The sequence below is a fragment of the Trachypithecus francoisi genome, unplaced genomic scaffold, assembly GCF_009764315.1.
Source record: "Trachypithecus francoisi isolate TF-2019V2 unplaced genomic scaffold, Tfra_2.0 Lachesis_group1, whole genome shotgun sequence".
Classification (NCBI taxonomy): Eukaryota; Metazoa; Chordata; class Mammalia; order Primates; family Cercopithecidae; genus Trachypithecus; species Trachypithecus francoisi.
This window is the reverse complement of record NW_022681454.1, coordinates 74,743,746-74,815,834: the sequence shown is the minus strand read 5'-3', so window position 1 is coordinate 74,815,834 and position 72,089 is coordinate 74,743,746. Positions and strand designations below refer to the sequence as shown.

Here is a 72,089-nt window from a genome sequence, read left to right as displayed (position 1 = left end):
AAATTTTCTGTAAATTTAAAAATATTTTAAAATTTAAGAGTTCACAAATACATTAAATGTTTAGTGCTGAAACATGAAAATACCTCTCTTATAGTACATTTCTAGATCCATAAACTTGTCAGTAAATATATAGACTTCCAATAGAAGCTGAAGAAAAATATTTTTATTAACATAAGGGTTGAATATAACAGATCCTGCTGTATAACTTAAAACATAATGTGAGCAAAATATGAATTTCTTTATATAGCTCAGAAAGATAGGATCAAGTCATTTTGCTACCAGCAAAATGTTCAGTCCCATATCTCAGCAGCATTGAAGGAGAAATCTTATTATCTAGCACCTATTAATCAACTTGGTGGGAAATACACACCAGAAAACATTAGTATGATGAAGATTTTCTTAAGTATTTTAGAAGTCATCTTGGTAAAATAAAAATTTTGTCATACTGCTTGGAGGAAATGACATTTAGATTTCACTGCCATTATCATCAGTGGCAAGTCTTGTTTGGTTTTGTTGACAATTTATTTTGTTAGAATATTAGTTGTTATTAGTCTCCTAAAAATGAAGAAAGATCTATCTTTAGGGAAAAGCCATTCGAGATAGAAATATATGTGACAACAGAGATGTAAAATCTCAGGTGAAAAATATGTTATTTGATTTAAAAATTTGCATAGAAACTGTGCTATTAACTTTGAGCATTTCAAATATAATCATTAACTCCATAAAGTCTATTTCTTATGTTTTATTTTAGTCTCAAACTTAGCTGGATTATTCAGTATGAAATAGACAGTACACTTAAACACTTACAATATCTGTATAATGGTTAGCAACCTGATTATTACTGGCTAGGACTCTTTGTGTTCTTGATCAGTTATTATTTTTATAAGAATATTTTAAGATATTTTATTATTCACTTCAGAAAAACGGAATGGTAGTGCCACCCTCCCAAATAACCACCACACCCACACACACATCTAACAGACTGGAAGACAACATAATTTTGCAATAAATAGAATTTGTGCTACTTCTTGCTACACATATCATGGTGAGAGTAAAAATGTTTCTTTGTACTCTTCTAGGTTTTTTGGTTGATCTATGAACTAAATAGACATAGAACTGATTAACAGAAGAAATACAATTTTAATTATGTATGTACACACAGGAGTCCCACAAATATATCAGGCCCAAATAAGAAACCAGACAATTAAGGCTTACATCATCCTGAGATACAGAAACGAATAGGGATTTGGGGTGTTCTAGGAGTGCTGCAGGCAAATTATAGGAGGGGAAAGGTAGGGAATATGGTGAATAAAGTTTGCCTTTTTCTTCAGAAAAGTCTCTCAGGTGATAAAAGATGTCTCAGGGCAGCTCTCTTACTAATGAAAATTTTCTTTATAGATGTAAATTTCCTTTATAGAAGGGGAGGTTTATACTTTATTTTAGGCAATTGAGGGGACTATAAAGAATGTTTCCTTTGCTGCCTGGATCTCAGTTTCTTTTAGCTCAAAGCAAGCAATATGCTAATGTTACATATTTTGAGGTGGCGTGTTCTGATCTCCTACAGTAATGTTTCAGAGAAGCGTGTCCTGAATCCCATCAAAGGTAACATGATTTTATAATAAGTAGCATTTTTTTAGACTTCTTGCTACATATAAGAGTTAAAGGAATGTTAGTAGAAGAATGTAGTCTGGGGAGAGGCAAGTGACTTGGGAAAATATATCTACATTTTAAAAATAGTATCTCTGGGGAAAAAGATCCCGTTTATTAAAATGTCTGCATTTTGTTACTGTTTTCACATTAACATCAATGGATATATACATATAATCTTAATGATTTAAAAAAAAATATGACTTTCCAAGACATTGGGATTATTTTTGTGATTATAACATGGCAACTCAGTGTATAGAAACACATCTGCTTTTTCTAATTATACCTGTTCCTAAACATTTCCATCATGCTAATTTCAGTTGCTGAGTGAGAGTAATTGGATTTGCCTTTCCTTTCATTTCATATTTGTTTAAGCAAACACTTGGGAATTCTTGCCTATAGGGAGTAATAGAATGGGATGGTTCAAAGATGCAGCTTACAACTAAATCTTAGTGTTTTCATTTGTTTTGCTGTTATTTACATAAAGTTCAAATGTCCTTTTTCTTTCTCCAGAATCAAACTATTTTATTCTCTTCAGCTAGATGCTATTGGTGATAAAAAAAAATTGAATATTACAAGTTAAAAGGCTTATCCAGAAAATAACTTTATTTTATAAGTAGAAGCTGAAAAAGCAGCATATTTCTAATAAACTCATTTTTCCTATTAGTTGTTCAAATTCAAGCAAACTCATTATTTCCATTTTGACAACTTCCTCCAATGCCTCAGTGAATCATATTATCAGTCAGCAAATTTCAGAGCTTACTCTTTTCTCTTTGCCATGGTATGTACTGTACATGACATGAATTTGGTTGTTATTGAATCTATAATCTAGTTGAGGAGACGTGTTCTAATGGACAAACATATTGTTGCAGAAGGTAGGTACTCAGAAACGCGCAGTGTAGGAGAGGCCCTTCACCCTACTAGGAATACCAGGCGACCATCAGGTAATGATCAGGCAGTTGTCACACTGTCTCTTTAAATTAATAATTGGTTGCAGACCCTGCCAGCGAAAGGCAGTCTCACAATAGATAAAAACACCTGATTCTAGGTGGTCAGCAGCTTCCCAATGTGATCTCAGGAGCTGGGCAAGTAGGGTCAAGTATGTGCACTAAGAGGCAAAATGGTGGAGTTTTACTGGTATACGACCTTCTAGGAACATATGATCTGTGAGGGAAGAGCGTCTCAAGTGAGCCTGCATAAAACTCTGGTAAACACGCTGCATATGCTCCCCTCCCAAGCGCTATCAAGACACTGCACACCCCAAAGGAAAAATCAGGGAAGCCCAGAAGTATGCCAACATACAAAGCCTGAAGTCAAAGGTCAAGTAGTGCATTTGATCTGTCAAGTCTCCTGCTTGGTCCTCTTCCTTCTTCCTATAGTGTAGTTTACTTCTTTTTATTTCTTCTCTAAAGTTTTTAAATAAACCACTCCTGCTCTAAATTTGCTTCAATCTCCCCTTCTGCCTTATGCTCCTCAGTTGATTTTTTTCCTCTGAGGAGGCAAGAATTGAGGTTGCTGCAGACCTGTGTGGATTTGCCACTGGTAACAATATTAGACAGTTAATACTATTACCAGTAATAGTCAAATATATCACATTATGTACATATAACTAATTATATGACAGTGTTAAAGATTAGAGATATAAAGCTTCAAGAAAAAGATAGAATCATACATGAGTTTTAAAAGATGAGTAAAATTAAGACAGATTCCTGAGGATTTAAAACTGTATTTCAAAAAATTAAAAAATAGGAAGGCAAAACATGGCCAGATATGACTAAAAAGCTGTACTTCTACTTTGATCTAAAGTTGAAAATCAGTGATACAGACAGGGACTTTAAAAGCTTTCACATATATATATGAGGAATGTTAAGTGGAGTGTGAGGTAGGTATAATTATGCTAGAATAAACAAGTAAAAACCCCATTTATGCCCAGTAGAAATTTTAACTTTACTCAAAGCTGGAAATAAATCACCTAATAAAGGAAAATCCATCTTCTGTGACCCATTTCACATATTCCTTCTTATTTTCTCTTTAAAAGTGTCTATTTTCTTTTATTTCATGATTAATTGTCAGGGTGACAGTGTAGCTTTTCCCTGAGCACTATAAATGTCAGTGACTTTAGGCATGGACTTCTATTGAAACATGGTTGGCACCATTTCTTAGAAGCAGACTCTCTGACTCCAATACTGTTGTTCACAGCCAGAGAATTATAAACTATCATCCAACAGAGCAGCAGGGTCAAGCTTGTTGAGAATATATTTCCAAAATCAAGTTATACATGGTAATTGATATTTTGTTGTAGAAGTTGGCACACTAGTGAAAAGTTGCTAGAACATTTCACAATTAGGCTATTTTCATCCTACTTAAAATAACCATTTGATGAACCAGAAAGCAGAAACTTCATTCATTTGAGCATATTGGAATATTAATTCAACTCCAACCCCAAAAGTAATTTACTTAAGAAAAGCATACACTACTTCTGTTGTTTAAAATGAAAGATTTGTGCTGTGCTACAACACCCAGTCAATGTTATATTCCCTTCAGGAATGAAGAGTCTATTATGTAAACCTATTCAGTTATCTATTATGTAATACTTTTCAGTTATCTTCCCACTTTGAAGATTATATTGTCTAAAGAATCACCTGAACTAAGGTCACACTTTCTTCTAGGGCAACAAGGATCCAGTGACTGAAGAATGCAGTAGTAAAGGCTGCTCCTTGTTTCATTCTGAAGTAATTATAAACGACCTCCACAACTCTAGATCTCCCCAATGGAGTCAGCAGAGACCTTTGCTGGAACTGAATTGCAGCTCAACCTCTCCCTCTGACTGATTTTGCTTCATTACCTATCATTTCAAAGATACTCATGCCAAGCATATTTCCTGAATAAAAATTATCTTGCAGAGTGAGCTTCCTATGTATTCCAAATATTTATATTATGTTATTATATGTATTCAACACTTCTTAGGCAACTATCAAACCCATATTCCCATCTTTCCATAGAATCCTTACTTGAAAGTCCAATATTTGCTTCAAGTTCTTCATAATCAAAATAGCTCATCTCTTCTTCTTTTTTTTTTTTTTTATTATACTTTAAGTTCTGGGGTACATGTGTAAAACATGCAGGTATGTTACATATGTATACATGTGCCAGGTTGGTATGCTGCACCCATTAACTCATCTTATACATAAGGTATATCTCCTAACTCTATCACTCCCCCCTCCCCCCACTCCACGACAGGCCCCAGTGTGTGATGTTCCCCACCCTGTGTCCAAGTGTTCTCATTGTTCATTTCCCACCTATGAGTGAGAACATGCGGTGTTTGGTTTTTTGTCCTTGTGATGGTTTGCTGAGAATGATGGTTTCCAGTTTCATCCATGTCCCTACAAAGGATATTAACTCATCCATTTTTATGGCTGCATAGTATTCCATGGTGTATATGTGCCACATTTTCTTAATCCATTCTATCATTGATGGACATTTGGGTTGATTCCAAGTCTTTGCTATTGTGAATAGTGCCACAATAAACATACGTGTGTATATGTCTTTATAGCAGCATGGATTATAATCCTTTGCATATATCCCCAGTAATGGGATGGCTGGGTCAAATGGTATTTCTAGTTCTAGATCCTTGAGGACTCTCCACACTGTCTTTCACAATGGTTAAACTAGTTTACACTCCTACCAAGAGTGTAAGGGTTCCTACTTCTCCACATCCTCTCCAGCAACTGTTGTTTCCTGACCTTTTAATGATTGCCATTCTAACTGGTGTGAGATGGTATCTCATTGTAGTTTTGTTTTGCATTTCTCTGATGGCCAGTGATAATGAGCATTTTTTCATGTGTCTATTGGCTGCATAAATGTCTTCTTTTGAGAAGTGTCTGTTCATAACCTTTGCCCACTTTTTGATGGGGTTGTTGATTTCTTTCTTTTTTTTTTTTTTTTTTTTTTTTTTTTTTTTTTTTTGAGACGGAGTCTTGCTCTGCCACCCAGGCTGGAGTGCAGTGGCCGGATCTCAGCTCACTGCAAGCTCCGCCTCCCGGGTTTACACCATTCTCCTGCCTCAGCCTCCCGAGTAGCTGGGACTACAGGCGCCCGCCTCGTCGCCCGGCTAGTTTTTTGTATTTTTAAGTAGAGACAGGGTTTCACCGTATTAGCCAGGATGGTCTCGATCTCCTGACCTCGTGATCCGCCCGTCTCGGCCTCCCAAAGTGCTGGGATTACAGGCTTGAGCCACCGCGCCCGGCCTGATTTCTTTCTTGTAATTTTGTTTAAGTTCTCTGTAGACTCTGGATATTAGCCCTTTGTCAGATGGGTAAAGTGTAAAAATGTTCTCCCATTCTGTAGGTTGCCTGTTCACTCTGATGGTAGTTTCCTTTGCTGTGCAGAAGCTCTTTTGTTTAATAAGATCTCATTTGCCAATTTTGGCTTTTGCCATTGCTTTTGGTGTTTTACTCATGAAGTCTTTGCCCATGCCTATGCCCTCAATGGTATTACCTAGGTTTCCTTCGAGGGTTTTTATGGTTTTAGGTCTAACAGTTAAGTCTTTAATCCATCTTGAATTAATTTTTGTGTAAGGTGTAAGGAAGGGATCCAGTTTCAGTTTTCTACAAATGGCTAGCCAGTTTTCCCAGCATCATTTACTAAATAGGGAATCCTTTCCCCATTTCTTGTTTTTGTCAGGTTTGTCAAAGATCAGATGGTTGTAGATGTGTGATATTATTTCTGAGGACTCTGTTCTGTTCCATTGTTCTATATCTCTGCTTTGGTACCAATACCATGCTGTTTTGGTTACTGTAGCCTTGTATTATAGTTTAAAGTCAGGTAGCATGATGCCTCCAGCTTTGTTGTTTTGGCTTAGGATTGTCTTGGCAATGAGGGCTCTTTTTTGGTTCCATATGAACTTTAAAGTAGTTTTTTCCACTTCTGTGAAGAAAGTCATTGGTAGCTTGATGGGGATGGCATTGAATCTATAAATCACCTTGGGCAGTATGGCCATTTTCATGATATTGATTCTTCCTATCCTTGAGCATGGTATGTTTTTCCATTTGTTTGTGTCCTCTTTTATTTCACTGAGCAGTGGTTTGTAGTTCTCCTTGAAGAGGTCCTTCACATCCCTTGTAAGTTGGATTTCTAGGTATTTCATTCTCTTTGAAGCAATTGTGAATGGGAGTTCACTCGCGATTTGGCTCTCTCTTTGTTTGTTATTGTTGTATAAGAATGCTTGTGATTTTTGCACATTGATTTTATATCCTGAGACTTTGCTGAAGTTGTTTATCAGCTTAAGGAGATTTGGGGCTGAGACAATGGGGTTTTCTAAATATACAATCATGTCATCTGCAAGCAGGGACAATTTGACTTTTTCTTTTCCTAATTGAATAGCCTTTATTCCTTTCTCCTGCCTGATTGCCCTGGCCAGATGTTCCAACACGATGTTGAATAGGAGTGGTGAGATAGGGCATCTCTGTCTTGTGACAGTTTTCAAAGGGAATGCTTCCAGTTTTTGCTCATTCAGTATGATATTGGCTGATAAAATAATAAATAACTCTTATTTTGAAATATGTCCCATCAATACCTAATTTATTGAGAGTTTTTAACGGGAAGGGCTGTTGAATTTTGTTAAAGATATTTTCTGCATCTATTGAGATAATCACGTGGTTGTTGTCTTTGGTTCTGTTTATATGCTGAATTACATTTATTGATTTGCATATGTTGAACCAGCCTTGCATCCCAGGAATGAAGCCTGCTTGATCATGGTGCATAAGCTTTTTGATGTGCTGCTGGATTCGGTTTGCCAGTATTTTATTGAGGAGTTTTGTATCGATGTTCATCAGGGATATTGGTCTAAATTTTCTTTTTTTGTTGTGTCTCTGTCAGGCTTTGGTATCACGATGATGCTGGCCTCATAAAATGAGTTAGGGAGGGTTCCTTCTTTTTCTATTGATTGGAATAGTTTCAGAAGGAATGATAGCAGCTCCTTCTTGCACCTCTGGTAGAATTTGTCTGTGAATGCATCTTGTCCTGGACTTTTTTTGATTGGTAGGCTATTAATTATTGCCTGAATTTCAAAGCCTACTATTGGTCTATGCAGGGATTCAATTTCTTACTGGTTTAGTCTTGGTAGGGTGTATGTGTCCAGGAATTTATCCATTTCTTCTAGATTTTCTAGTTTATTTGTGTAGAGGTGTTATAGTATTCACTGATGGTAGTTTGTATTTCTGTGGGAATAGTGGTGATACCCCTTTATCTTTTTTTTTATTGCATCTATTTGATTCTTTTCACTTTTCTTCTTTATTAGTCTTGCTAGCGGTCTATCAATATTTTTGGTCTTTAAAAAAAAAACAGTTCCTGAATTCATTGATTTTTTTGAAGTGGTTTTTGTGTCTGTCTCCTTCAGTTCTGCTCTGATCTTAGTTACTCCTTGCCTTCTGCTAGCTTTTGAATATATTTTCTCTTGCTTCTCTAGTTTTTTTAATTGTGATGTTAAGGTGTCAACTTTAAATCTTTCCTGCTTTCTCTTGTGGTCATTTAGTGGTATAAATTTCCCTCTACACACTGCTTTAAATGTGTCCCGGGGGGGGGGGGAAATCATCTCTTCAAGATGTAAATAATATTTAGTGTTTGTTCTTTTTTATTCCTAAAATTAGTCTTTGCTATGGTTGGAGTGTGTTCTGTTTGAAATCTAGGTGTTGTCAATGTGATGATATTTAGAGAAGGGAATGTTAACAGGTGATAAGTCCTGAAGACCTATCCCCTTTTGAATGATATTAATGCCCTTATAAAGAAATCTTCATCCACAGCATGTTCAGTTAGCTTGCCCTTCTGCCTTCCACCATGTGAGGATATAGCATCCCTCTCCACTGGGGAACACAGCAATAAGGTGGCATCTTGGAAATGGAAAACAGCAGCCCTCACTAGCCAACTGAACCTGCCAGTACTTTGATCTTGAATTTCCCTGTCTCCAGAATTATAAGAAAAAATATGTATCTTCTTTGTGAATTATCCATTCTGTGGTATTTTGATACAGCATCCCAAATGGGCTAGGACAATCTCCTTCCTAAATATCTACATAAATGATGACTGCTAACTGAATGAGCCTTCTGAAAATGCTGCGCATGTGATATTGGGCATAAGATGATTTAATAGTCAACTATGTAACATTATTCCTCAATAGTTCAGGAGCAGTCAACAAGAAATGTATTTCAAGAAATTACATAATTATAGATTTATTTTTGGTTTACATTCCAAACATGACCTTGCCTGTCAAGGTGAGTTTTCCCAAATCACATTATACTAGTTTTGGCAGAAAGAAACTACCTACTAATGAAATTTCTCATTTAATATTTATTCAACAATATTCTTACTGAATTCTTGTAATGTTTTTGTAAGCATTATAGTATAGTGAATAAAATATATATGATCTCTACCTTATTAGTGCCATTAAGCTAATAAGATTGGTAATTGATAAAAGTGTACTTGGAATTGACTTACTTAGGAAGGCTTCAATGAGAAAGTGCCATTGAGCTAAGATTGAATCATAAGGTATCAGCCATGCAAAGATCTGGAGAAAGCATGTTCCAAGGAGAAGTAAGAATATATGTTATGTCTCTGGATGTAGGATTGATTTTGTTTATCTGAAGATTTTTTTTAATGCAGTATAGCTACATCATGTAAACAGTGTATCTTTAGATCTCATTCCCTAGAAACAGACCTTGAGAAGAGATTATTATGCAAGATATTTAAAAAGTATTTGCAGAACACAGACAAGGTAAGAGGGACCTGAGGGAATCAGCGTACAGTACAGATATTATCCTCTACAGAGGAAAACTAGGATGTGAATAGAAGACAGAGGATAAGAACATAATAAGGAACTGGATGATATTTCGTTTGATGAGATGCTTTTGAAAAGTTTTGAGCATAGGAGTAACATAATTAGTACTTTATAAGTATTACTCTGAAGACTGATGTGCAAATAAAAAGGATTATACATGGACAAATCTGATATCAGAGAAGTTTGTTGTAAGTGATGGAAGTGGCTCAAGAAAGAGATGATGTTGGTTTGATCAATGCATAAATGAAGACAGGTAGCCAGATTCAGAACATTTTTCACAAGTTGATTCCATATAGTTTGTTGGAGTTTAGATGTAGGGCGTACAGAAAAGAAAAAAAAAAAAAAAAGAAATTAGGATATCACCTTGGATTTGGGCCTGAATGAGTGAGTTGTGGCATTTACTAAGATAAGTCATCCTTGCAAATGAATAGGAAAGAGAGAAAGAGAGTCAAGAATTTAACTTGAAAAAGTGTATATATCAAGTAATCAAAGACATCCAGAAGTTTGAAACTCCAAGAAAGGCTTGGTCTGGTAAATATATATTCAGAGTCTGGCATCGATGAAAAATATTTGTGATTACTTTATTGAATGACATTACATAGAGAGTAGGGCCAAAACCAATGGAACACTTCAACATTCAGAGGGTTGGCAGAAGAAAATTGCTGATGAGGATGAATGAAAAAATAAGATGCATAAAACACTAAAAAAAGTCTTTGAGGAAGAGCACAGTCAACAGTGTTATTGAATGAACAAGAAAAAAATGAATATTTGGACCATTAGCATTTTGAAGCTTCTCAGAAAGATGCAGAATATCAGAAACAGATCTATTACATGTCAGTGTCTATACAGCAAAAAAACTTTTGTTTGTGCAGTGACCTTTGTTACCATGATTCTAATCAAAGAGAGCAAAAAGACAGAAGACTCCTGATGTGTTTTGGCTGTGTTCCCACCCAAGTCTCATCTTCAGCTGTAACTCCCACAATTCCCACATGTTGTGGGAGGGACTCAGTGGAAGGTAACTGAATCATGGTTGTGAGTCTTTCCTATGCTATTCTCATGATAGTGAATAGGTCCCGTGAGATGTGATGCTTTTATAAAGGGGAGTTTTCCTGCACAAACTCTCATCTCTTGTCTGCTACAAGTTGAAACATGCCTTTCACCCTTTGCCATCATTGTGAGACCTCCTCAGCCACGTCGACTGTTAGTTCATTAAATCTTTTTTTCCTTGTAAATTACTGAGTCCCAGGTATGTCTTTATAAGCTATATAAAAACAAGCTAATGCAGTAAATTGGTACCAGTAGACTGTGGCGCTGCTGAAAAACTAACTGAAAATGTGGAAGTGACACTGGAACTGGATAACAGGCAGAGGTTGGAACAGTTTGGAGGGCTCAGAAGAAGCCAGGAAAATGTGGGAAAGTTTGGAAACCCCTGGAGACTTCTTGAATGGCTTTGACCAAAATGCTGATAATGAAATGGACAGTGAAATCCAGACTGAGGTAGTCTCAGATGGAGATAAGGAACTTGTTGGAAATTGGAATAAAAATGACCCTGGCCATGTTTTAGTAAAGAGACTGATGGCATTTTGCCCCTGACCTCGAGATTTGTGGAACTTTAATCTTAAGGGAGATGATTTAGGATACCTGGTGGAAAGCATTTCCAAGCAGCAAAGCATTCAAGATGTAACTTGGGTGCTGTTAAAAGCATTCTGTTTTAAAAGAAAAGCAGAGCGAGCATAAAAGTTTGGAAAATTTGCAGCCTGACAATGTAATAGGAAAAAAAAAAAAAATTTTTCTGGGAGAAATTCAAGTGTGCAGCAGAAATTTGCACAAGTAATTAGAAGCCAAATGTTAATCACTAAGACAATGGGGAAACTGTCTCCAGGGCATGTTAGAGAGCTTTGCAGCAACCCCTCCTATCACAGAGCCAGAGGTCTAGGAGGAAAAATGGTTTTGCAGGCCAGTCCCAGGGTCCCCCTGCTGTGTGCAGCCTAGGGACTTGGTGCCCTGCACCCCAGTTGACCTAGCCATGACTAAAAAGGGCCAAAGTACAGCCCAGGCCATAGCTTCAGAGGGTGCAAGCCCCAAGCCTTGTCAGCTTCCATGTGGTGTTGAGTCTGCGAGTGCACAGAAGTCAAGAATTGAAGTTTGGGAACTTCCACCTAGATTTCAGAGGATGTTCAGGCAGAAGTTTGCTGTAGGGGTGGGGCCCTCATGGAGAACCTCTGCTAGGGCAGTGCTGAAGAGAAATGTGGGGTTGAAACCCCAAATAGAGTCCTTACTGGGTCACTGCCTAATGAAGCTCTGAGAAGAGGGCCACTGTCTTTCAGACCCCAGAATGGTAGATCCATTGACAGTTTTAAACTTATGTTTAAAAGAGAAGCAGAGCATAAAAGTTCAGAAAATTTGCAGCCTGATAATGTGATAGAAAAGAGAAACCCATTTTCTGAGGAGAAATTAAAGCTGGCTGCAAAAATCTGCATAAGTAACTTGGAGCCAAATGTTAAAGATGAAGACAATGGGAAAAATGACTCCACAGCTCTTCAGAGGTCTTCATGACATCCCCTCCCATCACAGGCCAGAGGCTTACAAGAAAAAAAAAAATTTGTGGGTTGGGCCCAGGGACTTGCTGTTTTGTGCAGTCTCAGAACTTGGTACTCTGAGTCCCAGTCATGGCTAAAAGGGTACAATCTAGAGCTCAGGTCATTGCTTCAGAGGATGCAAGCCCCAAGCCTTGGTGGTTTCCACATGTTGAGCCTGCAGGTATACAGGAGTCAAGAACTGAGGCATGGGGACCTCTGCTAGCTTTCAGAGGATGTATGGAAATACCTGGATGTCCAGGCCAAAGTTTGCTATAAGGGCAAAGCCCTTATGGAGAATCTTTGCTAGAGTTTGGAAGGGAAATTTGGGATTAAAGCCCCCACATGGAGTCCTGACTGGGGCACTGCTTAATGAAGATGTTGAGAAGAGGGATATCATTCTCCAGACCCCAGAATGGCAGATCTACCAACAACTTGCACCGTGCATCTAGAAAAGCCACAGATATTCAATGCCAGCTCATGAAAGCAGCCAGGAGGGAGGCTTTACCTATAAAGCCACAGGGGCAGAGCTGCCCAAGACTATGGGAACCCAACTCTTGCATTAACATGACCTAGATGTGAGACATGGAGTCAAAGGAGATTATTTTAGAGCTTTAAGATATGACTGCCCCGCTGGATTTTGGGTTTGCATGAGGCCTTTAGTCTCTTCATTTTGGCCAATTTCTCTCATTTGGAATGGGTGCATTTATCCAATGACTGCACCCCCATTTTTTCAAGGAAGTAACTGGCTTGTTTTTGATTTCACTGGCTTATAAGTGGAAGAGATTGGGTTTTTCTCAGATGAGACTTTGGACTGTGTATTTACGAGTTAATGCTGAAATGAGTTAAGACTTTGAGCGACTGTTGGGAAGGCATGATTTGTTTTAAAATGTGAGGACATGATATTTAGGAGGGGTTGGAGTGGAATGATATGATTTGGCCATATCCCCACTCAAATCTCATCTTGAATTGTAACTCCCACAATTCCCAGGTGTTGTAGGAGAGACCTGGTGGAGGATAATTGAATCCTGGGCCTGGGTCTTTCTCCTGCTATTCTTGTGATAGTGAATAAGTCTCATGAGATCTGATTGTTTCATAAAGGGGAGTTTCCCTGTACAAGTTATCTCCTCTTGTCTGCCAGCATGTAAGACATGGCTTTCATCTTCTGCCATGATTGTGAGACCTCCACAGCCACATGGAACTGTGAGTCCATTAAACTTTTTTCCTTGTAAATTAACCAGTCTTGAGTATATCTTTATCAGCAGCATGAAAATGGACTAATACAATGCCTAATGACAAATTATTTGTCACAACTTCTCCAACCTTTAATTAGAGAGTAAATTCTAATGGCCATGAGTCATTGCAAATAAGGTCTCTTCACCATATCCTGGAGATAAAGAATTTTAAAAAAGAGAATATTTCCAGTCTTACAGTATCCCAAATATTCTTCTGCACATTTTGGTGCCTTTATGTGTATTTCTTTTCCTCACAGAAGAGCAATAGTATAGTGTAACACTAGTTAGACAAACAGAATTCCAAACTCCTTACACACACTTTTGAGTTGTATGACTTGTGCCTCGGTATCTTAAATGCAAAATAGGAGAATAACAATGACTGTCTCCTGGGTTATTGTGAGGATCTGTTAAATGAATATGTGAAAAGCCTTTAGGACTATTGCCTGGCATATGGTATTTGCTACCATTTTATTATTGCCTGGGAAATTTCCTATTTATTTGTTTCTAGATTCTCTTCTATGAACTATTTTCTGATAGACTTGAACGGAATTAATCATTTCACCTCTGTCTGTCCACTGTATTTTCACTTATACTTCGCTGCTTTTTTGCTGCAATTCTTACCTGGTTATCTCTCCACTACACAATGAGCTTCCTGAAGGCAAGATTATAGTATACATATCTTGAATTTCTGCAACAAAATGATGTGCCAAGCACATACTGCACCATTGATTATCACCCCTGGCTGCCTGACAGAATCACTAACAGGGATTTTCGAAATATGCATGCCCTGAGATTTGGATGCAATAGGAAATTTGGATTTTTTTAGAAGGCTCATGGATTTTCATATTTGGGCAAGCTGAGATTCTCTTTGGTAGGCACATAATAAAGAGGTAAATTAATGAGATATAGTTTATCTTTGCTTACTATTTACAAGAGGAACTGTTTTTATTTTTCATTCATTCTGAATGCCTTGTCAAAAAATTTTAATATATTTCATATTTTTGTGTGTTTATTAATAAAAAACAGCTATACATTATATGTTTTAGGTAATAACATTTTTATCTGTATGTATCACTTTTGAACTTTCTCTGACAATGTCTAAATAATCAAATATAATGCCATTAGGTTTATTTATGAGGGTCTCTGGATCTTTCCATCTTACACAAAAGAGTATAATTGTTCAGGGAAAAAAATTCAAATATATAGGAAAACAGTATCTAATCAGGGAGTTCATTATTTTTATTATGGTTATTAAAATTTGTATAATGTTTCCACTGGCCAAATTAGCTAAAACATACATTACATCCCTCATTATCTCTAAATTTCCAAAATAGAGAAGAGTGTATGTCAATACATGGAATAAAATAACTTATTTAGAAATAACAATGAAAAATAAACAGTAAATGAATATACAATGAAATGTTTAATTGAGATTGTTCAAGCTATTTATTAAAGTATAGCATTCATAATCATGAATTCAGTTTGTTGTTGAAAATACAAATATATTTTGATAGAAGTATATAATATTATTAATAGTTTTTGCTAGTATTTTACTAATAGTAGTTTTCTTATTACAGCCAGATTCATACAATATTTTTTGTTGTTGTTGGCAGAATTTCAAATTTCCCATTGCAGATTTTCAAAAGTTTTGAAATGGAAATCTATGCATCCATGTGCACACACACACAAATAAACACATTTGTTTGCTTTTAAATTTAGAAACAGTATATGAAGAGATATTTAGCAAAGTGACAGTTGATGACCAGGTTAAAGTAATTGGATCTGTACCTGTGTAGTGGCCTTGGAACTTAAAGATAAAAGTGAACCAATGTGTCTTTCTGTAATCCTAGAACAAGTGTACTTTATCAAAAGGCACATGTTTGGTTAGCAATATATCACCTGCATAAAGAACATGAACGATAGCTTACCTCTTCTCTGAACTGTAGTTAACACCCGAAGCATCATTTATTGATTTATTTGGCTGAAATTTTCATTTATCTTTCCAATTACTTGAATATTTAATTGATGCCTATTGTTTTATGTTATGTGTTTACATATCTCTGGTATTTCTAATAGTCTATCTTTTCAACATTATCAAATAATTGCACAAAATTTTCGGAGTGAAAAAGACATCTAATAATATGGTCCTTCATTTGAAAATTGCTTGTATCATTTAAATATCATATTTTCTTTATCAAACTTAACATGCTCATGAACACATAACATTTTTCTACAGGACTTCTAGGTCATTTAGGTTGATACTTTGGTTTTCCACAGATATTACTGTAAAGATGTTTAAAGATATTTTGCAACGTGTACTTGAAATATATTGATTTATTTGGTCTTCTGAATTTTTTAAAATGCCAGTTACAAGGAAAAGTCACTGAATTTTGGAGGTACAATGACAACTGTCATTGAGTTTTATTCAAACCTTCTATAACAGTGGTATTTCATCCCTTTCTTTCCTAAAGCTGGAAGCTGATTTCCTGGAACTATAAATTGGAAATCTATGCTTGGGAGATTGATCTTCTCTTATACTCCCAAGGAGGATTCTTTTAAATCTTGATGCAACAGGAAATGTCTAAATAATTAATGATTATGAGCATACAACCCCCGCTCTGAGCCAGGATTGTATCTTTGTTTACCTTGTTGTTTACTTTTGAATAAGGTCTCAGATTTTGAAACAATAGAGTTCCAAATCATTTCTGATCAACATAAAAATAATCTGAGGCCGGAAGCAGTGGCTCATACTTGTAATCCCAGCACTTTGGGAGGCTGAGATGGTCAGATCACTTGAGGTCAGGAGTTTGAGACCAGCCTAGCCAACATGGTGAAACCCTGTCTCTACTAAAAATACATAAAATTAGCTGAGTGTGGTGGCTCATGCCTGTAATCCCAGCTACTGAGGAGGTTGAGGTGGGAGGAGCTTGAGGTGGGGCTGAGCTTGAACCCAGGAGGTGGAGGTTGCAGTGAGTTGAGGTCCTGTCACTGCACTCCAGCCTGGGTGACAGAGTGAGACTCTGTCTCAAAAAAAAAAAAAAAAAAGAAAAAAACTCAAATGTTATATTACTTTTATTACTGTTAGCATTGATCAGTTTTGTATCTTACCTAGTTTCCTAGTTCCCCAAATATCTAGTTTCTCAAAATGCTTTTTGAACAATTTTTTTCATGTTTCACCTTTAACACATTGAAAAATGTATATCATTTTGTATTTGAAAACAAAAGGTTATGAGCATACTACTAATCTTTATACACCTTATTTGAGTAGGGCTGAACTTTGCTTATCTCACGAAATGGTTTGATGTTATTGTGATGTGCAGGCCACAGAAAACCTCAGTAGACTGTCATAGAGCCAATGAGACAACTCAAAGTTGAAGTGCTTATTTTCAAGACCAGTCTTATGCTAAAATTTTATGAGTGATATTACCCTTTGAGTATCTTTTTAGTTAGGAAGTACAAGGAGAAGATGCTGTTCATGCTAGTGCTTTTCCTAGTGTACTCTGGAAATTCCAACTCATTTACAGGTAATGGACTCCCTCAATTATTTTCCCAATGGTAAAGACTGGTAGGTCTAGACTGACACTGGAAATCATGATTGTATTATACTATCTCATAAATGAACTTAAAACATGTCTCACCCAATTTCACAATGTTACTAGCTAATTGTACCAGCATTTTAAGATACTTTGTATTTGAATTTGGTGCTAAGAAGAAGTAAAGGAATAATTAATTGCTATTCTTCTATACATTATTACTGTCACAAATTTTGAGCTATGTTTTGAAGATGAATGAAGTAACACTTAATTTTGAAATAAAGAATTGATTTTCTTATTTCATAGAGCTGTATAAGGATACGGGTATATGCTTATTTTCCTGAGTGCTTGCAAATTACTTAGATGTCCTTGGAAGAAGGCAGTTAACTTGGGAACAAAAACAAAACCCTAAGAAACATTTTCAGTCATCCAAGAAAAAGTAGGATAAAATATTGAGTTATGTTGCAGGGACTAATCAACTGGAGTCCACTGCTTTTTAAAAAATATATTTTAAAATTCAATGTCCTTGTATTTCCTTTTATACTGCTCCTTGTGTTTGAGTTATGCACCTTTGGTAGTGTTTTAAACCATAGCATCTAAAACAGGTTTTTATTGAATACTTTATTGCATACTTAAACAGCATATTTCAAAGCCTGGAGGTTTTTCATATTTGCTTTAGTGAGATTTATGCAACAAAATTTGTAGAGTCAGAAAAAGGGAACCAAGAAAAGAGGGTTGATTACTCTATTTAATGCAACCTTTGACTGCCACAGGCTGACTCAGACCTACGGAAAAAAATCAAGTATTCAACTTAAACCAATGAAGCTTTAATTTTTTTTCTAAGTCTACATTGAAGTTTCAGTTCCACCAAGTGACTGCTTGTGATGCCAGAATGCCTCTGGTTTATTTTCCTCTTTTAATATCAAGAGCAACTTATATAAGGAAATATGCTCACCAGAGTTATAAAATGCCCCCCCCCCCAAAGTATTTACTGAATGCAAGGGCAATGGGAAAGAACCTGACTAGTCCTCAGGCTGTATAATTCCCTTCAGCAATGGAAGAATATCCTTCAGTATCTGAGGCAATCAATAAACTAGGATTGTCTCCACTGAGAGCTACATATTTCTCGGGCATCATGACAGTATAACATAAAGCAAAAAGGTTCCAAAACCAAATAGGCATAGATTTTATTTGTATTTATTTCCTAATGCTTATATAATTGCAGAATCAAAAGGGCATAAATTTTAATCCCATCTCTGTGTGGCTGTGGACACGTTATTTGACTTTCTGAGTTTTAGTTTCCTCTTATGAATAAAAGAGACATGACCTTGATATTTTGCTAACAGATTAAAGGGATGTAGAGCACATGGCACATAATAGGCATTCTATAATAACTATTAGTAAAAAATATCAGAACCCATATGGAAAGAATTATCTTCTGTTTTAATTGTTCTTGGATAGTCTAACTGATTCTTGCTCTTGCCTCACAAGGTAAGGAGTTGATCATGTATATCATGTTATCCTTCAGTGAGGAGTTTATGTCATGTTCTCCCAGAAACTGGAACAGGAGCTTTTGTGTCAAGGCTTCATGCTAAGCTAAGACATTTTCTCTATTGGTCTGCCTCATTTTTCCTGAACTGAAGTCTTGTAGTCAAATCTGTGCCTAACCAAGCTGTAAGGAGCTGGAAGTACAATGCTGAGTAAGATGTAAGGTCCACACATTGGGGATCTTATAATCTCCCAAACCACTAATTCTCAGTCCCCCTTTAGAATGTTCAGTGCAGAGACCTTGGAGACCCTAAATGATTCTAGTATTTTTAGTGAACTAATTAACATAAATTGAGATTCTCTTAATTTCATTTTCTCTCTATCAAAATAAATTTTTAGACTATTAAAATAAGTCATATGCTACCATACAATTGACTATTGAGAACTTACTTTAGATTTTAAACCCAATATACATTGTCCTCTCCATCTCCCAACATGTATACCCTTTAAACCACTGTTGCAAAGGAATAATAAGCCATTTATTATTTAAGTGTTTACTGGGAGGCTACTGACAGGCTAGCGTTACAGCAGTGACTAAAATAAGCAATATTCTTTCATGGACCACACATTTGAGTCTGGGTCTTTTATGGAATGTGTGTTATACCTTATTTCGGTGGTGGGAATAATTTTCTTAGAAGCATTTCCTTCTGTGTTCTGCAATTGTTTTCTTTAGAAATCATCAGTCATCTGCCAGTTGGGCATCAGTACAGGTAACGTAAACATTCATTATCAGAAATTTCAGATCTTATGGTTTCTTTTTTCTCTCAAGGGATAATCAAGACCTAAAGTCCTATTTAGGCCAGACTAACAACTCCAGGTTAGAATTTCATCCACAACATTTATTATTATTTTATTTTTGAACTGGAAAACTGGATCAGAGCTTATTTTGACAAAGGAGGAATATGAGCTTTTATTTTCATTCTGGCCACGAGACATCAACTTCTTTTCTGCCCAAAGCCATTTACTTGCTTGATTTAGTAACCTCCTCAGAATAACCAAAAAACAAAAATATTTCAAGATTAAAGTTATGAATTATTTTATCAGATATTTAATAATCTGGTCAATAGGAGATGGATCCACTATAGCTGTGAAAGCTGTTTTGCATAAGAGAAGGAGAGAGCTCTCCTCCTTCTGTTAATTTCCCTCCTGTTTGTTTTAAGTCATGTGTCACAGACATGAGTTAAACTATTGGCTTTGTCACCTGGCTGCCATGTAGCCTTGGATAAGGGTCACCTCTGCAATAAACTAAAATTTTCACATCTGTCGGACAAAGATGTTAGTTACCATACAGAATGTGTGAGGGGAAATGAACGCCACACACAAAACAACTAATACTGTGTCAAGAACATGGTAAATATTCAAGGAGTGGTAATCATTCTCACTATTATTATCTGATAATTATTTTAGATAAGAGAATCAGAATTTGGAAAAAATTAAGGTGAGTAATGTTGTGGAAATTTAGCATGAGATGTGGTATATTTGGTGACCTTGAAAAACTGGATCTGGAAGGAGCTTTCAAGATTTCTCTACTATTAGAATTTCCTTCTCTCTCAATTTGTCAGAGAATGTTGAGGACATCTTTGTTGAAGAACTGTAGTAGAGTATTCTCCACTTTTAATATTTATACTTATAATTATATTTATATATTTATATTTATACTTTTATTTTCTATATTTATAAAAATCACATTCAAACTTATGAAATCACCAGTTGGCTAGAAATTTTTATATGCGGTCAGGCGCGGTGGCTCAAGCCTGTAATCCCAGCACTTGGGGAGGCCGAGACAGGTGGATCACGAGGTCAGGAGATCGAGACCATCCTGGTCTACACGGTGAAACCCCGTCTCTACTAAAAAATACAAAAAACTAGCCGGGCGAGGTGGTGGGTGCCTGTAGTCCCAGCTACTGGGGAGGCTGAGACAGGAGAATGGCGTAAACCCGGGAGGCGGAGCTTGCAGTGAGCAGAGATTGCGCCACTGCACTCCAGCCTGGGCGACAGAGCGAGACTCCGTCTCAAAAAAAAAAAAAAAAAAAAGAAAAGAAATTTTTATATGCAAAAATTGGTGCAGACGAGAAAAAGTTACGTAAATTAAGAGAGACAATAGTCTCAAAACATTACTATATCATGGATAAACTCCATCATTCACTTGTTGTAAAATATTGCAAGTGAGTAGTGGAGTTTATTCATGATATAGCAAAGTTTTGAGAATATGTATGTTTGCATTTATATTTTTATATTATACATCTTTATATTATACATTATTATATATTAAAATATATTTTAATATTACATTATATATTTATACTTTTAATGCATATATATATATATAAATCACATTCAAACTTATGAAATCACCACTTGGCTTACAATTTTTATATGCAAAAATTGGGGTAGATGAGAAAAAAGTTATATAAAGTAAAGCAAAACAAAACATTACTTTCTCATGGTTAAACTCTATCACTCACTCGTAAAATGTGACACATTTTTCAAAATGCTAAATATGCACATTTAAAATTAAATTTAATTTTTGGCAATTACTGTATAAGAAAAAAGTAATATTGATTGAATTATTTCTCTAAAGAGAAAATACTATAGAGTTTTACCAAAAAAAAAAAAAAAAGCATGCCTTGAGACCTACCTGTTCTCATTTCACATTCTGTAAAGTCTGCTTCAAAATGCCCAGCACAGCTTCCATAATTGAGAACAAATGACATTTTAAAATATGGTACATGACAGCTGAATGAAAAAAATCACAATTAGTAATCTTTAAGCATAATTTTTCTGTGTGAAAAGAGAAGAATCTAATGAGAGTTCCATTAACGACCAAGAGGTCCAACAAAGAAATGAACTTATAACCTTTCTCTGTTAACTCTGCATTATTTTGACATTGGTTATGTAAGATAAGCTTTGCTTTGTACCATAATATTTTATTCCTCTCATTATCATTTAGTGCTTCAAATCATTTATAAACTCGTGGAGATAAGATGAAATATAATGCCTGAAGGGGATAGAGAAGACTTTTTTTTTTCTCTAATGTAATCTTGTTTTCTTTTTCCCTTCAATAGGATGCTAAGTATTGCCTTTACCCTTGGGCAACTGGGAGCTATGCATAAGCCTCTAAATTTAAAAATATCTTGTTAGATTTATATCTGTGAAAATATTAACAACTGTAAATTCTAAAGCCAGGGGGTAACAAATGTTTTTATTGAAATTCTTGTTGATCAAGGGCCTGTGGCTAAAGGAATCTCACTTTTCAAAAACTCTCTCATTGATCAAATCTTAGTCGGACTCCTCTGAACCCTCTTCTGGACTTAACCTTACCTTGGCCCCAGTACTTGCTTGACCCACATAATTAAGTCTTAGTAAAACTCCTGCTAGGCCAGTGACATGGTTTGGCTGTGTCCCCATCCAAATCTCAACTTAAATTATAATAATCCCCATGTGTCAAGTGTGGGGCCAGGTGGAGATAATGGAATCATGGGGGTAGTTTCCACCATACTATTCTCATGATAGTGAATAAGTCTCATGAGATCTGATGGTTTTATAAATGAGAGTTCCCCTGCACAAGCTCTCTTACCTGCTTCTATGTAAGAAGTCACTTTGCTCTTCCTTCCTCTTCCACCATGATTGTGAGACCTCCCCAGCCATGCTGAACTATGAGTCAATTAAACCTCTTTCTTTTACAAATTACCTAGTCTCTGGTATGTCTTTACTAGTAGCCTGAGAACAGACTAATACAGTAAATTGGTACTGGTAGGGTGGGGTGCTGCTGCAAAGATATCTGAAAATGTGGAAGTGACTTTAGAACTGGGTAACAGACAGAGGTTGAAACAGTTTGGAGGGTTCAGAAGACAGGACAATGTAGGAAAGTCTGGAAATTCCCAGAGATCTGTTGAATGGCTTTGACCAAAATGCTGATAGTGATTTGGACAATAAAGTCAAGGCTGAGGCTGTCTGAGATGGAGATGAGAAACTTGTCGGGAACTGGAGCAAAGGTGACTCTTCCTATGTTTTAGCAAGAAGACTGGTGGCATATCACCACTGCCCTAGAGATGTGTGGAAATTTGAACTTGAGAGAGATGATTTAGGGCATCTGGCGAAGAAATTCCTAAGCAGTGAAATGTTCAAGAGGTGACTTGGGTGCTATTAAAAGCATTCAGCTTTATGTATTCACAAAGATATGGTTTGAAATTGAAACTTATGTTTAAAAGGGAAGCAGAGCATAAAAGTTCAGAAAATTTGCAGCCTGATAATGTGATAGAAAATAAAAACCTATTTTCTGAGGGGAAATTAAAGCCAGCTACAGAAATCTTCAGAAGTAACTTGGAGCCAAATGTTAAAGATGAAGACAATGGGGAAGATGTCTTCACAGCCTGTCAGAGGTCTTCATGGCATCCCCTCTCATCAAAGGCCTGGTGGCTTACACAGAAAAAAATAGTTTTGGGGATCAGGCCTAGGAACTTGCTGCTTTGTGCAGTCTCAGGACTTGGTGCTCTGTGTCTCAGCCATGGCTAAAAGGGTCCAATCTAGAGCTCAGATCATTGCTTCAAAGGCTACAAGCCCCAAGCCTTGTGGTTTCCACATGGTGATGGGCCTGCAGGTATACATAAGTCAAGAACTGAGATTTGGGAACCTCCACCTAGCTTTCATGGAATTTATGGAAACAACTGGATGTCCAGGCCAAAGTTTGCTGTGGGATGAAGCCCTTATGGAGAATCTTTGCTAGGGTTTGGAAGAGAAATGTGGGATGAAAGCCCCAACAGAGTCCTGACTGGGACACTGCCTAGTGAAGATGTTGAAAAGAGGGACACCATTCTCCAGACCTCAGAATGGTAGATACACCAACAGTTTGCACTGTGCACCTGGAAAAGCCACAGACACTTACTTCCAGCCCATTAAAGCAGCCAGGAAGAGGTCTGTATCCTGAAAAGCAACAGGAAAAGAGCTGCCCAAGACCATGGGAACCCACCTCTTGGATCAACATGACCTGGATGTGAAACATGGAGTAAAAGTAGATTATTTTGGAGCTTTAAGATTTAACTGCCTTGCTGGATTTTGGACTTGTATGGGGCCAGTAGCCCCTTTGTTTTGGCCAATTTCTCCCATTTGAAATTGATGTATTTACCCATTGCCTGTACCTGCATTATGTCTGAAAAGTAACTAATGTGTTTTTTATTTCACTGGCTTATAGGTGGAAGAGATTTACCTTTTCTCAGATAAGACTTTGGACTGTGTACTTTTGAGTTAATGTTGAAATGAGTTAAGACTCTGGGGGACTGTTGGGAAGGCATGATTGGTTTTGAAATGTGAGCACAAGAGATTTGGGAGGGGTCAGGGGCATAATGATATGGTTTGGTTGTGTCTCCACCCAAATCCCACCTTGAATTGTATTAATCTCCACTTTTCAAGGGTGGGGTCAGGTGGAGATAATTGAATCATGGAGGTAGTTTCCCCCATGCTGCTCTCGTGGTAGTGAATAAGACGCACTATATCTGATGGCTTTATAAATGGGAGTTCTTCTGTACAAGTTCCTTTGCACAGGGGAACTCCTCTTGCCCAATACCATATAAAAGTCTGTTTGTTCTCCCTTTGTCTTTGCCATGATTGTGAGGCCTCCTCAGCCATGTGGGACTGTGAGTCAATTAAATCTGTTTCCTTTGTAAATTTCCCAGTCTCAGGCATGTCTTTATTGGTAGCATGAAAACAGACTAATACCGCCAGTTTAGAGAGAATTTCTTCCCTCCATATCTGATTAAATTTCTCATTCTTCACTTTTGATTCATAAGTCCTAGGCCTGCCTTCAGCATGAATCCTGTTCAGTCAGTTTAGCAAGAATACTCCCTACCCTTGATGTCTTCCTTTAGTGATTTTCATCTGCTGACCCTTGAATCTGCTATTTGGCTATATGGCTATACATCTCCACGTTTTGTATTTGCATTTGGAGTTTATTAACAAAATATCAAAACATCTGCAGAGGAAAGGGGGAGAGTTTTATTTTCCATATAAAAAGAAATCTTCAGATTGGTAAGACACTGCTTTTGGTACAAGGCACCATCTCAATAAAGTCCATTTGTGCAAATGAAGGACACAACCATGTTCAGTTATGATTGATCAACATAGTCAAGCTCTCACTGGATAGTTTCCAAGTCCCAAAATATTAGTCTCTGTCAGGTATTTCTTTCAAACAGCTGGTGGAGGTAGGAGTGGTGTTCCAGCTACAGTTTTGCTTGACATGGACAACAAGAACTGATTTGGCTTGATTATAAAAAGGGAGGTTTCTGTGAAACTTTTACATTACAATGTCTGTCTGAGGAAAAAGAGTAAGTGATTGCTCTCTCACCCAGTCATGATCTCCTGGCTCTGTTTTAACGTTTAGCATCTCTGTTGGCCACAGGTGTCCATTTTTGTCTACTGGTCAGGACACTTTAACAAGGTGAACCGGATTTGTCCGCCCTATTGTTACAGGCTTGACACTTATCATGATAACTCTGAGTAAAGTATTTCTTGCCATTTCAATGTGTCAAAATATATTTTTTCTGCAACAGTGGTAAAACCAAGTATGTAACCAGGTTTGACGCTCTCAAAATCTTAGTTCCTTCCCTTAGATTATTATATCCCATCATTTGATACTTCTATTCATTATTATTAAATTTATATTTTCTTAAACCAGACAAATTAAAATATCTTTAATAAAAAAGTAGCAGACAGACAATTCTATGTGTGGTTAGTAATGACCAAGAGGCACTCAAGAGATTTTCAAAATCAATTTTTTCTTCATGTAATAAAGTATTTATAATATGACCTTTATAGATATATCTATATAAAGTATATATAGATTCTATATATACACATACATATGCAGAATATATACATACATAGAATATACATATGTATATATATAGTCTATATATACACATATATAGAATTTATATATATTCTTTATATAGATATGTATACACATAAAGATTATTATATATATAAAATAATCTGTGCAGTCTCGGAATATCACATATTGTCTATGGGCCCAGCAGCTGCTCTAAACCATCCAATAAACTTACCTGTTTTAAAAAGTATTTAATATTAACAAGAAGATAATTAGCAGAGTTTTTTCTTTCTTTCTTTTTTTTTTTTTAATTCAGATAGGGTCTTATTCTGTCACCCAGGCTGGAGTGCAATGGTGCCATCTTGGCTCACTGCAGCCTCTGCCTCCCGGGCTTAAGCAATTCTCCCACATTAGCTTCCCGAGTAGCTAGAACCACAGATATTTGCCGCCACACTTGGCTAATTTTTCTGTATTTTTTGGTGGAGGCAAGGTTTTGCCATGTTGCCCAGGCTGGTCTCAAACTCCTGGGCTCAACTGATCCAACTGCCTTCACCTCCTGTAATCTCCTGGGATTACAGGTGTGAGCCATCGCAAATGGCAAGTAGAGTATTTTTTTATTGACTTAACTTTTTAGAACTTTCATAGTTAAGCCTGAACATTAGCTAATATGTTGCATGGGATTGGTTTGCAATATATTCACTAATTAAAGGTTCAATTAAATGTTGAACAGCTATATGAAAGTATGTTTTCAAATAAAGTTTTCAATTGAATTAATACATTCATTTATTCATTAAGTAGTCATATCTGGTACTATTATTCTTATTACTAACAGAAAATATAACAAAAATTCTTATTAGAAAATTTTTTATTTTTTTGAGGTAGCTCTGATGTCTTGGTTTCAACACAAGTAAGTATACACAATTAGAGGTGAGTTTTAAAATTTGAGGTCTTATACATTGGCTGTTTTTAAAAAGGACTTGTTATTTATTACCTAAAAAAATGAGACAAGAATATTTTTCTTTTCCTTCATAGTTGATGCTTTCCTTCTACCTCATCAGAAACTTTAACTTGCCTGACGTTATTACTGCATCATGGCTGCACTACACTGTCCTCTGCTCTTAATTGCTCATCTGCATTTCATGACCTTTATAAAACCACACCAGAATCTGTTCTTTGCTATGTTACATGAACAATGCGTTTTTAAAGACTTTCTTATTCACTTTAATTTGTTTTTTGGTCAACTTAATAAAAAAATTACATAAACAAACTAGCCATCTTCAGTCACAAATGTTTTACTTGTATTATTTTTGAAATCCTATGAAAAGTAACATTCATAATACCAAATAAAATAATTACTGGTGTCCTAAGAAGATATTATCATTTTAACAGCCACTTCATGAAGTACTTAATTATAAAAATGCTCAAATTTCAATTTCAAAAGTTTAATTTACTTCTCTGAATTACCATAAACAGTGAATAATAAAGCCTGGACCCCTATTTTTAACTCCAAACTTGGAGAATTTTCTACTCTTTCTTACAAATGTTCTCTCTAAGTCATAGATAGTTAGTGTTGGCACTTTATTATGGTTTTTGTATCTAGGAATCTATTTCTATACACTTCAGAAATGTTCTTACTGTACTTTGAAGAATATTAAAACTGAAACTCAAATGTTGCAACAGTAAATCCAAAAAATATTTAGGTTTAATTTAAGAGTATCTATTTCAACATAGCAAAAAGGATATTTTTAATGTACACTTAAGTGTATATTGATGAAAGTTAGTCCAATATCAAAAATCTTCCACATATATGTACTCTATTAGAGACAGTTGTTTGCTTTAATTATTTTGAATATTTACTCTCATTTGGTCATTAACATTGTGAGATAAATACCATATCTTGAAAATGATTCTTACAAAAAAACAGGTTTATAATATGTATATTTGATCTGCTAAAAATTCATTCAGCCCACCCCTGATTATCAATAGCACCCCTTAATCCATACCTCCCACTGTTCCTTGTTCCAATAAGCTAAGGCAACACTAGCATCTATCTGCAACAAATATGCTCAGAATTCGCTAACAGATTCTGATGAAAACCAAATAGGCAAAGAATAGAATGTGAAGATTGAAGTGGTTTAGATTTCTTTTTTGGCTTGCTACTTCATTCTTGTTAGCCCCCTGCCTGACTCTCATCAAGCTCAGCTCAATTTTATTTAAGCCTTTCGTGTATAGACTGCATTTGTCATCACAACTGATAAAAGCAGACTTTATATGATTTTACTGATTTTGCAACCTTTCTACTGAATTCAATTTGAAGTCAAATCTATTACAACGTATAAAATATGCAAAGAAATACGGCTTCAAAATACAAATTTACAACATTTGGTATTAAACATCTTGAGTGAGAATGAACTGTCTTACTGGGTAGAAGTTGATATTAGTATTGCAAAAATTCGTAAGGCATTTGGACTGGGCCCAAGTTACGTTCAACACTGCATTTGGGGTTGAAATCTCCATTTCAGCCTAGAGCCAACCTTACCTGTGTTTATCACTTGTTTTTTTAAGTCGCACTGAAAACAACCTCAAGTTTCCAAGATTAATCTTCCTGAAAATTTTCAAAGCAGATTTTATCATAAAATATTTATTTTTATTCATGGTTGAATGGAAAGCAAATAAACCACATAGTGCTTTTCAAGTAAATGACAAAGATGCTGTATTCCAAGAATGTACCATCCAGATTAGATCCACTGTGTAATGCAAACATTGGCTTACTAATGAGTGATCAAGTTGGCTTCTTTTATACTTCTTTTTTTTAATGGTTCAAAACTGCTATGAAAAACAAAGTAGTAGAAAAATATATTAGATGCTGCATTGTGAGTGAATGGTTGTATAAAATAGAAAATTACATTGAATAGTTAATGTAGAAAAGAAAAATAATCTTGAAAGAAACATATCAACACTTTTAAGTGGTTGCTAATGAGAGTTCTTACGTATTTTACTGCAAATGTATTTGACTTTCTATTTTCCTAGGAAATATATTTGAGATACTACAATTATTACTTCTCTAACAGACATTTTGAGCTGCTTCTATAAAAACTGATGAGTATTAAAATCAAATTGGCTGGCAAACAAAATGTTAAATGTTGTGAAGGTGATCAAACTAACACTTGATTTTTATAATAAGTAAGGGTTGGATTTGAAACAATCTTATTGCCCAAGCTACTAATGAGAAATGCTGTTGAAATCCTTCATGATTACTCTTGTTTGATTTTCATTTGTATCTCTAAAAGTATCTGAAAGATTGTTGACAATCAAATTTTGAATGTGTCATAATGTTAAATAGTCAATGTCAATCATATGGTATTAAAAAATCCTATATAAACTTAAGTATTTGTTTTTACCCCTTCCCTTCCTGCCTTCCTCCCTTCCTCTTGGTCTTTCTTTCTCCCTTCCTCCCTTCTCTCTCTCTTTCAACCTCTCTTCTTCCTTTCTTCCTTCTTTGTTTCTTTTCTTTCTTTCCACTTCTTGAAATATGAGATTAAAATGAATATATACTCTATTAATATCAAATTATTTTATGCAATATAAGTTGCAGTGGCTAAAATGCTTAAGGTAAGACAAAATCTGAAATAACATTTTTAACCTATTATTTTAATTGTTCATCTCTAAAAAATGTTAACATAAAAATAAATATAAATATAGTTAATATATATAAAATATAGTTTTAAAAATATATACCAATTCAGAAAGAAAATTTATTTTTAAAGCCAGAAATATCTATAGATTTGTATCTATATAGATATTTGCAAATAAATATTGGGAAAAACTTGCACACTAACACTTCTTTTAAAACCTTGTTTTTATTGTCTCTGCTTGATTTTCAGCTCTCCTACTGTCACCATCCAAGGCCTATTTTCTTTTGTCTTGAAGAGATTGCTGTTGCTACGTTCTGTTCTGCACTTCAGATTGAACTTCAGCTATCCCATATCATATTCCATGAGGTCATAACTTCTAGGTGATACATAAGCAATGTGTTGATAGCTAATGTCACATTGGGATAAAGGCAGAAAAAGAAATCACTAAAGTGTTTGATAAAGATCACCTGTTAAAGGAGATATTTTCCCCTTCACTTTAGCAAGATAATGTATTTACGATCGATGTATTTTCTTCTCAAGCTTTCCAGAAAACCAGTCTCAGTCACCTCACCCCCTGCTTTTTCAGTACTTTGTAGATTGAACGTCATGATCATCTTCCTTATGCTCAGCTGAATCCTCTACTGACTTTGTTTAAGTCAATTTCTTCAGTTGTTCCTCTGAAAAGAATGCAATAAATAGCAACTTTCTTAAGCATGAAAAAGAAAGTCTTTATTTGTGAAAATTGACAAAATTAAACAAATTCCCTTAGAAGAAAAATTGTGAGTCATAAGTGCAGGAATGACTGCCACCGAATAGAAGAGTACCAAGTATTAAAAGGCAAACTAGACTTTAGTACACAGATATCTTTTCTTACACAAAACCAGACAATTGCAGGTTTGGACAGCTTATTATATAGTCATTGCTGCCTCTTCAATAACTCATTTTGATATTTTGTAATTTGCCAAAATGTGCCTTTGTGATCCCACGGGCTCTTAACTACTTTGTAATGAGTGTGTATGAACAGATGGAAAATGTTTTCAATTTCAGAGAAAATCACTAATGGATGTCACCAGCTATTAGAAAAGCTCAGGTGGCTCCATTTTCCAAGGAAAGGTATTGTCATAAAACTCTTCATTTTTTAATGAAATGTTTGCTCATTTATATCTAGATGGTAATTTAAGACTTCAAAGTCTAAACAGATTAGAACTATAGTTGGAAATTATTCAGTGTTAAATAGTCTGGAAATCCAATCTCAAGAATCTCACCCGAAAACGGTAATGCCAATTCAGGTCATTTTATTAGAACAACATGAACTACTATAAAAACAATTTCCCTAAAGAAGTAGATAAAGCAATTTAACTAAAAAGTTAAATGTATGCTTGAGCTTTGGTGATGATCCCTTTCCTAAAGAAAAAAGAAGTATGCCTTCTGTCCTCAATTTGCATTCCAAGCAAATGCATCTTCTCAAAGAAAAACACATCAAAGGAATGATTATAACAGAGGTTGTTTCCAAAACATAGTCTATCTTACATTCAAAGATATTTACTAATTTTCCAAAATGCAAAACCATTGGTCTTTTAATTCTCCCCTAAAAGCTCATACCAGTTTCTTTTACAATGCTGTTAGTCTAATATCCTGCTAAACAGACAGGCATACTTCTGACCTAATTAGTTTATTTTAGGTTATTGTTACTATTTTTTTTTTGTCTAATAAAATTGTGGTCAAAAATAAATGCAATACCATCTGTACAATGATTGATCTAGCATGTGTTTATTTACTTGGGGCTCCAAAAACAGGAATTATCCATAGGTAAGTTAGGAATGCATGGAGTTAGTACTTATTTCCTAGGAAAAACAAATTCTATTAATTTTAGGATGTCTTTATGATTCCATTTCTTTCTTACTTGGATATGTGTGTTCAGTATTCAGTATGTATTTCAAATAAGCTCTATCCTCTTATCATGAAAATAGGTAAGCAGACACCACCCAAAATGCTGAAACTATAGATCGCTTTTAGTGTCATGCACATCATAATAGATATGTTTTAATAAAAGTGCTTTAATACAGAAAAAAACTTTTAAAATCTATAGCTCTAAGGGATATGTTTTACGTACATTGAAGATTGTTTGTATTTTATTTCACAATGGTGATAAACACAAACAGTGGCACTTCTAGTGCTGAACTGCAGAGCAGTGGCAATGCAGCAATGTGGCAATAGCAATGTGCGTAAAATGAATCACTATGGCCAGGTGCGATGGCTCATGCCTGTAATCCCATCACTTTGGGAGGACAAGGTGGGCGGATGACGAGATCAGGACTGAGACCATCCTGGCTAATATGGTGAAACCCTGTCTCTATTAGAAATGCAAAATCAAAATTAGCCAGTTGTGGTAGTGGGTACCTGTAGTCCCAGCTACTCGGAAGGCTGAGGCAGGAGAATGGCATGAACCCAGGAGGCAGAGCTTGCAGTGAACTGAGATTGTGCCACTGCACTCCAGCCTGGGCAACAAAGTGAGACTCCATCTCAAAAAAATAAAAAAAAAATAAAAAAAAATTAAAAAAAAGAAAAAAGAAATCACTACTTTTAAAATCAAAATTATTATCTCTTTTGTTAAAACAAAATTACTATCTGTTTTGTTCTCAATGACCTTTATGTACAGATTCACATATTTAATATAATTCCTTAAACAAGACAAATGACATGTACCTCTTTTGGTTATATTTTTTGTTATAGATGCCAGAAAGTTTTCACTTGGGGTTCCATTCTTAAACCAGAGATTGTATATCTAATTTTTCTATGTTCACTCTATACCTTTTATGAGTTGGGTCTGATAGTAGATATTGGTCATATAGTATTTAACATATTTTGTTTAAATTTCAAATGAAATTGCCTTCCATCATTTGTTTATATAGATGCAGTTTTAAGTATAAATGAATTCATTATTCATAATAAGATGGCCTTACTCATCTCATAGTATTTTAAATTCACCAAAGAATAGAATATAAAATAGATAGAAAAATATTGTCATGAAAATGACTCAACATTAAACATAGAAAGAAAAGCTGTGGAAGCAACTTCAAGTTGTCTAATATAGATGCAATTAGAGCCCTTGAAAAAGATGTGGGGCAACAAGAGTAAAAATAGTGAAAGTGATAGGGGCTACAATTTTTCCAAATAAAAATATAACATCCACACATAATTTCAGCAAACACCAAGCAAAGAAACATGAAGAAAAACTTCAAGTCATGTTCTGAGTTATTATGTAAAGAGGAGTGAAAATACTAGGGTGCTAGCACATTTCTTGTGAGAAACAACACAAGTGAGAAGACTAGAGAGCCATGTTCCTCAGCCTTTCCTTTGTTATCACCCTCATCCAGACATTTTAAATAATTGTTTCCTTAATCACTTCCACCTGATTAAATTTCAATACTGAAGATACTGTTTATGTACTGTGTTTCAATAGTGTTTTTGTTCTGTGTTTCAATACTGTTTATGTACCGTGCGTCTTTTGAGGGCTAAAAACTACTGTAATGTGATTTTTATCCCCTCTTTCCAAAAATTCTATTTTCACTTCCTTGATGATGATACTGCCCTTGAGGATACATGCAGTGAACATCTTAATAATGGAGGGGGCTATCCACCAGGAATTCTATACCCAGCAAAATTCTTTCTGTTATATGTCTCCGTGTGAAGAGACTACCAAACAGGCTTTGTGTGAGCAATAAAGCTTTTTAATCACCTGGGTGCAGGTGGGCTGAGTCCAAAAAGAGAGTCAGCAAAGGGAGATAGGGGTGGGGGCCATTTTATAGAATTTGGGTAGGTAATGGAAAATTAGAGTCAAAGGGGGTTGTTCTCTGGTGGGCAGGGGCAGAGGTCCCAAGGTGCTCAGCGGCAAAGCTTCTGAGCCAGAAGGAATTTCACAAAGTAATGTCATCAATTAAGGCAGGAACCAGCCATTTTCACTTCTTTTGTGATTCTTCAATTGCTTCAGGCCATCTGGATGTACATATGCAGGTCACAGGGGATAGGCTTAGCTTGGGCTCAGAGGCCTGACATTCCTGTCTTTTTATATTAATAAGAAAAATTACAAAAAATAGTGTTGAAATGTTGGGGCAGCAACAATTTGTGGGGGGGTAGTATAGGGAGATAATGGGCAATGTTTCTCAGGGCTACTTCGAGTGGGATTAGGGGTGGTGTGGGAACCTAGAGTGGGAGAGATTAAGCTGACGGAAGATTTTGTGTTAAGGAGTGATATTGTGGGGTTGTGAGAAGGAGTATTTATTGTATAGAATGATTGGTGATGGCCTGGATATGGTTTTGGATGAGTTGAGAAACTAAATGGAAGACACAAGATCCAAATAAGAGAAGGAGAAAAACAAGTATTAAAGGACTAAGAACTGGGAGGACCCAGGACATCTAATTAGAGAGTGCCCAAGGTGATTCAGCATAATTACTTGCTTGGTTGGCAAGTTTTTTTGCTCTATCCTTGAGTTTCTTTATGTTGTCATATACCAGACCAGATTGATTTGGGTAAAAACAACCCTTTTGATCAAAAAATATACAGATACCTTTTTTTTCTCTCTCTCTCTTTTTGTTTTGTTTTGTTTAGCAATGAGTAAGTTGAGGCCTTGATGATTTTGTAGGAAAGAGAAATGCAAAGCCAGCAATTGTTTGTCAAAAGATTAGAAACGGCTAGGAGAGAGTGAGTAAGATTGACAGTGTGGTAGAAATAGCTGGGGAGAGGTAGAGGATGGCATAAAAATGGGAAGGAGAATAAGAGTGAGCATAAAAGTAAAAAATAAGACTTCATCAGGGTGAAAGTATTAGAGGGTACCCTGCCAGCAAAAGTTATTCACTTTAAGAAGGAGTTAAGAGTGGTGGTTTGGGGACAGCACCAGAAGATATCAGCTGTGATGGCTTGGGGAAACAGTGTAAACCAGAAATGTAAACAAGAGCAGGGCATTTATGAGCAGTTAAGAATAGTGACTAGGAGTATGACTAGAGAGAAGGCAGTAGGGATGACAAGTTTTTGGGATGCAGTCCAAGTTGGACTAGTGGCTGGAATGAGACTGGGGCCTAATAAAAAGGAGCATCCATACAGGAGCTCAAAAGGGCTGTATCCTGTAGCATCCTGAGGACAGGCCCGAATTCTGAGAAGGGCAAGTGGTAAAAGTATTGTCCAGTCCTTTTTAAGTTGGAGGCTGAGCTTGGTGAGGTGTGTTTTTAAAAAGTAAAATCCATTTTACATTTCCTGAAGATTGAGGATGGTAAGGGATACGAAGGTTCCACTGAATACCAAGAGCCTGAGAAATTGCTTGCATGATTTGACTAATAAAGGCCAGTCCATTATCAAACTGTGTAGAAATGGGAAGGCCAAACTGAGGAATTATGTCTGACAGAAGGGAAGAAATGACCTTAGTGGCCTTTTCAGACCATGTGGGAAAGGCCTCTACCCATCCAGTGAAAGTGTCTACCCAGATCAAGAGGTATTTTCATTTCCTGACTTGGGGCATGCAAGTAAAGTCAATTTCAGTCGGGGAGTAGGTAGGAGTGACTGATGAGAAGGAGAAAAATTGGCCATGAGGGATAGGAGTTGGAATGCCAACTGCTTCTTTAGCTTTCTTATTAGTAAAAGCGTTGCCTTGAGTGATGGGATCTGATGCCTTTGATGGCCTTTGTAGTGATGATTCCAGCTTCCTTTGAAAGTAAAGCAGCCTTGAAAAGGGTTTTTATTAAAGAGGCATTACTGATGGAGGACCTTGTGTAGCAAGGAAACATTTTTCAGTCCATATAACAGCATGGTGGTGCAGGGTATGGAAGGCATATTTAGAGTCAGTATAAATATTGACATGTAGTCCCTTTGCAAGAGTGAGGACTCAAGTTAAGGCAATGAGTTCAGCTTGCTGAGAGGTAGTAGAGGGGAGCAGAGTGGTAATCTCAATTATAGATGTGGAAGACACTATAGCATAGCCTGTTTTTGCTGGTGAGTGGCGATTAGGCCTGGTGGAACTGCCATTGATAAGCCAGGTGTGATTAAGGTGAGGAACAGGAAAGAAGGAAATATGGGGAAATAGAGTGAATGCCAAGTGTATCAGAGAGATACAGTCATGGGGATCAGGTGTGGTATAAGGAATAATGTAGGGGCCAGCCTAAGACAGTAAGGTCAACTTGTTTGGACAGAAAGGCTACAGGGCATGGTCCCAGCTCTTGTGTAAGAATTTTGACAACACAGCCTTGTACTTTGACTCTGTGTAATAAAATGGGTTGGGATCAGTTAGGGAAAGCTAGTGTGGGAGCAGCTTCTAGGGTTGTTTTTTAAGGAATAGAAATGGGAGTGGGAAAAAGATTTAGGATCTATGGGGTCAGCAAGGTTTCTTTTTGTGAGTTTATGTAATGGTTTAGTGAGGATGGTAAAACTAGGTATCCAAAGGTGGAAGTACCTAACCATGCGTAGGAAGGAAAGAAGTTATTGTTTTGTAGAAGAGGTTGAGGTTCGAGTGATTAGCTGGACATGATCAGTAGGGAGAGCACATTCGCATTTATGAAGAATTGTGTGGCGATAGGTAACATATGAGGAAGAAATTTGGGCTTGACTGAAGTAATGGGGGCTGTCCATGAAGCCTTGCAGTAGTACAGCCCAGGTAATTTGCTGAGCTTGATGGGTGTCAGGGTCAGTCCAAGTGAAAGCAAAGAGATGAAAGCAAAGAGATGCCAGGATGAAGGGTGTAAGGAATAGTAAAGAAAGCATGTTTGAGATCCAGAACAGAATAATGGATTTTGGAGGGGTTGTGGAGGGAGGTATTGAGGACAGAAGAGTATGTGGGTTTGGCACCATGATGTTGATAGGCAAAATAATTCGGCTGGTAAGGTGCAGATCCTGAACTAACCTGTAAGGCTTGTGTGGTTTTTGGACGGGTAAAATGAGGGAATTTTAAGGAGAGATTATAGGCTTTAAAAGGTCATTCTGTAACAGGTGAGTGATAACGGGCTTTAATCCTTGCAAAGCATGCTGTGGGATGAGATATTGGTGTTGTGCAGGGTAAGGGTGATTAGGTTTTAATGGGATGGTAAGAGGTTCATGATCGGTCACTAAGGAGGGAGTAGAGGTGTCCCATACTTGTGGATTAAGGTGAGGAGATACAAGGGGAGGATGCAAAGGAGGCTTTGAACTGGGGAAAGGGGTGGCAATGAAGTGTGGCTGTAGCCCAGGAATAGTCAGGGAAGCAGATAATTTGCTTAAAAAGTCTCGGCCTAATAAGGGAACTGGACAGGTGGGGATAACTAAAAAGGAGTGCATAAAAGAATATTGTCCAAGTTGGCACCAGAGTTGAGGAGTCTTAAGAGATTTAGAAGCCTTATCATCAATACCCACAACAGTTATGGAGGCAAGGGAAACAGGCCCTTGAAAAGAAGGTAATGTGGAGTGGGTAGGATCTATATTGATTAAGAAGGGGAAGGACTTACTTTTCACTGTAAGCATTACCCAAAGCTTCTGTGATGGTCCAGGAGGCTTCCAAGGTGATTGGGCAGCATCAATCTTCAACTGCTAAGCTGAGAAGATCTGGGAAGGAGTCAGTGATAGAGCCTTGGGCCAGAGTTCCAGGGGCTCTGGGAGTGGCTGCTGGGCAAGTTGGACAGTCTGATTTCCACTGGGGTCCTGCACAGATGGGACATAGCTTAGGAGGAATCTCGGGCTGCAGGCATTCCTTGGCCCAGTGGCCAGATTTCTGGCACTTGAAGCAAGATCCTGACGGAGGAAGTCCTGTAGGAATGCTTTACCACTGTGGCTTAGGTGTTTTGAAGTTCTTGTGTGCTGGAGATATGGCTGGGGTTTCTCTCACAGTGGAGGCAAGGAATTGCAACTCAGAAATATGTTGCTACTTGGCTGCCTCTACTCTATTATTGTACACCTTGAAGGCGAGGTTAATAAAGTCCTGTTTTGGGTTTGAGGGCTGAAATCTAATTTTTGGAGCTTTATTTAATGTTGGGAGTGGATTTGGTAATAAAATGCATATTGAGGATAAAATGGCTTTCTGACCCTTTTGGGTCGAGGGCTGTAAAGCATTTCAGGAGTGCTGCCAAACAAGCCATGAACTGGGCTGGGTTTTTATATTTGATGAAAAAGAGCCTAAATGCTAACTGAGTTGGGAGAGGTCAAATAAAGAAAAAGGAGCATTAACCTTGACTGTACCTTTAGCTCCAGCCACCTCTTTAAGAGGAAATTGTTGGGCAGGTGGGGGAGGACTAGTTGCAGAATGAAACTGTAAGCCAGACCAGGTGTGAGGAGTGAAGGTGACAGAAGGATTATAGGCTGGGGGAGCAGAGACTGAGGAAGACTTGGAGCCTGATTCAGCCTGGCAGGGAGCGACCTGAGGAGGAGCAGTCTGGGGAGGAAGGAAGAGGTCAGATGGGTCGGTAGGAAAGGAAGGTTGAAAAGACTCAGTGATGCTTGGGTTTGGGACTGAGGGGACAGACAAGAAGGAAAAAAGGAGGATTTGGGACAAGTCACATTGGAAACAGAGACTAGGGAGGGACCGATGTATAAAATAATTCCTGGACGTCAGGCACCTCAGACTGTTTGCCCATTTTACAACAAGAATTACCTAGATCTTGTAGGATGGAAAAATCAAAATTGCCATTTTCTGGCTATTTAGAACCATTGTTGAGTTTGTATTGGGGTTAAGTGCCATTGCAGAAGAAAATAAGGGGTTTAAGTTTTAGGCCGGGTGTGAGTTGAAGAGGTTTTAAGTTCTTGAGAACACAAGCTAAGAGAGAAGAAGGAGGAATGGAGGGTGGAAGGTTGCCTATAGTGAAGGAGGGAAGTCCAGAGAAAAGAGAGGGTAGAGACACAGAGAGAAGGTCCGGGGGGGGGGGTGCTTGCCCCCCAGGAAGGTGGTGCTTGCCACTAAGGGTGAAGGATCAAGGCAGACATCCCCACGGTGATCAGACACCTCTGAAACGTGGGTGAATAATCAAGCACATGTCCCCGCAGTGATTAAACACCAAGGGAAGACTGTCTTCCTGAGTCCGTGCTTGGCGCCAGAGGTTTGGATTCATGGATAAAGTGCCTCTCCTCTGTTTCTACCAGAAAAGGAAAGGAACTGAAATTAAGAGAAGGGAGAGACTGAAGGATGGAGCCAAGATTGAAAGGAGAAGGAGGTTGAGGGATAGTGAGAGAGGTTGGAGAAGACAGTAAAAATAGTCCGCTTACCCGATTTAAAATTGGTGAGATATTCCTTGGGCTGGTTGGTCTGAGGACCAGGTCGTAGGTGGATCTTTCCCACAGAGCAAAGAGCAGGAGGACAAGGGATTAATCTCCCAAGGGAGGTCCCCTAATCTGAGTCACAGCACAAAACGTTACGTGCATCTGTGTGAAGAGACCAGCAAACAGGCTTTGTGTGAGTAATAAAGCTGTTTATTTCACCTGGGTGCAGGCAGGCTGAGTCTGCAAAAAGAGTCAGCGAAGGGAGACAGGGGTGAGGCCGTTTTATAGGATTTGGGTAGGTAGCGAAAATTTACAGTAAAAGGGAGTTGTTCTCTGACAGGCAGGGGTGGGGGTCACAAGGTGCTCAGTGGGGAGGCTTCTGTACCAGGAGAAGGAATTTCACAAGATAATGTCATCAGTTAAGGCAGGAACTTGCAATTTTCACTTCTTTTGTGATTCTTCAGTTGCTTCAGGCCATATGGATGTATATGTGCAGGTCACAAGGGATATGATGGCTTAGCTTGGGCTCAGAGACCTGAAATTTTCAAAAATCAAAGTCATAATAAGTACTATTTTAGACACACAGGAAAGGCTGAAAGGCTTTATCCCCAGTACTGCAATAAATATTAAAGGAAGAGCAGAAGGAAGATAATACCACATCAAAATTGGAATCTACAACAAGGATTGAAGCATAAAAAAATGGTAACTGCATTTGAAAATATGAAGACTTTCCACTTTTTATTTACATCTCTTTGAAAGATAATTGACTATTTTAAGAAAACTAGTAAGATTATTTTTTGAGGTTTAGAATTTAACTTCAGTAGAAAAATATAGAAAATGAATGTTAATGACCCTTAACAATAATAACCATTAATTATTTATATGAATAGAAAAAGATGATGTGATGATGTAGTGATCATAATGGGTGTAGGTAGGCATTTTTGTTGGAATAACAAAGTTTTCTTTGAAGAGCTGAAGAAGTTGACCATAGAAAATTTCTAAGGTCAGGGCATTGAGGCAGAAAAAAATAGTTAGTACGAAGGTGATTTTAAAAATCTATAGAGTCAGACTATAGTGTAATAAGTTGTGGTAGAGTGATACAAAATGTGGTTAAAAATGTAAGCAAAAGTCTGAAATTCCTTGCAGCCCAGTAAAAGGAGTTTATATTTTACTCTGATTATAGGAGTCAGTCAATACAAGAATCTATCCAGAGTAGTTAGATGGTCTGATTTATATCATTAACGATAACTAAGTCTTCAATGCATTGAATTCTGACAACATTGAAATCTGTCAAGCTTTCTCCTGCATATTTTCTAAACCTTCTCAAGGCTTCTACTCTAGAAAGGGAGAAAGACAAGATTAAATACTGCATTTGATAATGTTTTAAGACATTACTTATATGAGAACAGTGCTAACAAGATCTACAGTCACTCTTGAGAGACCATGAAAATTTTCCAGAAGTAATAATTGAGCTAAAATCAGAATGATAATTAGGTACCAACAATAGACAAAGAATGCAGGTTGTGGGGAGTGTTCAAGGCAAGAGCAGAAATATTTAATACATCTCTGAAATTGAAAGGACCTTGTCTTGAAGATAAAGAAAAAAAAGAATAAACAACTGGTAAGTAGTAATTAGACATTTAAGGGAATATTATTTCAACATATCTCATTATTATGATATACTTAATGGTGTCATAACAACATGGTTTAATTCTAAACATATGCATTATTACATCTAAAAAGCACATTGTCTTATCTTCCTGTCGATTATTATATTCATTAATCAACTGCTTGAGAATGTGACAATCGTTTATTGCTGTGACTCCAGTACTAGTATATAGCTTTAATATTAAAATATTGCACTCTATGCCATAGCCTTATGACATGGTCAAATCTAGCTCATCTATTCTGTTTAAGCAACTTGTTACTTTAGCACAGATTATCACACGACACAAAAATACAATATTAATTACCCATTAGACAGCACAGATAATCTAATATACTTACTTGTATTTTTGGGTAAGACTTAATAAATCTTAGTTAAAATTGGCATAATATAATAGCATATGTTTTCTTCCATGTACCATATTCACTATTTTTTACTGGTCTGTACTTTTCTGCTCTCATAGCCTTAGCCTCTACAGCTTATTTTTTAAAAAAATTATGTTAAAAATATTTCTAATGATTCTTCACAGAATTCTGGGGTTGCTTAAAGATTATTTGAAAAGATTTCTTTAAGTAGTGCTGTTCTGTATTATCACATTATAAGGCACAATTTCAAAATATTAATCCATATTTTTTTCAATATTTTCTTGTATGACATGACCCTTTCCTCACTCAAAGAAAGGTTAATACAGATAAGATAATATGGTGGCTAAATATTGCTGTTTGCGTTCCAAAAACCTAGTAATTGGAGGGAAATATAAAGAACTCATATCACGAAAATTGTATGCAAAGAGAATGTTGGTGTTATAAGAACTAGAGTTTTATGGGAGTCAGACTAGTTAAAGATTGGAAAAATAAAGTATGAGAGTAGAAACAGGGAAAGCTTAGATTTGGGAGGGTCCATTTGAAAAGAGGTTTAAGCCTCAAGTGGGATATGAATCAAGTGAAATGGAACAGAAGAAAGCCAGTTAGGTTTATGAAATCTAAAAGCAAAAACACATATGCACTTCTGTGTCTTGGTAGACTTTAGGAAGATGGCAGAACTCTTACATATATATAAATACATATAATTTTAAATAGATATAAAAAGTCATATATATAACTTTAGATATATAGATGATTAGATATATGATTTTAGAGATAGATAGATAGATAGATAGATAGATAGATAGATAGATAGAACTAGAAATGAACTTACTTAGCTCTTTCTGGCAACAGTTAAGCATGGCATTGATTTAGACATCTTGTAACATCCTCACAGATATCCTCATGTCCTGGTATGCTATGTAAGCAGTGCAGGTAATGCTATCAAGAAGTTTTTCTAAAAGTAAGAAAACTATTCAAACGTTAACATGGGATAAAGCACAGGCACTGAAATGGACCAATGATAGTGGATCAGATAGAATAATAAATGTTTCAGTGGATGTCAAAAGGGATTGAAGAACCAGATGTTATCTATGAAATTCTTGCCAATATTTAAGATAACAGAAGTTACACACAATATCAGGAATTAGGGATAGGGAATTTAAATGGACTGGGAGTAAGTTTTGCCCTCCCCATTTGGGATTTAAAATGAATATTATATTAAATTAAAAAAGAAAGAAGGAAGGGAGGGAGGGAGTGAGGGAGAGAAAGAAAGGAAGAGAGCAAACTACATTTCTTGCACATCTACGTTTGTGGAGTGAAACTTGTACCTGCTTTGAGTGTACTCTATGTTCCTTCTGATGAGGCACACCTTTCTACTTGATAATCCCCACAAATAATTCTGATTTCTCTAATTGTTCTGTGTATGAATTAGTTCATTCTCATGCTGTTAATAAAGACATACTTAAGATCATTTATAATTTATAGAGGAAAAAGATTTAATGGGCCTACAGTTTTATAAAGATAGTTTATAAAGGAAAGCGGTTTAATGGGCCTACAGTTCTTCATGGCTGGGAAGGTCTCAGGAAGCTTCCAATCATAATGGAAAGGGAAGCAAATATGTCTTTCTTCTCGTGGCGGCAGGACAGTGAGAGCTAAGGGAAGGGGGAAGCCCCTTATAAAACCATCAGATCTTGTGAGAACTTACTCACTCTCATGAAAATAGCATGAGGGAAATCATCCCCATAATTTGAATACCTCCCACTGTGTCCCTCCCATGACACATGGGGACTGGGGGAACTACATCAAGATGAGATTTGGGTGGGGACACAGCCAAACCCGTATCAGTGTAGTCCACGTCCCTTCCAGTTATGGCGGCATTTATATGACCTGATTTATTGATAGACTTCTTAAGTGATTTGTTTCACAAGGAGCTTTTATTTCTTCATCTGTCAGTCTTCCTTCCTCCCCTTAAAGTCTGACTCCACCCTCTATCATTCCACTGACTATTCTCTTGTCAAGGTCATCACTGACATTTGTACTACAGGGCTCAAGAAATGCCCTTTTTCCTTCCTGAAATATTCTTTCTTTATTGACTTCTACAAACATTTTCTCTTTTGAGTTTCCCTCTACCATTTACCCAATCTTGTTTTACAGCTTATCCTCCCAAACCAAATAATTAATTGTTGAGATCTTCAGGATTTGGTCTTGTGCCTTTTACTCATTTCTCTCTAATTATTTCTTCTCAGTCAGTTTAATTGATTCCAGTGAATTCCAGTGTCATCTTTATGCTGATGACTCAAAATTCTGTTTTCTCGGCACAAGTGTCTCCTTTGACTGCTTGTTTCCCTCTAATTGTATTGCATGTCTTACAGAGAACTTCCTCTTAGACAACATCTGAAGTTCTTGATATTCCACCTTCATCCCGACATTTTCTTGTTCATCTCAATAACTGCCACTACCATCCACCTAAAACCAGAAATTCAAGAGAAATTCATTATTATTGATAGTACTAATTTATATTAGTTACTATATGAGTAATTCTCAGCTTCTATTAACAATTACTCTCCTTTAATCCTTTTACCAGCAAGTCATATTTATTATATCTCTAAAATATATTGAGTACATCTTTTAATTGTATATCAATGATATCTCAAAAAATTTCCCATTTGTGGATTTCTTTATTATATCATTGCTTTTTCTTGGATTGCCATTAACAATTATGGAAATTACTATGACTACCTCTTGACAATTTGCTTCAATTTTTTCTCTATGTGGCAGTAAAAATGATCTTTTGAAATATAAGTTGGATCACATTGTTTCACTACTTAAACGTTGTAGGTTCCCAAAGCACTTAGAAGAAAATTTAACATTTCTGCTGTGGTCAAAATTGGGCATGTTTCACCTTTGTTGAATAACTAAATTCTTTTCACAATTATGTCTTCCTACCTACTGGTCTTTTCTCAGTTGCTAGAAAAAGTGAAACTATTTTCATTTCAGTGGAAATGTACGTGTTGAATGTACATTCAGTGAAATGTACATGTTGGATCCCTGTCCCCACTAGATGTGCTGCCAACTCCCTTTTCACCTGATTACTTCCTTTTTATTTTGGTCTCCTCTTATGTAACATCTGTTCAAAGGGATTATTCTTAACTACTTATCTAAAGTAGCATTTTCCCCAGTGATCTGTAATCTGTTTCTCAGTTCTTATTCACCCGAATTTTATTTGTCTCATTATTTGTTCTTTCGGCCATCTTTTTTATTACAATGTATATTCCATGAGGTCCAATGCATATTCCGAGGGACTCTTTCTCTTAGTGTGTCATTTTGTTTTCTTGATCTCCAGCATCTTTAATAGTGTCTGGCACACTGTAGATGCTCAGTAAATATATTTGTTGGTTAAATGGCTTCTCATTGAAGGTATTTTACATAAATAGCTATCATAAGATTGAATGTAAACAGAGCTCGGCAGGACATTTTAAAGAGATTATGTTATCTTTTCTAATAATAACTCCACAAAGGTGAGAGAATGGCTAGACTCCTAAAGATCTTTCAGTCTCCCTATTTTTAGTAAGTTTTGCTAATTTATTTATGCTTTCCAAATAATATCACTGGAATTGTGGCCTAACCACAAATTGTAAAACATATTTGCAGTGTAAATATACTTTCTTCCATTTTGGAAAGGGGTGGTTTTATTAAGAGAATACCTTAAGTAGATGTCTTTTTTTTTTTTGCTCCTTAAATAATTGAGAAAAATAATCAATAGGAGATAATGAAATTGCATATAAGATTAAGAAATTTTCTAACAGTGAAATCAGAAGACCATCCCTCACATGTATGCTATTATACTGGATTAAGTCTTAATTTTGGACAGTTGGTAGGTTAGCTAAAACTCCATGACACCTTAAATTTTTGAAAGAGAAACAATGACTTTTGAAGATCATGAGAAAATTATTTTTATTGTTAGTTAAATCATGCTTTAAAATAGATGGCAAACTGGGCCGGGCACGGTGGCTTATGCTTGTAATCCCAGCACTTTGGGAGGCCGAGGCGGGCAGATCACCAGGTCAGGAGATCAAGACCATCCTGGCTAACACGGTGAAACCCCGTCTCTACTAAAAACACAAAAAATTAGTGGGGTGTGGTGGTGGGTGCCTGTAGTCCCAGCTACTCGGGAGGCTGAGGGGTGAGAATGCTGTGAATCCAGGAGGCAGAGCTTGCAGTGAGCCAAGATCAAGATTGCGCCACTGCACTGCAGCCTGGGCAACAAAGGGAGACTTCATCTCAAAAAAAAAAAAAAATAGATGGCAGACTGGAAAACAGAACTTACAATGAAAGTTCCTTGATGGTATTTATTGTTTCTTATGCCTATAAATGACCGTTCATGACCTTTTAATCCATTCTGGCTCTTGATCGACTTGTTGAGGCATATTCCCATTTTCATGAAATTCAGCATGTGTTTACAGCTCAATAGTTTTCTCAACCTGCTTCCTTCCAGTTAATTTTGGGGGTCTAAAGGACCCTTTTCACTTTGTGCTTTCTGTTTCTTTCAGTTCAAACTGGTAGATTGCTAAATATGGAAATATTTTAAAACTGTTGGTCTCCTATGAATGTTATTTCTGTGCACTCCATTAAACAAATACTAAAACATTTCTTTGAAACAAACTGTTTTCTAACTTATATTTCTCCTGAGGAAAAAAGCCCTTACACTTTTTAGAAACCCTGTTTTTTTAATTGAGAGAATCTGAGAGTCATAGTTTCTAACATCATTAAAAGATTTTTTGTCTGACTAAAGAGTACTTTCAGGGACCACTTTTGATCTTTCACGGGATTTTGTGGTCATACCATTAGCTTCAGCTTTAAATCATGTAATTGTATTACTTATCAATTGATCTATAACAATCTAAAAATTGTGTCAATTAAAACAAACAATTGTTATCTCACGTAATTTCTGAGACTTAGAAATCCAATTGTGACTTAGTTGGGTGGTTTCATCAGGATGTCTCGTGAGGTTACAGTTAAGCTATTGGTAGAGTGGTAGTTATTTAAAAGAGCTGAACCATGTATAAGCTTACAACCATGGAAGTTGGCAGGGGTTTGGTTTCTTGTAGGTCTCTTGCAGCTGACTTCCCCAGAACGAGTGGTTAAGAGGAGGACAGAAAATGAGAGAGAGAGAGAGAGCACAAGATGCCATACTGCCTTTTTATGGCTTAGACTTAGAGTCAGAAACCATCATTTCTTCATCACACTATTATTTAGAAGTGAATCACTAAGTCCAGCAAATACTCAACAGTAGGGCATGGATATCAGGAGTTGGGGAACACTGGACGTCATCATGGAGGCAGGCTATCACAATGCATTTTATCAATTTTGGATTGCTCTTGGGAAATACAACCTCATTATTACTTTTGATTTATTTTTCTCTTCTCTTTCTGTAACTCCAATTACAGCTATTTTATATTTTTAAATTATGTCCCATTTACCATCTCTACCCTTTCTCTGTTTCCATCACCTTTTTTGCTTGTGCTTCAACCTGTATTAATTCTATTGACTTATATTCTAGTTTAAATATTCTCTTTCCTGCTATGTCTAATCAGATGCTAAATCCATTTGTCAAATGATACTTTCAACTCTTGTACTGTTAGTTTTAGGATTTAGCTTTTGTATTTTTAATTTATTTCTGTTCTGTGTGAAACTCTTTTATCTTTTTCATTTCCTTTAATAAACATGCTAATCCTTGGTATTTAAAGTTTCAATATCTGTAATTTTCTCTGTTCATTCTCCCTAATTTTTGGTATTTGGATTTTGTTTCATTGTATGACAGGTAAGTTTTATCTCACATGCTGGATATTGTATACAAATATATACTATATATATAGTATATTTCTCCTCTCTGGAGAAAGATACCATCATCCAGAGGTTGTATTTTATATATTTGTACAAATAATATAAATATATATATTTACATAAATAAATTCAATAAATTTATTTTATGTTTATATTACTTGTATATCTATATATTTATATTATTTATATATTATGTTACGTATACTATATTATATTCCACTGGAATTATCACCTAATCAGGAATTGTAAGACATATTTGCAATTTAAATGCACTTTCTTTCATTTGCGGGAGAGGTGGTATTATTAAGAGAATACCATAATTAGATGCCTTTTCTTCTTTCTTAAATAATTGAGAAAAATATGTAATAGGGGATAATATTATATATTGTTATACTATATAGTATTATATAATATAGCATATATTATACTATATAGTATGATATGTAATATAGTGTATATTATGTATTGTTTGTATATTTATATAAATATATAAATTTATATAAATAATTAAAATACAACCTCTGGATGATGGTATCTTTCTCCAGAGATGATTTAATTTTCTTCCAGTAGCTAGAGTATGGGCATATCATCTTGACCTAGACAATGCTAGTAATTTTTCAGTTTTTCTTTCCTTCCAGAACACTCCTATGTTTCAACTAAAGTAATAGGCTATTTACTTGGCTCCCTCATATTTGGAAGGCCCTAAACTCCAACTTTTATCTATCCAATGTAATAAGGCTGCTAAAGTTTCTGCTTAGCTTTTAGAAGTTGCTGCAGATTTGATTTCTGTAAATCCTGCCCCAAGAATGAGCGATCTTTGGAGTCAAGAAATAAAAATAAATTGCATTCAAAATGTTGGACTTTCTTCTCTCTGGTTTCTCTTCCTCTGCCTCTTGGTTCACACAGTCATAATTTATTTATTAGATCTCAATGCCAATTTTTATCTTCCCAATAGAGCGTGATTATCCTAACAACTAGATCACTGCTGTATGGCTCTCCTCTTTGCCCATATATCATAAATCCCTAGATGCCAACACAGGGAATAAGGAGAAATTTGGCATTCATATTCAACGTGTTTCCCTTCTGTTAGAACCTTTACTTAACCAATACTGGCTACTGTGTTTAATTTCTGATGTCTTCAAATACTGTTTTTGTCTTTTAACAAAATTTTATAGTTGTTATTATTGGGAGATTTCATCTGATACCAGTTATTTCATCTTTGCCAGATTCAGAATTCACTTAGTTCAATGTATTACAGTATATATGTATACTTAATACAGAAATATGTAGTTTCCATATTTTTCTCAAATGCATAATCAGTGAAATGTTCAGAGTATAGAAGCCCAGATATGTTCATGGTTCTCTAGAATACTAGGGACTAGAGGATAGATACGCTTGCTGGCGAGAGCATCGTGATACTATCTGAGGAAGGACAGAAAAAATTTTTCTGATAGTAGAACATTAGTTTCGCTGGCTCCTGCCACACTGGATGACCTCAAGTTAAACCCTGCTGACATAGTATAAGACCACAAAATAGCAGATTAAAATTTGTTTTATTTTTTAAAGAAGATTTTGCTTGAAAATACTAAAGCCCAGAGGAAAAATATATTTTGCAGGGATTAATGGATAATGTCTATTGAATGCAGAGTTAAAAATATATTACATTTACTGTTTGGAAAACTTTAGCCAAGAGAAGATGGGATGTGATTTTATTTATAGATTCTTGCTTTGTAGTGCTTATAACTTTCTCATAAGTCTCTTTGGGCAATAAAACTTTGGGTGATTGTCTGAAAATAATTTTATTTTTTGTTCTGATTTTTTAAGTAGAAGAAAAATAATAAAATAATTATATCATTTTATATTATTTATGTAACTTTAAAGAATTAAAGGTAGGATATATTACAAAATGGAAAATATACTTTAAGAAAATGTCACATATTTATAATTTTTGCACTCAAGATCTGATTTTCTTTTGAAAAGAATTATTCTGTCAATTCATTTTTAACTGATGATGAAACTTGGAATTTATTGGCACACTTAACGGAAGCTCTAGTCCTTTTCTACCAAACTTAGAACAAAATCTAAATATATTACCATGTCCTACAAAATTGTGTATCTGACTTCTCATTCTTAGATGAAATGATCAACTTTCCATCCCGATCTTCTACCTCTACTTTTGCTCACTTCTTCTGAGCCATTGTAATTGTACTGTTCTTTCAAATTGTCAAGTTTTTCCCGCCTAGTGGGGTTTGCCCTGGACCTTGCCAGTTGAAATGCTCTTCTCCCAGATTTTAAAAATTTTCTCTCTCATTTCACTTATGTCTTGCCTCAATTTGTATATTTTCAGAGTTACCTTTCCTCATCATTCTACCAAAATAAATAGCATTACCATCTCTGGCCCTGTCATTGTTTATCCCCTCTCTCAGCTGGCTATTTATAATGGCCTCTAATACTATAAATTTTAAATTTTACTTGTATAATATCCAGTTATCCCACCATAATATACATTCCATTAAGAGCTGTATTCTTAGTGCAAATATTAGTGCCTAAAATATATTAAGTAGTTGATAGTTATTATTGAATGAAGGAATCCAAGCCCCCCTGCACACACATACAAGCAGTAAAAGACACAAACATAATAAGTATATACTCAAGTATATTTAACAAGTATATACATTTATAGTTGCAAATAATATTATTTATACAATTAATAATCTGACAAAGTTTCATGTTTCCATTGATTTTTTGCTTATACCTTTCTTGAGAAGCAAACTGATTTTTAGAAATAGTTAGACTCTCTGGCCTAAGAATTAAGTATAAGTAATCTAGTGAAGCTACATAGCTAGTAGTCAGATATGTGTTCCCTGGAGGGTTGGAGATATGGGTTCGAATCCCGGGTTTGGCTTTTATAACTCCTGTGCTATTGAACAACTAACTCTGTACACCTCAGTTTGTCATGTATACAATTGAAATGATAATAATTATACATACTTCATGGGGTATGATAAACTTTATACATGGGCTGAAACAAAATAACTAACTAATAAAAATTGGCTCTTATTTCTAAGAGTTCTTAATTCCTGACATACAGGCTATGAATGACTTCTTAAGTCTCTGAAACTCACTTTCCTCATTTATAAAATTTACATTTTCATTTACATTTACAACATTTTCAAATGTGTTTCTCTCTGGTGTGGTGGTAGAGAACAGTTAGTGGTTGCCCTCACCATATAGAGTCACCTAATACTGAAAAAAAAATTACTAGGATTCTATTCTATCTTCTTTTTCCCAAAGGAAGTGAACACTCTCAAGACTCTTAGTAACTTCAGGATTAACGATTTTCATTTCATTCCCATGAGAGACCACTTCCTGAACAGCACAAGACCTGATTCTGCTGTTATTAATGAACATTTTCAAACATGCAACTCTAAGATACTATGTCTTTTCCTTATCGTGTTGATGGGCCAAGGATAGTGGAAAACAGCTACTTTTTCATTGGTCTTATTCTACCATGGTGCATATGGAGTGAGCAAAGTTGATATCTCTGAATTTTCACCATATTATCTATGTTCTTAAGTCAGACTAAATTTATAATAGGAGATTTTCAAAATCAGTTACCAAAAAAAAGAAAAAGAAATAAGCAAACAAAATCAACTTAAACTAGTTCAAATAAGAAGAGTTGTTTTGGCTTGTCTGACAATAAAGCAGTCCATACTGCTCCAGCAACTCACACAATTTCTCCTCTTTGTGTCTCCGTCTCTCTATTCTACTTTTAACCGCCTCATTTTCTATAGCAGAATTCCACATTCTCCTGTTAGAATAAAAAGCACTAGAGCAGATTCAGACCAAATATTTTACACTTACAATCCAGGAGACATAGCATGTATCTTCTTCCATCCCTTCGTGTCTTGGGCTTTACTCTTTCCTGTTGACTTGAATCAATTTTCAGTGTCCAGGGAAGTTCATATCAGGCAATCAATCCCACTCAAGTCATGGAGCCAAGAATGGGTTTGGAGTATACAAATAAACATAAGATCAAAAAACTATTGATGTAAGAAAAAAAAAAATTGGAATTGAAGAGACGATCAACAGCTGTTTACCACCTTGCTTCAAGTGCATGCTTTTACCTTGAGAAAGTCTATCTGATAAATATCACCAGGAATACACTTGCAGTAAAACAAACTCAGGTTTATTTACTCTTTGCAGCAAGGGGGAACTTCCACTCAAGGAAAAATGGAGGCAGATGACTGAAAGGGATTTGAAAGGGACCTATAACAGAACTGTATTTGTGCCTAATGACTGTTTCTAAGGCAAAATTTGGAGATGCAAGAAGAGCTCTGGTTGTTTATCACATTAGTCTTATTCAGAAGGCAGGATAAACAAAGCAGGACTTAGGAAATCATTTGCTAAGGAAGCAATCATTGCTCAAACTATGTGGCCTTGGCAATGTCTCATTGGAAATATTCTTTGTGTTAGAAATGCCATTGTTTGTTAGCAGCACTGAGCAGTGGAATTAGAATTCTATTTCTTTAACTATAAAGTTAAGATAAATGAGAAATGCTGTGGAAACAGACAAACAAACAAAATCCTTTTATATGAGGAACCTAGATTGAAACAGGAAATTGAGGCTGCTTTGTATGTTACAGTGATTCAACTGGTTCAGATCCTTTAAGCAAGGGAAGAATATTCCATTCTCATTAATATGACTTCAAACAGTGAAGTTTCTTATATCCTAGGGTTTTAGTCAACAAGGTTTCTCAGCACTATGTAGTTGAATTTAATTAATAAAAAAAGTGTTTACATGTTCAAAATACATAACTGCTACACTTTTACTTTAGGATTTTAATTTTCATACAGAAAAAAGTGACTTTTCTAATAGGAAAAAATAGTTAAATATTATATAGTTATTTTCATAATAAGCAAAGAAAAGAATCATGCCAAAAATAAACAATGATAATCATCAATATTGTTGAGTATCTGTCCTCTAAATTACCCATGTAGGCCCTTGAATAACTTCTTATACATCTATGACAAAAAAGTGGCTTATTATTTTTGTTCTATTTTGTTTTATTTATTTTTATTTTTCTACAGTTTTAGATATAAAAAATTACTTTAAGAATTTTTTGGTCAAATAGTTTTTCAGGTAAGACACAGGAGATGCATATTGCTAAGAAAAAAAAGCTTGCTCATGTTCATAAGCTAGTTAGTGCTGATGCTGACCATAAAGCACCAATACTGTGCTCTTTCTGCCACACTGCACTATTACCAGCTAAGTGCCAGCCATTAGAAAAGGCCTGTGCAGAAAGGTACGTGCTGCATTGCTATAGTTGTAAGAACTGACCAAAAGTGAGTTCCTTCCTTTAAATAACCCATTGATAATCCAATACAAAAGTTATTTATCTTAAGTAATCCATCATCTTCTTCCACATGTCTGCTACCATTGTGCCAGTTATCTAAACACTGTTACTATTGATAAAGTCATTTCAGGTGCCATTGGAAACAACACGCTTCATGCTTTTAGTGGAAAAATATTAGCTATAGGTTTTGCCATCTGATAATTCTAAATTTTTTAGTTTAGTATAGACTGAAATATGAAAATTTTTCCATTTTTTGGCACTGAAAATTCCTTTAGTATTTGAATTTGAGGAGATAAGTCTTGGGAAGTAATTTTCAAATTCAAATTTGAATTTGGGGAGATAAGTCTTGGGAAATCATTTTTATTGCAGAGGGTTGGGTGCTCTCTCTCTCCACATAAATGAATAAATAAATTAAGTAATTACATTTATTTATTAAGCAGACATATACATAAAATCATAAATACATTATATATAATAAATTATATATAATGCATTTATATGATATTGATTTTATAGATAATTAAGCAAGTATATACCTAGAATTGAGTTTCTGTGATAGATATCGAGTAAAGTAATATTCATATTGAATTTTATAAAGCAGTGCATCTTGAGTAAGTCACATTAGTTGACATAGTGACAATTCAGAATTAAATATTTGATCCTTACCGCTTGAGTCTCTTGCTAGAAAGTTTTTTTAAATTTTATTTTAAATGTTATTATTTTGCCTGAGTTTGTCATTTTTTTTTTCAAGTGATTGGTGGGTATTTCTGTCTTTCTTTGATAGGTAACATGAAGTTTTTAGGACTTGAAATTATGTTTTTTTAAAAAGTCTTCATTCCATACAATTGTCTTTGTCTTTTTAAATTTACCCTTTTCTAATTTTTAATCAATGATTCCGATCTTTGATTTAGATAGTCTGTAATATAATCAAAATAAACAAAACCTCTTTCTTCATAGATGTGAGGCTGACCTTTATTATAAAAAGATACATAGTAAAATCTATTAACTTACATCAGGAAATGAATATATATTATTTATTTTCGCCTAGTTGTCAGATGTTTGAACTAGAATGATTCTTGAATAAGTGCTGGCTAAAATAAGGTTGAGACCTACGGGGCCGCATTCCCAGGAGGTTAGGCATTCTTAGGCACAGGATAAAATAGGAAATTTGCACAAAATACAGGTCAACAAGACCTTGCTGATAAAACAGGTTGTAGTAAAGAAGTTGGCCCAAACCCACCAAAACAAGATGAACAAAACAGTGACCTCTGGTCATCCTCACTGCTAAGTAACAATAAGTATAAGCAATTGAGCAGCCCATGCTACTCTTCCTATGGAGCAGCCATTCTTTATTCCTTTACTTTCTTAATAAACTTGAATTCACTTTATGGATTCACCCCTAATTCTTTCTTGTATGAGAATCAAGAACCCTCTCTAGGAGTCTGCATTGAGACCCCTTTCTGGCAGTATAGTCATGCTTATTGATAATAAGTATTTAAATGGGATAGTTCCCTTGACCCCTTCACAGGACTCACAATGGTGTTGGCTTGTTTACTCTGCCCAAAGCTCTCAACTCCTCATGGGAGGCAAAGTACACAGATGAGTGGGTGCGGGGGCTGGGATGAGTGCTTCTGGGCACTAACAGGAGAAGTGGCCTGGCAGCAGCGTCTAGGGGTGTCCCATGACCCCTGGAGCCACAGAGGGTGTGTGTTATAGTGTGTTCTTTTAGCTTTGCCATTCACAGACAGATTAAGTGTTTAACAGCTCAGTGGAGGGTCAGGGTGACAGCCTTTTGCACCTACTCTCTTGGAACCCAGGTTCTTGTCTGGTGTCCAGGAAGACTCAGGTTGCATGAATGAATTGAAGGGTGGTGAATATGGAGGATTTTAGTGAGGGGTGGAAGTGGGTCTCAGTGGGATAAGGAGATGGGAAGGGGATGTAGTGGGAAGGTGGTCTTCCCCGGAGTTCAGCCATCCCTGTAAAGTCCTGCCGTGAAGCCATCCCCGTGAAGTAAAGGTGCTTCTCTCCAAAATCTGGCTTCAACTTCTCTTCACTCCATCTCTGCTACTCTGCCAGGCTCCTACTCTGCTACACTGCCAGTGGAGCCTGGGGATTTTACGGATACAGGATCGTTGGTGGGATGGGCCAAAAACAACATCCAAGCAGGAAAATAAGAACACATTTTCTCACTTTGAGCTGTGGGTCCAGACTTGAAGATAGGGCTTTGTCAGGTGAGAGGTGACAACATGCTAGTAGCCCTCACTCTCGGTGCCTCCTTGGCCTCCGCGTCCACTCTTGTGGTGCGTGAGGAGCCTTTCAGCCCTCCATGACACTGTGGGAGCCCCTCTCTGGGCTGGCTGAGGCCACAGCCGGCTCCCTCTGCTTGCAGGGAGGTGTGGAGGTAGAGGCTCCTGTGGGAGCCAGAGCTGCATGTGGCGCTTGCAGGCCAGCGCGAGTTCCAGGTGGGCGTGGGCTCTGCCGGCCTGCACTCAGAGCAGCTGGCCAGTGCTGCCAGCCCTGGGCAGTGAAGGGCTTAGCACCTGGGCCAGCAGCTGCAGAGGGTGGGCCAGTTCCCCCCAGCAAAGCCAGCCAGCTGGCGCTGCTCTCAAATTCTCACCAGGGTCAGTTGCCTTCCCATGGGGCAGGGCTTGGGACCTGCAGCCTGCCATTCCCAAGCCTCCCCCACCCTGCCATGGGCTCCTGCATGGCCCCAGCCTCCCCTGCCACAGTCCCCTACAGCATGGCACCCAGTCCCATTGACTGCCCAAGGGCTGAGTGCGGGCACATCCAGGGGACTGGCAGGCAGATCTGCCTGCAGCCCCCATGTGGGATCCACTGGGTGAAGCCAGCTGGGCTCCTGAGTCTAGTGGGGACTTAGAGAAACTTTATGTCTAGCTAAGGGATTGTAAATACACCAATCAGTACTCTGCCTCTAGCTCAAGGTTTGTAAATACACCAATCAGTACTCTGTATCTAGCTAACCCAGTGAGGACTTGGAGAACTTTTTTGTCTAGCACTCTGTGTCTAGCTAAAGGATTGTAAATGCACCAGTCAGCACCCTGTCAAAACGGACCAATCAGCTCTCTGTAAAATGGACCAATCAGCTCTCTGTAAAATGGACCAATCAGCAGGATGTGGGTGGGGCCAGATAAGGGAATAAAAGCAGGCTGTGAAGCCGGTGGTGGCAACCCACTGGGGTCCACTTCCACACTGTGGGAGCTTTTTTCTTTTGCTCTTGGTAGTAAATCTTGCTGCTGATCACTCTTTGGATCCATGCCTCCTTTAAGAGCTGTGACACTCACCACGAAGGTCTGCAGCTTCACTCTTGTTAGCAAGACCAGGAACCCACCAGAAAGAAGAAGCTCCACACACATCTGAACCTCTGAAAGGAACAAACTCTGGACACACCATCTTTAAGAACTGTAACACTCACTGTGAGGGTCTGCAGCTTCATTCTTGAAGTCAGCAAGATCAAGAACCCACCAATTGTAGACACGTATGGACCTTGCCACTTTCTACCTAGTATTTCCCTGCCTTCTGTCTGTATCAACATGGTGTTTAGGGCCCTTGTTCATTCTTCCAAACATAAGTTTACCATAGAAATGTTGTTGAAGAACTTCAAGAATCCTTTCACAAGTATCTTATTTGATGTCTTTGATAATGATGAATGTTGTCTTTAAATAAATTTTCTTTGTTCAAGGAACCAAAGGCTAGCCTGAAATGGAACAGAGGTAAAGCAAAGTTGAGACAACTTTATTTATATTAAAATATTGAGTTGGTAACCTCTGGGAGAAGTGTGCTAACTTTACTGACATTTTTATTTTGACCCTTAAAACAGACAATATGGGGTAGGATGTTCAATTAGAGCACAAAAAAATTGAGGAAAAGACAAATCTCTGCTATCGAAAAGAAGATGTTGGAGGGCTATCTTCCTGAATAGGATTACTTGGGATATAAAATCTTACATGGAAAGAAAGAAAAAAACGGTTCAGGCCAGGTGCAGTCACTCACGCCTGTAATCCCAGCACTTTGGGAAGCGGAGGTGGGGAGGATCAGGAGGTCAGGAGATAGAGACCATCCTGGCTAACACAGTGAAATCCCATCTCTACTAAAAAATACAAAAACATTAGTTGGGCGTGGTGGCGGGCGCCTGTAGTCCTAGCTACTGGGGAGGCTGAGGCAGGAGAATGGCGTGAACCTGGGAGGTGGAGCTTGCAGTGAGCTGAGATCACGCCACTGCACTCCAGCCTGAGAAACAGAGCAAGACTCCGTCTCAAAAAAAAAAAAAAAAAAAAAAAAAAAAAAAAAAAAAAAAAGTTCTTTGCCTGGCTGACTGGAATTAATTCTTCACTCTCCAGTTGCTCTTTAAGAATCTACTTTCATTCATTCAACAGACAATTTTGAGTATCATTTTGTGTCAGACATGATTCTTAACTTTAGAAATCTACAATGATGATCATTATGAGAGTAGAGAAATTCCTTGCTTTTAGGGAACTTACTTTGTAGTGAAAGATGGCAGAAATAAATAAGAAAATAAATATATAACATTCCAAACAAAATTTGGAGTGAGGGTTAGGAACATCCATTCAACATAATTATTTCACATTTATTACGTGCCAAGTGCTAGCTCAGATCTTGAAAATACAAAGAAGAAAAAAAATGTTCTACCCTTGGGAATTTATAGTGGGAAACATACACAGGAAAGGAAAAAAAAAAAAAATAGTTGTGCAGAAGAACAGATGTAAAATGCAGGAATTTATGACGTCCTGGTTACTCAGCTTCTATCCTATTGTTGTAATAATTGGGAGGAGACCATCAGAGTGAGCGATCTTTAATTCATCTTCAAGGCTGGGGGCAATGTTGTAGTCCAGTAAATACAGTACCTTATCAATTGGCTGCCACATGCTTGATGATATGATTCTCATTACTGAATTTAGATATATTTTTATATTGTCAAAGTAACTGATAAGTGAAAGAGCTATGGGTATTCTGTAGAGCAGTACTGTCCAATAGAAATACAATACAAGTCACAAATAAAAGATACATATATAATATAAAATTATCCAGTTACCTGGTAAGAAGTGAAATACATTTTTATAATACATTTTTAACTAAATATGTTGAATATATGATCATTTCAAAATTTAATAGTGTAAAACCTATTAGTGAGGTGTATACGTTTTTTTCACACTGAGTTTTCAAAACTGAGAATTTCCAGTTAAGCATAATTCAATTTGGACTAGGGATGTTTCAATTACTCTGTAGCTCGTGGTTACCATATTACACAGAAATATGTCATTTTTTTTTTTCCTCACAGTGTTCCTAGATGTCTATGTCAAGAATAAAAATATATAGAGAGATAGATTTCAATATGGTTTGAGTATAGATCTTTCAGGTTATTGTTAATACTGCACCTGGCAATTTTGGGGACTTTTCTGCATGTTATGTTAAATATTTGGTAAGTATCTACAGTGAGTTACAAGGTAATAGACATGTGTATGTGGAAAAAATGGAGCCACAGATAAATTAAAAGGCGAATTACTGAATTTCTGAGCAACTCCCATCCCCACTAAATTATTGTAAACCTTTGAGTTCTTTTATGAATCAGGCACAAAAAATGATTTTTTCTTTCTTTTTTCTTTTTTGTCTCTATAGCAATGAGAATATTAACGGTGAGGCTTATGTGTCCCAAGATTTTCTGAAATTGCAAAGTACAATGTAACAAACTGGAAACTGCGTTTTTCCTGATTCCTCATTGAATTACGTAGTCAACAAGCGGTGCCAACTTGCTGACTATATATATTTTTAAGTCCAAAAGGCAAAAGGTGGGTATTCACCATTGACCTGTTTGTCAAAAACACTGAACAGTTTTTCTAGATGTTGACAGTTTATCTAATTTTTTCTTCCTGTGTTGTCCTGACCTCCTTCTCTCTCAGGTGTTTTCTATCTGTGCCTTTCAGAATGTTTGTTCAGATGATGCCTGGATTTACAAAGTCACTAAAAAATAAGATTTAACTTTGTGAATCCAGAGCTGAGAGCCCATTATCTGGAAAGTTAAATTGTAGTTGTCACAGTCCTTTATAACATTAAAAAAAAAAATCTATGTTTGATATTCAGTTAATATATTATTGGTAATTATGATCCTTGTTGTATGTTGAAAATACTAAGAATGAATTGTCCTCCAAATCTAATGTAGTGATATTAATATAGGATTCAGATTAAAAAGTTATTTTTCTATGTATATAATTTGATTCATTAAATGAAAAAAGTTAATTGCATTATTCTTCACAGCAATAATTTATGACTAACTGCTATTTTTAATTATTTAACTGAATATTTCATTGATAGCAATATAAAAAATTTTTCTTGTTGCTAACCATACCCCTGCCTTTGTTTCAGGTCAATCAATATTGAAGCATTGATCTTATCTAGGTTACAACTTTCTCCTCATTAATACAACTTGAGGACACTCAATAAAAAAACTGAAAATGCAGCCATGAAATACACACAACAGAATACATCATAAAACTTTCCACTTTTCTCTTTGTTGATTCACTGATGAAATGTTCAAACCCCTCAAAAGCTTTTAGTATTGCCTAATATATTTACTTCTATTTGCATCATATTGATGCACTTTACCCAAAGTATTGACTTGAGAAGAAAAAGTTCTGCCAAATCTCTTTAAACATCATCATTTGTTGGTCACTGTACACAATTTTAAGTGAATTTTCTTCTAAATACAATTTATTTTGCTTTAAATTTTTGGGTCATTATTTGAAATTTAGGGATTAACCAAGTTTACTGGCTGATATTTTTATGATTCTATTATAAAGTTCTTTAAACAAGTCTATGAATTTCATTTTATTTTTTCCCTGACCCTATACATTCTTACTTAAATCTGTATTCTATACTACTGAACTGTACCTTTCTTTGAAGTTATCATAATCTTTTTTTTGAAATTTATATAATACTTTTGTTTTCCTTTGGTATTGGAATCCATAGGTTTAACAATGTATTTTGTCCCCTATATTTTATTTATTATAGCATGCTATAAAAGCTTTGTGTAGATGTTTAAAATTTCATTAGACGTTTTATTAGTTATGCCTCATGCTATTTTTTAAGGTAAGAAAAGCATTACTATTCTATAGCTAAAAAAATGACACAATAGAGAGTCAATTATAGAAATTTCAAATGATCTATTTAAAATTTAGAGCCTTTTGCAGTGGATCATGTTGCCTCCAGAGATCCAGTGCCCCAGTTGCCTAGATAGACAGATAGATTAATAAAATGGAATTTCTCAGCATCATTTTAATCTACTTATTATAAACCTATTCATTAAGTAGTTAGACAATAAAACAAAAACTTGGTAATGGGATGAGCACAACAAAGGTAGGATATCTTACTGTCAGCAGGCTAAAGTACAGAGCTTACATAGGTTCTCAGGATGTTTATTGTGGCAAAGATTCACAACAAATAATTTTGACCAAATCAGAAACATTTAAAATAAAACCAAAATAAGATATAGAGAGTAGGCCAAATTATATGAAAGAGTTTTTATTTAACATTGTCCTAACTTTTTATTTCAAAATTAATTTAGATTCACATTACATTGAAAGAAAAAAAAAAGGCACAGAGAGGTTCTGTGCATGCTCCATCATTTCCCCAATGGTAACCTCTTGAGTAACTAGGACAACATTAAAACCAGGAAATTGTCCTTGGTACATCCCACTAAATTTACTACATATGCTCATTTGTGATACATGAATGTGACAAGGGGATGGTATGTAGAGCTATAAATGCACATCACATGTATAGACTAATGTAACTACCACCACAGGCTCCATCATGCTCAGCTTTTGTGGCCACACCCAACCTCTCTCTCACTCCCATCCCTAACCCCCCAAAACCACCAATGTTGTTCATCTTCATAATGTTGCTATTTAACAATGTTAAATAAGGGAAATACTATAGTATCTGGCCTTTTGAGGTTAGCTTTTTTTCCCGCTCAGCATAATGCCCTTGACATTTATCTGAGTTATTCTATCAGCCCTATATTTCTTCTAATCTTTCTCCTCTCTTCCTGTGATTTCAGTGATATGAATGCTAGATAACCCTGCTTTGGTCTACCAGTCCTTGAGGCCTTGTGTTTTTTCTTAGTTTATGTTCTCTCTGTTGTTCAGATTGAGTAATACCTATTCATCTGTCTTTGAGTTTGCCAATTCTTTTCTGTCATCTCTACCCTGCTATTAAGCCTATCCATCAAGGTGATTTATAGTTTTGTTTTTCTTCAGTTACTGTATTTTTCAGATCTGTGATTTTTTTTTAATATCCTTTATACTTTTGAGAAGATTTTCTACTTTTTAAATTCACTTCAACAATGTTCATAATTTTTCACTTAAGATTTTTATGATGGCTGCTTTAAGATTCTTATCAAGGTATCTTGTTGATTTCAAAGTTAGTATTTCTTCATTGTATTTTTTCATACAAGCTGTGATTGTCCTAGTTATTGGTATGATGAGTGATTTTTTTTTATTGTATTGTAGAAATTTGGGGTATTGTGAGACCCTGAATCCTATACACTGTTTTTTTTTTTTTTTTTTTTTTTTCCCTTAACAGGTAATTTCCCTAATTAGGTGCAGTGTGCAGGTTCCAGTGTGCGGGTGTGTTCAGATTCCTGTTGGGACTCACTGCCATCACCCAAGCAAAATTAGACTAGTAAATGATACTCCTGTATTCAGACAGGTGGGGAACAAGTTCAATTTTCCCTAGTTCCTACTCACACACTGTTGGTGAATGCTGAACATGAATTACACTACCTTGTTCTTCTAAAGTGGGATGTAATCTCAGCTCACCCCTTAGCCACTGACATCATTAAGGACAGAAGTAAAAGACCAACTTCTACCACCTCATTGCCACATAGTAAGAATGGTAGTTCAGGTTTCACCATTCCCACTGATATCAAGGAGGTGTAGAAGTTGAATATACACTAACCTTGCACTTCACCATCTTGGTCTCCTCATGCTGTTGGGTGGGAGTGGAAGATCAGCTCCCAGCTGGATCCTACTGTGACCAGCTACATAGGACAGCAGAGCGTTATGAGTCCCTGCCAGGTCTGACCCACAAATGCTGGCTGAACGATGGATGAACAAATGCACTCTGACACTGATATCCAGTGAAAGAGCAGGCTAGGAGACTGGGCTGCCAACAGACACCAAGGAGGGTTCTGTAAAGAGTCAGCAGCTGCGGCCCTGACCAGCTGGCAATGTGGGTGTTTATTTAGTATAGATGTAATGACAAAGACCTTGAGTCAACACACTTGTGAATAATCAACATGGTCGCCCTCCCCGGAGAGAGCAGTCCTGCACAAGAATGATCAAAGGTCAATCTTAGGAAAACATGAGTAAACAAACTATTTAGATAAACTCCTCTACATTCCCTTGTTATTTGCTTTTAACTAGTAGCTCAAGGTAAGAGTATCAAGCTCCCTTCAGCCATAACCGTTTCCTAAAATTTTTGCAGAACGTTTTGGCCTTCCAAAAAGGTTTGCATTTTTCCTATAATTTTCTTTTGTAATTTCTCCCACCACTCTGACCAAACTCCTACAAGGCCCACCTTCTATTGTCTCACAATCTTGTGGCTTCTGGATGGGGATGGGGCCCACTTCTCCACCAGGTTCTGCTTTCACCAGGACAAGATAAGTGTAGTACTGACTAGCCACCTTGTCAAGTCTCACTGATGCTGAATGGAGTTGGAAGCTCAGCTCCCTACTGGACCACCACAGCACTATCCCTGCAGGTAAATTAGAGCACTCCCTGATTTTGCTGAGCAGAGGACTAAAAGTCAGCTCTCTAGGACACACTGACACTACTCTGGCAGTAATATTAGGGGATTTTTTTTTTTTTTTTATGTTAAATGGTAGATGGAAAAACAACTCTTATGGTAGGCAAATTAAAAAAATTCCCCCTAAGATTTTCCTTCTTAATCCCTATGTCCATGATATAATGAGACATCTTGCCCATGATTACGTTATGTTACATGGCAATATGGATTTTTCAGATATAATTAAGGGTGCTAATCAGTTCACATTGAGTTAATCTAAAGGGAAATTATCTTAGTGGGCCTAATCTAATTACATGAGCTCTTTAAAAGTAGACACATTTCTTCTATCTGGTAGCAGAATGGGAAAGTCAGAAATAGGCAAAGCAAAAGTAATGCATATATTTGTGCTGGCTTTAAAGATGGAAGTGCAATGTTCAAGGACAACAGTGTCTAGGAGCTGAATGCAACCCCTAATCAGTAGCCAGCATGAAAATGAGGACCTCATTTATATAACCACACAGAAATTAACTCTATCAAAATAAAGCAGATTGTTTTCTAGCACCCAGCTTAGAACCTATTTTAGCCAACACCTTGATTTCAGCTTTGTGAGCTCCTTAGACTAGAACTTAGTTGAATCAAACAGACTCCTATACTCCGAACTGAGTTAATAAATGGATTTTTTTAATCTACCAAATTTGAGGCAATTTGTTATTCTGAAATAAGAGATGAATACAAATGTGGTCCATGGAAGTTGCTGCTGCCATGACAAATATATAATAATGTGGAAGGGGCAGTAAAAAGGCGATATACTTCTATATTCAGTACCAAAAGCAATACCCATAGAGGGGAATCTGAGTGCTGCCTGTTTTTACTAAGAGATATAAGATCAGCTTCCCTCTAGGCTCCACCAATATTAATAAATAGAAGAAGCTAAATGCTACCTCTTGGTCCTGAGTTGTGAGAGTAAGATGGAAGATTATTTCTCTCCTTAACCCTACTGAAACAAATGAGGGGGCAAAAGCAGTTTCTTTATGATAGTCTACACTGTTAGGCCACTCTTTTGCTGGTTTCCTGGGAAGAAGGAACAGACTGATACTGATGTGTGTGTGTGTGTGTGCTGATATTGATACTGTGTGTTTGTGATTTTGTGACCTTTTATTTCTGTGTGTATGTGTGTGTACTTTTTGGTGGTTCCAAGTTGTAGGCAACTCCAGCACTCTTGTAGGATATATGAAAAGCATAAAGGAAACCAGGGAACTCACCCTCAGGTTGTTCTTTAAATCTAGAGGTCCGTGGGAAGTTTATCTTCTTTTGCATGTTGTAATTGTTAATTTTATGTGTTAAGTTGATTGGGAAATGGGGTGTCCAGATATTTGGTTGAACATTATTTGGGTGTTTCTAGATGAGATTAATATTTGCATTAGCAGACTGAGTAAAGCAGATTGTGTTTCCAGTGTGGGACATTTTGTGCTTTGTTTTGCCTGATAGACACAGTGAGTCCTATCTAGACATAGGACCAGAAGAATTGTGAAGTAAACCACATAATGTTTTTCACCATACATTCAATAATATTTTTTGAATCAAGGTAGCATAGATGGCAAAGGCAGCTTTAAATGGAGGAAAAATTCCTAAGAGATGGTAGGAAATGGGGAGTGGTAATGACAAACCAATGGCAATAATTAAAAGTAGAGTGAGAGCAATTGATTATATGAATAAGAGGTTCAGAGGTTTTTCTAAGACAGGTTTATTAAACTACATGATTATGTCCCTTAAGTGTCATCCCTGGATCACTACCAAAGCCATCCATACACCTTACAATATGCGAATCTCATGATGGTGACCTTAATTTAATAACTGAGGGATGGCCCAGGTCATCAAATAATTACTAGAATTTAGATTAGGGCAATACATGATTTCTGATTTATCCTAATTCACAGTGGTATTTTGAAAGTAAAATCAATTTGTTTGCTCTAATTGAATGCTATGGTGGCAGAATATGAATGAACAAAATCATAAATGAAGATGATCTGTGGAGATGACTCTGGTTTTATGCTGGATGTAGAGAACATGGATTTAAACAATTTGGCATTTTAAAAATTCTCTGAATCCCTTTATTTGTGATATGAATCACAGTTTGAAAGCTTTGTTACTGTATGGAATTTGCAGCTATGATTCTTTGTTATCACAAAGACTCGATAATGGAGCTGAGGAGAAGTATAAAAGAAAGCTCTAATGGATTTCCCTGCCTCCATATCTTTGATGGTAAGTAAGTGAGCAGTAGTATTAACAATACATAGGTCAGGAAAAGGAGAGAGAACCTCCTGTTAAAGGATTCTTAGATAAATTTCATCTCAAAGTTGATTTCATGGAAATGCAAAGAATGTCCACAGGGATCCTTAGGATTTCAGGGCTGCTCATTCAAAGATTTAAAACTTTTATAGTACAAAAATGAAATATAGACTTCAGTGAAAGAAGCAATAATTTCCTGAATGTTAAAGGAAAACATTAAATGGTTATATAAAACTGGAAATAAACTTTGTTTAAAATGCAGCCATATTGTTCTCAAATTCAATATCAAAATCAATCAAGACAGAAAAGCTAAAGTGTCATTTACGACCTATTCCCTCATGGTCACTTTTTACTCAAATCACATTTGGAACCTGAGTTGTGTTCTATGATAGAAGGTAACATTTGTTGAATGTATTGGGTGGCATTTGCAATATGTCCTTACTGAAATCTCAAATCATATTTATAAAAAAAGTTCAATCAAAAACATTTTCAACCCATTTACTGATAATACAATATACTCTTCATTACTTTTCTTATTTCCAAATATATGAGTTTTTCCCCAACTGACTATGGTTAAAAGGAAAAAAAATAGTAATTTTTATAGAGCAGGCACCCAAGCTTTTAAGGTGTTTTTTACGTTGATGAATATGTATTGTTGGCTAGGTTGGTTGTAAGCAGTGTCTAAAATGAGCTCAAGATTGTTTTCAGGTAAGAAACAAAAGAAACATATGTAAGAAAAGGGAGCCTGTATTTATATTTCAAATGAAGCTTTATTTCCTATATAGATTTTTACAAATAAAAAAGTAAAATTCTAAATAAAGTTAAAAAAACAATATTTTCTGAACTCCTACAAAATTTAAGTTTGTCATTGCCTTTCCAACACCAGATGTTTTTTGCTGCCATCAAAAATGTTTATACATGAGCAAAGGTTTTCAAATTGGGGAAAGATAGAAGAGGTGGAGAAATGGACATATGAAATTCAATACAATGACATACAGCTAATTATTTTTCAAAATGAACTGGATTTTTTTTTTTTTTTTTTTTTTGCCTGAAATGGCTTAAATTTTGCTACAATCTACAAAATAAAAAAGAATTTTGTAACCACAGATGGTGTTGATGTTGCAGTGAGCCCTGATGTTGCCACTGCTCTCCTCTCCAGCCTGGATGACAGAGCAAGACCCCATCTCAATAAAAAAGAAGAAGGCTTTAAATGTAAATGATTTATATTTAATATATAATAAAAACTTTCAAATTCATAGAAAAAAAGATGTCTTACTCAATACATGGTGTTAGGATGACTGGCTAGCCATTTGGAAAATACAGTGAAAGTGGATTTCTCACTCCCTACACCAAAAATAATTCCAGCTGAATTAATTTTTTTAAAGGCAAATAATAAATCATGGATGAATATTCATATTATAAATGAACAACAAAATCCTAGAAGTTATGCAGCCTTATATTGAAATAAAATTATTAAAAATAAATTCAAGAAGACAAATTCAAAAGCTAGTGTTATTTTTATATTTTATGGATAAAAGAGACAAAAAACAATTTACCTTTATTATGAAAGAAACATTAATAAATCGATCCATTAAAGAGAAACATCTCAAATGAAAGGAGAGCAGAAAGTGAAAAACAAATTCTCAAATGATCAAACTTGCTAATAATGAGATTAAAAACACTTTTAAAAGTATATGTCTATCTAATTTATATATAGCAATAGATCAATATATTTTTGTTAGATTGGCAAAAATAATTAAAATTATTGTTGGCATAAAGAAAAAAGGGTTCTATCATATGATTTGTTATATCATTTAGGAGGATCATTTAATAGCCAGAAGCTTTACAGTGTGCTTTACTAAACCCTCAGCCTTAAGAATCAGCATGATATAGTAACATGAATGGGGGACGGGACAACCGAGGCACATGCATAGAAAAGTTTCAGTGTTTTGAACAATTTTCTGAAATTTTTTGCAATTTTCTTCATTAGCAGATTAGTAATACTGGAAATATGAACTACCCATAAGACTCTATATGTTTGTGGCAATGGCAAGAAATATTCTAAATGAATATTTAGAATTTACTGTGAAAAAACAACAAAAATTATAAAATATTAAACAATATGATTCTGTGTTTATTAAAAATATAATAACATAATCTATCAAAAACATTTAAACTATATATAAAAATAAATTAGCCATGTTTAGTCATTTATTAAACAAATATTTTGAAAACCTACTCTGAGACAGTTATGAGATGCTTTCTGTTTTTTATTCAGTAATTATTTTACAATAATTAATTATTGATTATTATGTAATAATTTGTTGCCAACAGTTGGCACACATATATATACACAGTGAAAATAAACAATAAAATGCACACCTATAAATCTATAACTAGAATGTGGCCAATAGCATTACATCATCTTCTATGCTTCTCCACACTACCATCCAAAGCCTTCTTTCAAGTTTAATTGTCACCTCCAAATTTGTGTTCATGATTCTCTTGCTTTTCACTTTTATATTTTACTGAAGTATAATATATATACAGAAAACAGTAAATATTGATCTATGAGTAAAGCATGAGTTTACTCATTCCCATTGTTTGATAGCATTCTATGATATGCATATACAGAAATTTACATATTACATTGTTCCTGTTCTGTATGTTTATTATTTAATTATATATATACTTTAGTCAACACATATATATGCATTTTGTTTCATGTATAACCAGAATTAATGGGACAAAAACTATAACTTGGTTCAAATTTTTCAGGCAGTATCAAATAGTTATCAAAAATGACTACATCAATTTACACTTTGAGTATAATTGTGAAAGTTCCAGGAAATTCACATGCACACTAATATTTGATAGTGTCATCACCATGATAGATTAAATTATTAATAAAAAATATCTGCTCCATTTACCTCATGTCAATACATGCAGTCTAATTATCCACAATTACATTTTAGGCTTACTCATGTGAATTGCTTTGGTCAATCAAATGTCACTAGGTAACTGCAAAAGTAATTGTGATTTTTGTCATTATTTTTAATGATTAAAAACCTCAATTACTTTTGCACTAACCTACTACCTTTGCCATGAAAGTAATTAATGAGAAACACTTTCCTGGTTGGGTTCCCTATCTTGTGATTCAATAGTTTCCATAACAAGAATATGGCCAGGTTAGCCTTACTATCTCAGAAGAATGAGGTACGTGTGAAGCAGAGCAGAACTAGCCAGTGGAGCCTATCTTGGAATAGCCAACCTGAAGTCTAGTGAGCTAAATAAATGTTTACTGTTTTATCATGCTGACATTATGTGATTATTTCTAACGTAGCACTATTTTTTAATTTTTTTCTGAAAAAAGACTTTGTTAGGAACATGACATTATTATGACGATATACAGTTAACTAATATATTAACCATTATTTTGTGTAAAAAGTGATATTACATTGCATTGGTTTAGGTTTCTATTTTCCTGATAAGTAATGAAGTAGAACACATTTTCTTATCATGATTAGCCATTCGGACATCCTGTTTTGTGACATGCCCATTCAAGTCTTTTCCTCACTTTTCCACTGTGTTATCTGTGTTTTTGTAGGAGTTCTATGTATATACTAATAATATATATATGAATACTATATTCATAAGTATATGTGTGTAGTATAGATAAATAGAAATACATTATTATTCATATTCTATAAATGAATTATTTATTTGTATTATATATATTATTTTCCTCTATAGAATACCTTTTCACCTACATATTGTTATTTTTAATAGGTAGCTGTTAGTTACAATGTGGCTTAATTTACTTTTTTTTCATTTACCAAAAGCTTTTGTGTTTTGGTTTCAAAATATTTTAATACCCTATGAATATGAAGATAGCATACCCTTTAATTTTTTATTCTATGAGTTAGCTTAGCAAGTCTCATGGATTTCCATATTTAATAGACCAATTTTCCATACTGAAAAACTCACATTTTCATGACTACAGTCTTACGTTACTTTAAACAAAAATCAGTGTATATAATTACAGATCTGCCATGGTTGCATAAAGTAGATTCAGCCTCTTGTGCTAGCTGTTTCATTTTAAGGAAGAACTTTAAGCATTGGCTTGATTATTTAATACTTATAAACAGTATATTTTTCGAGTTTTTGTATTAGGTTTGACAAGTTATTTTTCTAGTAAGTTGGACATTTTGTTTGTCTTCAAATTTATATCATTTAGATTTTCATAACATCTTGTAATGATGATATTATAAAATTCAGGCTAATTTTATTTCTTCAGACTCTTTGTTTATTCTTTGATTTATGCTGCCAGAAGATGGCACTTTATTAGCTTTATCAATAAAAAATCCTTTAGGTCTATATTTAATATTTCCTTGAGATTTTTGTTTTTCTTGTTTGTTTTTTTCTTAGTTATTTAGAGTTTTTTATTGTTAATCTAGATTTCAAATTGAATGTTAACTTCATTTATTCAAAAATTGTAGTGTTTTAATAGCTACATTTAATGTTATCATTTCTAAGTGTTTAGCCACATTCTACAGTTTTGAAATGTATAGTGGTTATTTCAAATAATATGTAACATATGTTATAATTTTTTCACCAAAAAGTTATGTATATACAAGTTGTGTATTCACTTTTGCATTACTTTGGCTTCTCCCTTTATGGATTTGATCCCTTTAAGTATATTTGTTAATGGACCCCGTGAACTCCGGATTGTATTCCTGAATGTTTGAATTTTGCATTGTTGATTTACCATCCATGGATCTTTACTGTGGTCATCATTTGTGGCCTTGAAGAAGCTACTTGCTTTCTTTTACGAAATTTGCCAAGATGTCATTCTCATGGGGCCAATTTGATGGTCTAGGATCATAAATTAAAGATCAACAAACACACATTTCAACAAGTAGTTGTAAATACTCCACACAAAATTGGTGAGAAGTTGGGGCAAGTTTGGCATTACACAATTCTAGGCTAGTATATTAGTAGCAATTATACCGTAGGGGAAAGAAGAAAAAAATGGATGAAGTAGGTAGTTAGAAAGGTAATCCAACAGGGCAAAGCAAGGAAGGAAACAGATACATATTCTAGGAATGTCTATTAGTTAGACATGAGATCATCATATATTATAATGCTATTGAAATTAGCTCTATCCTCCATCAAATTTAGGTAAATGGATGAAGGCCCTAGCTGGTTTGAGCTGAACAAATAGATTTTCATAATATGTTGACGTCCAAGCAATAAATTCTCAGTGATAACAGTATGACTATTAAACAAAATGAGTCTGAACTTCAAATCAAACAATTATTTATCTTCATTATTACTTACATCTTCCTTTATATGCCTCTCTTTACTCTTTCTCCCTAACTTCACCAACCTTCTCTTCTTTAATTTTATAAATCACTCTTTCCCTAATATGTTTTTCTTTCCTCTTTATTTTATCTGAGTCATTACTTTATGCATTTTTTTCAGGGAATTATACATATTGGCTCTAGAAATATCCCAGGTCCTCCCAATCCCTACCACCTGCCACCAGTATCTTGTCTCTAGTCACACACAAATATTTCAAGGTTACTTCTGGCAGCCCACAATGGGGAGATTTCTCGTAGAATGTCCATCCTAAGTAAAGGACAAATGAAATAATCTTCTGTAGTTTATAATTTCTATTTTGTAGTTCCTACATTTTCTTGCAAGCTGTTTTACTTGTAAATAGGCTTTCTTATTTAGTTGAAGTGAAGGGATTGAGTGTTATGAGGCTGCCACTGGCATAATTCATTGTTCGTAAGCATGCCTACAGGTTTAAAAACTTTAGCAGTTTGAAAACCAGAGCAATTCAAAAACTAAAAATTATATATATATATATAATATATATATATATATATATATATATATATGTGTGTGTGTGTGTGTATATATATATATTTTGGATATAGTATATTCCTTATATATTTTTATCTTTTCTGGGGCAATCCACAAATTATATGATTTGAATCTAAAAGTGTATCTTTGTTTTGGATATTAAACTTGCATATCTTACAACCCAAAGATAATTCTCTAAATTCTCACTATCACTTTGCTGATTGTCATTTCTCGAATTATCAGACACACCCAAGGGCATCTGTGAAGACGGTGGCAGAGACAAACAATATATTGGAAGATAGTGGAGCACTGTATTCAACAGCTCTGTGCTGTTTTCACCAACCATGACACAATGTTCAGTACTTCAAATCTTTGTCCTTATCAGAACTTTTCAAAATGTCTTTTGGTTATTTTTTCTAACCAACACCCTGGTGAGACAAAAAATCTGAAACGCTACTCACCTGTAGTCTTACATTGTTTCTTGTAACCGTGTGTATTCTGCTATAATTCCATACATATAAAGTACTAGGAATAAAATCAACACTGACATTTGTCTGCAAGCTATGTAGAATGTCTGACAAGTCATGCGATTACTTTACAAAGTAAAAAAACAGACATTTTGATAACTGAAGTGATTACCTTCCATTCCTCTCTGCCATCAAAGCTGTTAGTTGCCAGCCTTCATCTTAAGGATGGAACTCAGCTGTTCATAGAAACCTCGCTTAATGAGGAATGGCTGGGCTGGTGACAAATGATTTTTTTGCTTCCTTCTTTGCAAAAAAATGCCATGATGAAGTGCTCTAATCGATTTCAGCCTCTCTTTTGTTGTCAAAAAATCTATTAACCTGTAAGGAACTGTGGCCTTAAAGGTCAAAGAGTCTGCATTGCTGATTGAGGAAGACCCATATTTTTTGTTTGTCAGTTTTGCCCAAATTAAAGGAATAAAAAAAGCGGGCTGTAATCTTTTTTTTCATTTTACAAATGGCATGTTTTTATTTTCACTCTGTCTGATTACTCATCCTGAGGTGATAGGGTTTTTAGATAGCTCAAAGTGTTCTGTCTGGACCCTTCCTATACCGGAGATGCTTTTAGAATTTTACACTCAATGCAGCACAAGCTACCACTTACTTCTCCTTGGCAATATCTCAAATATTTATCTGAGGAATGAAGGTTTAATATTTCCACCAGAATCCTTGATTGTATCAATCTTTTGGCCAACCAACCTTACTTTTCCAAAGAGTAAAAGCCAGCTTAAATCAAGACTCATAATAGCAGGATTCTGGGATGTTACTGTAGAATGATTGAAGTATTGAAATTATTAAATGAATTCAATATTATTGACATCTTTGACGAATGTTATCTTTTAAGGTTCTTATGATACTGTCAAATAAAAAAACAGTAAAGCTCATCTTGAGTAAATAAGTCATCACATATTTTTGCAAGGACAAAATACATTCATGTTAATTTTCTAATTGGATAGAAATTAGTGTCTTGAAAGATTTTTATGTATCTATTTTTAGATATATATCTAGATTTATATATGTGTTATATAAATATATATGTATTTATATATGTAGTATGTATTATGTATTAAGAGATATGTATCTGTATATTATTTATATAAGTATTATATAAAATGTATTACATAAATATATATTTGTATATGTATTATTTATTTTCATGTGTCTATATGTAATATATATTTTTATATAGACATATGCAAACATATATATAAATATAGAAGTATATTTTATATATAAACACACACACATGCACGCACACACATACACACACACACACAGTATTTGAAAATTGTAGCTCTGGGCATTCTATCTCATGGGTAAGGGAGAATAAATATTTTAGGGTTGTGAGATGAACCCTAACAGCCAACATATGGCCATGTGTCAGAAATTTCCTTTACGGACCATCTGAAGTATCTCCCTTAGCTCATGGATAGAGGCCTCTCTCACATGCTTTCGCAGAGTAACAATGGGAAGGGCATGCTAGGAAATGTAGATGTGAGCAAAAGGAAGTCCTAAGGAACATCTTCTGTTGGTCACTATTAACTTAGGTCTTTGTTTTCCATACTTTCCTAATCTACTTCTGGTCTTATAATCCATACTCTTTTAGATTAAAATATATCCAATGAATTTCTGCTCTCTTTTTTGTTCTTCATTAAATCTTACTTTCAGAAAATAACTGTTTATAATTAGAGAAAATCTTCAAAATATTAACAATAGTGGTAGAACATAGTAGTTTTCCAATCAGAATGGATGGCAGCTATGGTGCTAGAACAGGGGTGTGGGGACCCTTGACTGAATAAGGCACTACCCCTTGAGGATTAAGTATTGGTGAACGGGATTGCTTCCCAGCACCTTTAAAATCACATTACAGCTAAGCTGTTTTTCCTCAGGTCATTGATAAAGTAATTTACGATTAGATTCATTTCTTTAGCTAATTTGCCTCTGAATACTTTACAGATGTTTTATTTTGGAAATTTAGGGAATCTACATTTCTGTGGCTTGAAGTAAACTGGTCCTGGGGTTATGTGCTAAAGGAATCACTAAGCACAAAATCAATGAATTTTAAATTTCTTTATCTTGGTGATTGTTGAAATGCTGTTGGTTATTGCAGTCTCAGTAAAAGTGAGTGTCAAAATACTTTATTACTGTAAATTAGTTTAAGATATACTGTAAAATAACAAATTGTTAAATATAGTTTGCTAACATCATAAATGTGCTTTTTATTACTTGTGAAAATATATGTAAAAATTCTGAATAAGATATTAGCAACATAACTCAACAATATATCAAGAATAATACAATATGGCCAAATAGATTTAATT

General features: G+C 35.6%; 2 long non-coding RNA genes across 2 annotated transcripts; both read right to left on the bottom strand.

Moving 5' to 3' along the window:
• Positions 1-27,211: 27,211 nt before the first annotated feature.
• On the bottom strand, positions 27,212-36,384 carry LOC117086388. Its single transcript, XR_004438317.1, has 3 exons — positions 36,293-36,384; positions 29,296-29,505; positions 27,212-28,022 (listed from the first exon to the last, which is right to left on the bottom strand). It is a non-coding gene; the product is annotated as an uncharacterized LOC117086388 (long non-coding RNA).
• Positions 36,385-41,397: 5,013 nt separating this feature from the next.
• On the bottom strand, positions 41,398-60,506 carry LOC117085566. Its single transcript, XR_004438002.1, has 4 exons — positions 60,257-60,506; positions 54,568-54,980; positions 49,773-49,951; positions 41,398-42,530 (listed from the first exon to the last, which is right to left on the bottom strand). It is a non-coding gene; the product is annotated as an uncharacterized LOC117085566 (long non-coding RNA).
• Between the last annotated feature and the right edge of the window lie 11,583 nt (positions 60,507-72,089).